The sequence below is a fragment of the Sander lucioperca genome, chromosome 5 (assembly GCF_008315115.2).
Source record: "Sander lucioperca isolate FBNREF2018 chromosome 5, SLUC_FBN_1.2, whole genome shotgun sequence".
In the NCBI taxonomy this organism is placed as follows: Eukaryota; Metazoa; Chordata; class Actinopteri; order Perciformes; family Percidae; genus Sander; species Sander lucioperca.
In genome coordinates this window covers 40671646-40743734 of record NC_050177.1, presented here as the reverse complement: position 1 = coordinate 40743734, position 72089 = coordinate 40671646, and the positions used below count along the sequence as shown (strand labels likewise).

At 41.8% G+C, this 72089-nt stretch overlaps 2 protein-coding genes across 3 annotated transcripts in view; both read left to right on the top strand.

Moving 5' to 3' along the window:
• Positions 1–19858: 19858 nt before the first annotated feature.
• On the top strand, positions 19859–51083 carry ppp1r13l (protein phosphatase 1, regulatory subunit 13 like). Of its 2 annotated transcripts, none has more exons than XM_031286992.2 (13): positions 19859–20096; positions 31559–31621; positions 32033–32145; positions 33827–34394; positions 35912–36004; positions 36155–36243; positions 38131–38482; positions 38825–39246; positions 40542–40679; positions 43505–43638; positions 48171–48337; positions 48784–48977; positions 49787–51083. In XM_031286992.2, the coding sequence occupies exons 2-13, from the start codon at positions 31585–31587 to the stop codon at positions 49820–49822; spliced, it is 2343 nt and encodes a 780-aa protein (XP_031142852.1). In that variant the 5' UTR covers positions 19859–20096; positions 31559–31584; the 3' UTR covers positions 49823–51083. The 2 variants fall into 2 exon arrangements, with proteins under 2 accessions (XP_031142852.1, XP_035857320.1); XM_036001427.1 differs by having other exon boundaries at positions 33809–34394.
• A 20244-nt stretch (positions 51084–71327) lies between these two features.
• tmem91 (transmembrane protein 91) overlaps positions 71328–72089 on the top strand; it is a 23598-nt gene continuing 22836 nt past the window's right edge. Inside the window, exon 1 of the mRNA XM_031286995.2 lies at positions 71328–71950. The gene's annotated coding sequence lies outside the window, so the exon portion shown is untranslated. The remainder of the gene's footprint in view (positions 71951–72089) is intronic.

Sequence of the window (72089 nt, the reverse complement as noted above, 5' to 3'; positions counted from 1 at the left end):
GCCGAAAAGAGGGACATATGGCAGAATTTCCAGAGGCAACGGAGCACCCCGGAATTGGAACATTGTGGATATAGACTAATTTCTCCCTAGTTTAGTGTCACATTACTCCTGATTCATGTCTGGTTGTGTAATATTTGAGCTGACCAACCAGAGCAGACTGGGCTTTTTCGGAAGGGGGGGGCTTAAAGAGACAGACGCTCCAGCAGAGCGTCTCATACGCTCAACGTCGACTTTAAGGCAGCGTTGCAACCGTCAACTTCAAGGCACCTAACCCTAACCTTAACCCTAACCCTAACACTAACCATTGCCTAATCCTAGTGCCTTCCATGCAGCACTGCCTGGAAGACGACGTTGGGGGCTTAAAACACCAAACACCGTCTCATACAGAGGGTAAATACAGGAGCAGCAGCCATGGACAGTATGAGAAAGATAAAGTGTTTTTTGAACAATAAACCATGTAAACATGTTCTAGTAGAAACACGTAATATGAACCTGAAAATGCTATATAATAGGTCCCCTTTAAATAACAAGACAGGTATGTTAAATTAATTGGATTGATAAGTTCGACATGACATTCTTTATGGTACAAGAAAAAACTCCATATTGCAGCTGGGAAAGAGACACACTGAGACCCTCCTGGGACAAGCTGGGGAGCCCGGCGGGATGGCGGGATGTGTTCCAGCACTTATTTTGATAATACAACAACATACTTCTGATAATGCTACCCAGATGCCAGAGCTCCAAACGCAGGTGCTCTGCAGGTGCTCAGTGGGCCAGTGTTAATTGCTGCTAATTGGTGTAGCAACACATCAAGGCATATGTGGCCTGTGTGTATTAGAGAAGAGCCTGTGTGGTGAGAACAGAGGGGATTGTCAAGTGTTTCAGTGCTAGGACTGTGTAAGATTATCCAGGGGCTCTTTGTTTCATTCACAGAAAATGAGATTTCTTTTTAGAACAAAGAACATTGGTTACCTTTTACCTGTGGCGTCATGTGAATTTGGTTTGCCTGTATTTATATATTGAGTTTCCTATACTACAAGATTTTACTGGTTGAGGTTGTAGATATGGACGTGATTCCAATCAGAGAATAACATGACTGTTGCCCCCAAGAGGAATTCTAACGCTGGTGATCCATTTGTCTGCGCGACGCTGCTGTTGCGCCGCGCTCCATTCTATTCCTATGGGTGCCGTCAAGCGACTTCAACGTGCACGCAAAGCATTCCGGGAAGGCGGCGCTGCATTTGAAAAAATGCTGCGCGTTCAAAAGCTGGCCGATGCCCATCTTTATGCAAATGAATCCGTTGAACGCGATGCGACTATCCAGTAGAAGTAGACGAAAATCTTTCAAACTGACCTTTGTCGATCTGAAATGAAAACAGATTCAGCAACTGTATGGCCTATTTCTCGCTTAAAATGTTTTCAGAAACACGTTTCGGTGAACTATTTTCGTGAAATACGAGATCGTATTCACAACGAGCCGCCATGACACACTGAAATTCTCGAGAAGCCAGACCTACGTCACGCGTTCATCCAATCAGCTGGCAGTCAGGGGCATGGAGCATCAACCATGGATGTATGACGTCGCGACACCACGCTTCAGTCGTGTCGTAAAATGGATCAGCACTGTAAGTAATGAAAACAAAACTGTCGGCGCATCCACATGATATAAACCTTCCATGACCACCCTCCACTTTTTACCTTGATAAAATAATCAAAAGGCAGTTGTGGTCTTAATCTTAGTCTTGAAATAAAACCCAGAGTCCTCTTTAGCTGAGACAGAGATACATTGTGATACAGAAAGAATCCCAGGTTGAAAATCTGAACGCGATGGGCAGTGCTTAAGAAATAAATCCAACGTCATATGAACTATTTCCGTTTGATCATAATGATAGCCATTGTATTGGCACCTTCCACAATTATTTCACGCTGCCTGCAACCTGCTCCCACTCACCTGGCTGCCGCACACAACTTCTTTAAGGAGCTTGAAGGGGTCTGGGAGATGGAGCGAAGCGACAGCAACAGAGGAATAGAAGGGGAGAGAGTTAGGGGAAAATATAGAGGCGTGGGAGGAGTAGTAAGGGGAGCTGGACAAGATGAAAGTAACAGCTGTATACAAATGACAGACTTCCATACCCCACCCCCAGCCCCCGTCTCCCCCCCACCTGCGGTGATGTTGCCCTCTGCGGTCATCGAACAGCTTCAAAGAGCCAGGCGAGACGAGACAAGACGAGGCGAGCGGGCCGAATCCTCAAAGCAACAGCCTCCCTCTCCTCCTCCACGAACACCACGGCCTCCGACACACACAGCAGCACAATCTGCCTGGTCCACGCCACACACCCTCCGCACCGCCACCCTCCCCCCCCCCTCCCCCCCACCGCATGTAAAGAATCAGGGGAAGAAATAGAGGAGGAGGAGGAGGGGAATGAAGTGACTTTAACACAGCCATATACTGGGTAGAAGTGACAAGCGAGGTGAGGTGAGATCAAGTGTGTTCATGTATGTTTTTTTACTTCTTTTTTTTATACTGTATGGCATGAAAAACCCACACGCACTAAACTGATATAATCAATATGATGCAGTTTATGAGATCAAATATGACTACATATTAGATTGCCAGATTGACTGTGAGAGACATTAAAGCAACATTTTAACATTGCGTTGTCATTCACTACAAATCACACACACTCTACAATTACATTTCAGTCAAGACCACTTTGTTAAAATAGATTCATTCATCTGCAATTTGTATTTGGCGGTATGGCTCTCCACGTGCATATGTGGAAATTATGAGGCAGAGAGAGCAAACCCCCCTACCCTTCCATGTGCATGTACGGAAAGCCTTAAAGAAGGGAAGAGCAGCAGTGCAGGATCCCCATAGTGTACAGAACAGAGCAGCATCAATGACAGAGACACGAAAATGATTAAGTCAGACAACATGAATTTGAAAGGAGGAGCTGGGGTGGAGGTGCAAGCGCTAGCAGAGATGCAACAAGGTAGGCTGGGAAAATCAGTTTAAATAGAGCACGCTATTTGGAAATCCAATCAAAAAAGGGGAATCAGCTGAGCCATCAGCTGGCGTGCTGGCTTAGGAACTGTCAGCTATGAGCTGAGATAATAGCCGAGCTTGACTCCGTGACCTGCCAGAACTTACGCTATGCTTCATTTTTCAAAGCATGCTGTGATTTTTTTGATTTTTGTTTGGTATGGAATTGAATGGAAACCAATGAAGCCATTGGTTTCTATTAAGTTCTCTTCCATGTTATAATTAGCTTCTGCACACTCAAGTCTTCAATCAGTAGGGCCGTACTGACTCATGTATGGTAGTGATAAACAAATGATAATGGCCGTTGGATCGGCTGTTTTTGGCCGCTTTGCGGTAGCAAAACACACTGCAAAAAAATTGTATCACCTTGATAACTAACTGCAGAGATCTGAGGAGCAGTTAATCATAGTCATAGGAGTTTAAAATTACAACACAAAGAAAGAGGAAGGAAACGGACATCGGCGAAAAGAGATGCATCCGGCGAAATTTCCTGCGAGCAATCCCAGAAGCGGAACGTCGAGGATATAGACTAGGTAATCTCTGACATTAAACAGCTGTCTTGTATTGCTGTCATATGATTGAGTTATATGACTGCAATCATAAATGCACTTTGTTTTGAAAAGACTGCACTCTATTACTTATAATTATATTTCCATACTGTACAGAAATCAATGGAAGCAAATGGCTGCCTGAAAGAAAAGGAAAACATAAAAATCTTCTTTTTAAAAGTCAAGAAGTACTATGAGCATTCCAAAAATTCCACTATTTTCATTCACATTTTTTTTCATCAGCTATAATTATGACAAACTTGACAAATTGCATATAGTGCAGTAAAAAGATAGCCAATACTCCATCCCAACTATGAGTATCTGTGGTTAAATTGCATATGGCAGTTTCAGTCCAAAACTGTCAGTATCAAAGACTCATATAAACTCTATGCTACTGTGCAGTAGAGAGTGCTGGCATTGGTGTATGTGTGTGACAGACGAGGAAAGAGACTGATGAGGAACTAATGCCAATTTTGCTGTGAAACAGATCAACCTGAACCCCCCCTCCCCTTCCCCTCCAACAGACCTAACTATCTTGATCAGAAATGACAGTCCTTGGTGGCGGGCCAGAACCTTTTCACCACAGACACATGGGATATACCTTTCCAAAGAATAACAGGGTAGGGTAATCAATGAAAGCCATGTTGTTTTTTTTATCTTTTTTATTTATTTCAGGATATCATATCAGTATCCCATCCTCTTTTTTTTTACCAGGCCACCTGAACCTCCTTAGTCTGGATGATGGAGGAGGAGAAGATATTTTGATTTGAGGATGTCATCATCGAGACAAGAAACTGTCTCGATGAGCTCATACAGTACCACCACCTTCAAACAAACACACACACACACACACAATGTACACCTGCATGCACACACATGAACACTAACCCCCTCACTCACTAAGTCCCACCCTTCATTGGCCTGGGTTGGAAAAAAAAAAAAAGGCCGGGTGTGTGAGAATCTCATTACTGCAACACAAAGCAGAATTTCCTCTGAGGATTGGTGTGTGTGTGTGTGTGTGTGTGTGTGTGTGTGTGTGTGTGTGTGTGTGTGTGAGAGAGAGAGCGAGAGAGAGAGAGAGAGAGAGAGAGAGAGAGAGAAAGAGAAATAGAAAGAGTGAGACAGTGCCTGTGTATGCAAAAGTGAAATAGAGAGAAGGTGTGCATGTGCGGGCATGGCTATCTCAGAGTGTTTGTGTGTGTGTGTGTGTGTGTGTGTGTGTGTGTGTTAGGCAAGCTCAATCAGCAGCAGGCTGATGGGGAGGGAGACCGAGGCAGCTGGGGCCTCCTGCCCAGGCCTTCAATTTCCCTCCCAGTCCAGCCACTGGAGTGTGTAATTACTATGGGGCCGGCCTGGGGGCTGGCATGGAAGTGCAAAGGCACACACACGCGCACACACGCACACACACACACACACACACACACACACACACACACATACACACGCACACACTATCCCTCAGTATTCACCCTTCCGCAACCACTACCTCCCCCAAGTCACACACCTCCCACTAATAGCCCCCACACACCCATGATGGCCACACTTACACACACACACACACACACACACACACACACACACACAGTTAAGAAACATGTCAGCCTCCCTGCCCTGGCCTGTAGTTCATCCTGATGCCCTGTGTTGCCCTGGGGTGGCTGAGCATCTATGATCCGCAACTGAGAGCACACTATGAAATCCCTCTCAGCTCTTACTTCACAGACACGCTGGAAAGTATCCACTCCTCCACCATGACACAAAGTATAGGTTCAATATTAATCTACACTGTATTTCTTCTCGAGATTCTCTGCCAAGTCAGTTGGGTTTGCTATGTGTTGTGTTAGCACTGAAAAGGTGTTTTTGTAGGTTCAGCCACTTTTTTCTTTTGTCTTTTGTATGTATGTATTTGTTTCTGTATTTATTGTTTATTTCATATTGGTGTTTAATATCTTTGTTTGTTTGTTTGTTTATGTATGCACCATTCACCAATGCAAATGTGTTAGTTTCCTTTCACCTGGGACTCACCATGTTTGTTGAGTCCGTAAAACCTGCCTGACTAATTTGCATAAAAAAGATCCGATCACAGTGCAGTCACAACGGAGATGCCGTAATGCGAACACTTGTTCTGTCCTGTTAATTAGATGTAATTCTGCAGATTACACCAAGAAAGGAAAGATATTTCTGTTCATTGACTACAGTTCAGCGTTTAACACCTTAATTCCCTCCACGATCATCATAAAGCTCAAGGACCTGGGATTAAACACCTCACTGAGCTTGTGATCCTTCACTTCCTGACAGGCAGACCCAAATCCTTAACACCGGAGCACCCCAGGGCTGTGTTCTGAGTCCCCTGCTGTACTCCCTGTACACACAAATGACCCAGCAGAGAACACAGCTGTGGTGGACCTGATCACAGACCACAATGAAAAGGCCTACCTGAAAGAAGTAGAGGAGCTGACCCGCTGGTGTCAGGACAACCTACTCATGAATGTCAGCGAGACTAAAGAGATGATCAGCTACACCCCCCTACTGTAATATCATCAGGTCATCAGGTTTTGGGCAGTGGTAGATTAAAGGTTGGAGAGCGAGCTTCTGACCGGGAGGTCGTTGGTTCAATACCCAGACCTACAGGATAAATCTGGGTGGGGTAGTGAAAGAGCAGCGCTTGTCCCTCCCTCATTACCACCACTGAGGTGGCCCTTATCCTAAAACAAAAACCCCATCAGACTGTGGTTGTACTGGGCAGCTTCCAGGTATGAACGTGACAGGTCGTCGTTGTAAATGAATTTGTTTTAAATCGACTTAACTGGATTAATAAAGGTTCAAAAAAAGATGTCGTCCCTCTCCCTCGGTGGAGAGGATGGACAGCTTCAAGTACCTTGGTGTCCACATTGCTGAGGGTCTGACCTGGACGCTGCATACTGATTGTAGTAGTGTGGTGAGAAAGGTAAGGCAGAGACTGCTTCTCGCTATATGTTTCTAGCTATTTTGTAGCTATTTCATGTAGCAGAAGTCCTCAACCTCACACCACATACCTCTATTCTTAACAAGTTCAAAGTTACAAACACAAAGCAACCACAGCTCAGGGAGCATGAAGATCAGAGAGAGTGACCTCCTCAGGTGTGCTCCTTTGATTAAGGGGCCCCGAATGTTGATTGGTCAGCTCAGAATATAGGGGAACAGTGATATGCATGGGCTGAGCTGCACAGGTGGAAAGCGATCATCGTTTTAGCACCTGGAGGGAAAACAGGGGAGAGGATGAGAAAGAAAAGCAGGAGGGAGGACAAACAGGCACTCTGCCACCCTGCCTGGCACATTAAAATGTTTGTGGCTACAGCCGATGTGCAGTTTATATTGTTGTAGACAGCTCCATGTTGGCTGCTCTGTTTTATTCTGCTATTGGTTTTATAAGAAGTGTCAGGTTATTTAATTTATGTTTTAGCTTAATATTGCTTTTTTCAACCCGCCGCGGTTGTTGTCTAAGTTTTGCCTCTGTTTAGTCCTTCATAGCCAGCTCTATCTCCACAGCGCTGTGGAGTAAGGGCTGGCTACACCACATATACATTCTGGGATAGGAGAAAGGGTTAGGGTTAGGGTTAGACCTGTCTGTCTGGGTTGTTAGCATTTCTTTAAACCAATCACAGTTGTCTTGAGCGGCGCTAAGCTCCGGACGCAGCAACGGAGGCTCTGCAAAATAGTCTCGGGAAAGGAACTTGTTTTGGTGGAACGTTTGCACCCCACAAAAGACAATGCCACAATATTTATGAAGCTAACAGTTCACACAATACAGTAACGTGAGCTATTTAAATTAGCTGGATACATGGTTAAACCTCATTGGCTCTTACCAGTGTATCTCCGTGTGTACTTCGTCCACAGCAATCCCACCAATCGGTCCCAAAATGTCCCAGTTAGAGAGGAAATGCCTTAAAGAGCCATCCATTCATCTTCAACCACTTATTCGGGGTCGGGTCACAAGGGCAGCAGCTCCAGCAGGTAGACCCCAAACTCCCCTTTCCCGAGCCACATTAACCAGCTCTGACTGGGGGATCCCAAGCCACTCACAGGCCAGGGTGGAGATATAATCTCTCCACCTAGTCCTAGGTCTTCCCCGAGGCCTCCTCCCAGCTGCACGTGCCTGGAACACCTCCATAGGGAACCTCCCAGGGGGCATCCTTACCAGATGCCCGAACCAACTCAGCTGACTCCTTTCCACGCAAAGGAGCAGCGGCTCTACTCCGAGTTCCTCACGGATGACTCACCCTATCTCTAAGGGAAACACCAGCCAACCTTCCTTAAAGTGTAACTTGCTATATAACTTGATCCTTTCCGTGTGATAATATTGCACTTTGGTATAGTATTAAAATGTCACTGATGATGTGGCACCTTACTATTGATAGCCCACTGGTGCTAATGACACTGCACTTTACTGTTATTTGGTGTTGTGTATTGTTGTTGAGTGGGGGGGGCGGCGAGGGTTTAGTGGTCCTGTTGTTGTCTGCTGTCTATGGTCTGTTGTCTGTCTGTCTATCTGATGAGCTGTATGGTGCAAGATGAATTTCCAAAAGGATCAATAGACATTTGCCCCCCCCCCCACACACACACACACACACACACACACACACACACACACACATTTAGACTGACCTACTTTTTACTTTTACTTGAGTAAAATTCATTTGAATTTCACTGAATCCAAGTAGCAGAAGTACATTTTGTCAGCCAGACCCCTGCAGAGAGTTCAGTCTAGTCAGCTATAGAGTACATAAGGAAACTAATTATTGCCGGTGTACAGTGGGCAATTGGTACAGGAGGATGTGTGATTTATGTTTTTTTGCTCCTGATTATTAAATAGATAAGGTAACTAAAGCTGAGAGAGAGAGAGCGAGAGAGAGGATTCTTTACGAACTAAAAGTGATCGAGCTGACTCAAAACGCATTGTTATAGCTTCTATAATTAGCATAAGTGCTTTCAATGTGTATTATGATATTGCTTAAAATTATATACGTAGTTATGTTAACAATATTAGAAGTTGTTCCTAGGAAGTCAGTAATTTCCGCCCATTCCAGTTAGCTGAAAAAAAACTACACGACCAATTTTTATAATTTGGTAAAAGGAACACACACGTGGTTAGATTTTACCGCCGCTCTTTTGATCACACTTGGACTTTTTCATAGGCATGTGCTTTTAAAAGTTGCTTAGTGTGTGAACATCTTCTCTTCTGCAGTGCATTCTTATTCTACAATTTCAACTATAGTTAGCAATACAGCAACATGACACAAGGGTCTTCAACGTTTTACAGGCCAAAGACCCCTAACCTGAAAGAGAGACGAACAGCCCCCCCACCACCACCACATATTGTATAAAATTGAGTTGCATAATATATCCATATGTTGTGTGTTTTTTTAGCAAGGTGTGATACAAACATGTCTGATTTTTGTATTTTTCATTTATTTATGAAACAATTTCAATATGGTTCATTAACTTACATAACTCTTCAGCAAAGGCTGTACTGATTTTAGGCATAGGCCTATGAATCTTTTCAAGACGCTCCAAGAAATGACATCACAATAAGCAAAAATACCAAAGTAGGCACTGGCGGGCCATTTCACTTGCAGAGTTCAAAGGCTTAATGGTCATATATTATTAGTGGCCATGAGTCTGACTCAATTGAAATTTTGCAGCTTTTTGTGTTTCAAGGCAGGATTTAGAAATTGTTGCTGATTATTTTTGACAATCCAGTGCAGAATAAATACATTTAAAAGAGTAAAAAGTTCATATCATTAAAGTACCATATTATGAGCTTTGTGCAGCCTTGGCTCTCCCAGTTGTTTCTCTAGCTACTGGTGTGAAGCTACACTTTCTAAATCTGTGGGTGCGATGTGTGCACTTGTTTCAGCACACTCATAACAACAGGCAGACTTGAGAGAAGCTCCTTTATATAAGCACATTTTAATGGGACACACACTTACAATGTGAGCCTGACAGTATCTAACAGAGACACTGTGTGGTTTTGTCATGTTTTTGATGCTCTTGTGTGTATCTTGTGTGTGCATGCATGCGCGTGTGTGTGTGTGTGTGTGTGTGTGTGTGTGTGTTCGTACATGTGTGTGTGTGTGTGTGTGTGTGTGTGTGTGTGTGTGTGTATGTTGTCACCCTTGTCCTCCGCGGCCCAGCAGGAACACACACACAGTCATCAGAGGGCCCTGGGACAGGCAGACAATTAAACAGGTCAGCATGGGGTAACCTCTGCCGGCCTGCGGGGGGCGGTAGACACGCAGCTGGAGGTAGCAGGACAGGCGAGAACAGCAACACCTTGGATAGACATGCTCTCTGTTTCACAGGCACACACTGAGGGACACACACACACACACACACACACACACACACACACACACACACACAGAGTCTTACCCAGCAGGAGAGAAAGATGATAGAGAAGTTAGAGAGTGGAGGAGAAGAAGGACCACTTCAGGACACTGACCTCAACTCTCCACCTCTGAATTTACACAAAGAGAGTATTTTAAGAAGTTACCGGAAAGTTAAGAGATAATAATAATTTCCTCTCCTTTAGCCGTTTTTTTTTTTTTTTTTTTACTCTTGCATAACTATTTCTTTATATGTGGACCTTGATGAAGGAACTGAAGCTTCCTTAACATGTAAATACATATTTAAATCAATTTTGGTAGCTCACCTGGTTGAGCATGCTCCCCATGTACAAAGGCTCAGTCCTTACCTCAGCGGCCCAGGTTCGATTCCGACCCAAGACCCTTTGCTGCATGTCATCCCCCCTCTCTCTCCCCTTTCCTGTCTTCAGCTGCCCTGTCAATTAAAGGCTTAAATGCCCAAAAAAAATTATCTTAAAAAAAAATGCATTGGGACATTGAACACATTTATATATTTAATTAATTGTACTTATCATTCTGTCCTTGTACTCTCTGCTGTTCTCTAACTCCTCTTGCTAAATGTAAAATATTTTATATTGTTCCCTTTATCCCTTGCTCCACGGAGAGTGTATTTATCCTCTGCAGAGATTTTACAACAATTAAGAAAACAGGTGCCTTACAGTGTCGAACAAACTTCAGCTGTGGCTCTTCTGTGATAGAAGCAGATTAAAGCCTTTCTCTGTTGGCGTGGTAACTGATTGCCAAGGCAATGCTGTTCTTGTTTGCTATTGCAGCCGAGGCGGAATTACCTCGATTTTGTACAAAATAGTCAATTAAATTAACTGTGAAAGACTATTTATTTTAACCCGGGGATACTTTTTTCTTCTCTTTTTCTCTCCTCTCATAGATGTTGTGAGAAGAAGAAAAAAGGCAGCAGGAGAGGAGAAATTGGCAGGAGAACAAAGAGGGAGGATTTTGAGGGAGCTTCAGAGCTGGAGTCATACTGCCATCAGGTGGACAAAGGCATACCCTGCAGGGTGATGTCTGACTGTAAACATGTTAAAAGTACTTCAGTGGAAGAGACAGCAACCTCTGTGTTGTTGTTGTTTTAAATCACTGTACTACTTTCACAAAATTCATTATCCTTGTTTTCACCAGAGCCGTTATGTCATCAGATTTCATGTTTTTCTAACTTGAACTGTGTTAACTTTCCAGTTTTAATATTTTAAATTCTGGTTTTGGAGCTCTGTTTGGTTTCTGACATAAGTATTAGACCCCATTTTCACCTGGTATTAACACACAAAATCATATTTGGATAATGAAATCTGATCACGGGCAATAGGGGGTTCTTCCAACAATGTGCAGCTGAATCAGGTGTTATTATTTTTTTATCAAAAACAGCAAACTTCAGATGGAAAACTCAATCACACTGGTGTGTGGACTTCAGTGAGACAGACAAACATCCCACACTACTGGTTGTAGAGTCAAACTGGACAAAGACAAAACCAAAATACACATTAAAACAGGTGTACATTTGTCATTGGATAGCAGATTGAACAGGATTTCAGATCTATCAGATGGAAGTACCATACCTCATACACTATAATCTGAATCAAAAGAACACCGATATATGTTATAGTTACATACAATCAAGAACAAAAAAAACCAATAATTAATTAGTAGAAGCATGACTAATTCAGTTCTTCATTACAGCTTTGAGATGATCATGGGCCTTTGCATTTGTCCTATTGTTGTTTGGTCCGCCGATTGTGACACATTGTGATCTGATTTCACTATGCAAATTAGGCAGTGGTAAAAGGAAACTAAGTTCATTTACTCAAGTACTTGTACAATATTTATGTACTTGACCTTTACTTGAGTATTTCCATTTTGTTATTTGTAACTTTATTCTTCTACTCCACTACAGTTGGAGTCAAATAGAATACTTCTTAATGCACTACAAGTTAAGTTTGTTTTAATGCTAATACTTTCCTACTTTTATGTAAGTGAATTTTTGAATGGAGTCTTTTACTTGTAACAGAGTATTTCTACACTGTGGCATTGATACTTTTACTTCCGTAAAAGATCTGGGTACTTCTTCCACCACTGAAATTAGGTAGGTAGAGCCTTTAACAAACATGGTGGGACTGAGGTGAAGGTAAGCGCTGGTGCTATATGGGGTCTACTTTTCACTGTGGAAGGGGCTGAGGTGGAGTTGAGTGACCTTTTGTTTGGGAATCAGATTCTTTTCATAGAAGGTGGAAAAATGTACAGCTGTCATTTACATCTGTCTGAGACCAGATCAGCTAGACCAATTATACCTTGTCAATATTTGGTTTTATTTATTTATTTAAATATTTCTGCCGCCCGCATGACGAATTCTAAGTAATGACAACCAAACTGTCAGCGCGTCCACATGATACAAGCCTTCTGTGATCGCGCACCACCCCAACCCCTCCTCCACGCAGTTGCTAGTAGCCAAGGAGGACACGGAGGATTCAAAAAACATGGACTCTTCAGAAGAGATAATTATCTTCACTCAAGTTTCTGTGCGCAAAAGTCGGCCGATGACACAATCTTACTCATACTGAGAAATACAGAGAGAGTTGTGTGGAGCTGAGTCTTAATTAGCTTTGTATCAACTCATTTGGCAATGGCTTGAATGTAACGGACAATCATTAAAGGTGCTCTAAGCGATGTCACGCCAACCTGCACCACGAAACATAACAAACAGTGTTCCAGCCAATAACCGACAAGAAGGATTTGGGGGTGGGGGTTGGGGGGGTTAATGCGCGGAAGCACAGAAGGGGTGGGGAGGGGACAAGATGAGGAGGAGGGAGGGGCGAGCTAGCCTCTGTTTTGTTTGACAATACTTTGAACATCAATAAGAAGTGCCGTCTCCCAACATCGCTTAGAGCACTATAAAAAAGTTACACATTAAAGCTTTAAAATAGCTGTCAAGGGACATCCGGTGGAACCTCCACCGGCAACAGAACAATGCAGTAAATGAAATGTCCTAGATATAGACTATGCTTTATCAGGAATGTGTGTGTGTGTGGTTTGATCAGATTTAACTGACAGAGCTGGCAACATAAGCAAATTCTTTACAACTCCACAAATATCATCAAAATTTGTTTCAAATGTTGCTAAATTCAATTCTGATGTTTGTACGTATGTGACACCACCAGTGAGAAGAGCACAAATGAAAACACAAATACAGAAAACTCTGATCTGAAATAACCAAAACCTTTGGCAGAAAATGTGGGTAGGTTTGTGTCACACCCCATCACACAGAGTAAGAAGATTGATTGAGGAAATAGGTTTTCAGGGTTGCAAGTACCCTTACCCAGTGGTTCTCAAACTTTTTCACATCAAGGACCCCTAAACTGACACAAATTAGACTACTGACCCCCATCTGATAAGACTTATCAGATAGACAGATAGTCATACAATCTGTCATTGTGTTCCTTATGGATGAAACAGCCTGGTCCCACAGAATTCCGTGAAATGATCACAAACTGTTAACACCACATTACGTGGTGGTGGCACGGAATGTGTGAAAATTCCGTGTGGCCACCACGGAAAACAATGCCAATGGAAAGTCATTGAGAAGATGACGTAGCAGTAAGAGCGACTACGGTAGCGAGTAGTATGAAAGACCAAAAATTTGCATAGGGAGGTTGGTTGGGGTGTTGGGGTCAAACACAGGACTTTCACCCAGGAGCCCGGGGATCGTGTCCCGCGTGTCACGTTTCCTAAACCCAACCGTCGCTTTCTTCTTTTAATAAACCCAACCATCCCGTTCTTCTTTTCCTAAACCTAACCATCTCGTTGTTGTCCTGCGTGTCATGGAAATGTAAGCCCACCCACGACCTTTTCCTTAACTTAAGGGGCCGTGTTCATTTCACAGAATTTTTCCGTGGGCCCATCAAAGAATTTTCTGCGATCGTGTTCATTTCACAGAATTCATCTGTGGGCCCATCACGGAATTTTCAGCGATTCTGTGAAACTGCCACAGATTTTGAGTTAAGAGGGCCATGTTCATTTCACAGAATTATGTGAGATCAGGTTCGGATGAAATTATAATGAAAATAAATGATTCCCCTTTTTGTTAGGGACCCCCTGGAACCCCTTCAAGGACCCCTGGGGGTCCCCGGACCCCACTTTGAGAACCACAGCCCTACACCACCTTGTGGGCCCATATGAGCTTATGACAACCAAGATGATTAACGACAAATGTTAATTTACAGATCCACAAATTCAAAACATTTCGAAAAAGGTTCAGCTTACAAAACAAAAATTTCTCATAACCGAAATGATACAGGGTACTCTGTTTTTATACAAAAAAAAACTTATAAATTCATTTAAATAAGGGTCTCTTTAGGCCACTGCACATTTGACAATGAAATACAACATTAATTGTATCCTCAAACACATCAAGATGACAAAATGTCTTTGTGCTTCAACTAATATGCTTTAACATGGGTTTTTCCTTATTCAGATAAAATATCCATGCGCGTACACATTACATCTTAATATAAGGTGTAAATAGGGTATAAAATAATGTACAACACAATGAAGTTTGTTAGCACAGTTCAACATGAATGAGATTTATCTTATAACAGATGTATCCAAACACCAACTGACATCCAAATGAAAATAAATAACAAAAAAACACAATGCAGTGCCAGAAATATAAGGACTGCTGTCTAGTTAAATGAGGCATGCTGTGATACACTGCTGTGAAATGTGTATGACAGTAAGACAGAGAGAATTATTGTGACTGTGCGATAGAACAAATGATGTGTGGGAGGGAAGTAAACAATGCCAGTTCCTGTGATAGTCTGCAGAACACTTTCCATCTCATTGACTTTGAATAATTTTTCACATCAAATGAAAAGTAATTACACCACAACAACTCATGTTGAATGGTTTCCGGTGTGTATGGGTATACAGCAAGATGAGTATTTATATCGGTCAGTGATTTTATTGCTGCTCTTCAGACACTATATACAAACAGTAGACTCCACAGTATATGGAAGATCATTTCAAAATTGTATTTGCAAGTTCTTACGCAGGCACACAAAATAATAAATAAATGTACTAGCCTATATATCCTTTGTAACTTTCGTGACAAACGTGCATCACTTTGTAACACACGTTATAATGCTCGCCTAGCTGCTAACGTGGCACGCCCTCATACTCTGCTTCTGACTGGTTAATAGTCCTTACCTAGCTACTGTGCATGTGTGACTCCCAACAAAGATGGAACAGAAGTGAGAGGTCTCACTCTGTAGCTAAAACAGAGAGCTCAACACACAGGGTGAAAAGAGGAGCTGCAGCTGTACAACAAAAATATGGTGTTTTTTGAAAATTAAACCATGTAAACCTATTCTGATATAACCTCTAAATACAATTATGAACCTGAAAATGAGCATAATATGAGCACTTTAACATTTGTGCATTAAAGTGAGGTAAATAGGTTGAAATATCCATAACAATTGTACATTTTGTCATAAAAACAACACATTTGGCACAGATGTAGGTATAGATATATATCTATAGAGTAGATATGTTATGAAAAGTAGCGGCTCAGCTGCACATTGTGACCATGCTGGAGCATATGAAGGAGCAGCAAATGCAGCTTGCAAGATAGCTGCAAGAATGGGGACGGAAACTCCTGTAGTTGAGATGCCGCACAATGTCAGTGCTCGGCTGGCCACCATGTCTGAAGGGTGGCTGAAAGATGCAAGTTGAAATGTTGAAAATAGCTGCTAAATGTCAATTTCGCAGAGGTACAGGAGCTAAATCTATTGATAGAACAATTGTCTTTTTTTTCAGCAGATGTCTTAGTTACAACACGATTATTCAGTTGGGAAATCCCACCATCTCTACAAAGCTAATCTTCATGTCTAAACAGGGAGGGACTAGAAATCTAGAAATCCTCTCTGTTGCTTTTTTTCTTCTAATTTTGAGAATGAATTGCTACAGTTTTATTATAACTTTTATTTTGTAACATATTATATGTTGCAATATTACACTTGAGGGTACACTTAAGTGATGCTTACAGACCTCGATAAATCAAACCCTCTTGTGTAATATTGCTTAAAAAAAAACGTTAAATGCTGATGCAGTTTTAAATGGTCCCTTCACCTATAAAAATGGACTTCTTGGTTTTTATGATTTCAGAAACTATTATTTCATTATAAAACTTATTTTTCTTCCTGCCAAATTTCAATCCATAAATGCAGGTTTAGAAATTCAAAATTTTCGCTTGTTGCATTTAAAAACGGGTTTGGCCATTATTTAGATAATATCAGATAATATCAGATTATTGCAATGCTAAAGGCATGAAAACCATTTAATTGTACTCTTCTGTGGTCTCAATATATTGTATAATTGTAAATGTGTATTATTTATAGTGTTAAAGGTGGGTGGCTTCATTGTTGATGAGCTATATGTTATGTTTGTATTTTTTTTGTACTGTTATGAAGTTGCAAATAAAATATAAAAAAAAAAGGTAAAGTCGTTGCAGGTTTCATCAAATAAATAATATATGTTCACATCAGGGATACAACAATAACCCGCAGAAATCTGCAAACTATATGTATGGCTAAAATCGTTCATTTAAAGGTCCAATGTGTAGGAACTTCTCCCATCTAGCGTTGAGATCATATATCGCATATATATATATATACTCTCTTGCACCACGCAGTTCAAAGTACATATTACAGCTACGGTAGCCTTCACGCTTCAAAAAGCCGGTCTCTTGCTCTTTTCAATATCCTTTTTCTTTTTCTGGGCAAAGAAGAAGACTCCTGTTCCTGAAATTTGGATTTTGAATATGTGTGGTCCTCCATATTTCCGGGAAGCTACAATACCCATTAGCAGCATTAGCAGCACCTGTGAGTTTATCATGTGACAGCGAAAACGCGAAAGACGGAGCAGTGGGTCCTGTATGTCCCTTACCGGCTAACGTGTTTCAAGATGCCGCATGAATATGGAGCGTTTACCCAGTTCATGTGAATGCAAATGTAAAATTTCAAGCCAAAAAGAATACTTGGAATTGATGGTGGTGGTAAATATTCATGAAAAAGGACAAGTTTGTGAACGGGCAACACAGATTTTGATAATGAACAACTAACACACTGGACCTTTAAGAGTTTAAATTGTTCATTTCAAACCATTTTCAATTGATTGCAATACACGTGCTCACTACCTTAGCTGTGACTCCAGTATGGAGATAATTACATTTATATCGATAGAGTTTGATATTTTGTGTTACATAACCCATTTAAATTCCAACACCAGGACGTACAACATTCTGAAGCTAAAGACACAGAGGAGACTTGCAACACTTTGAATCAGCATGGACCCTGCCGCCAACGGATAACAACAGCGACGCAACTTTAGTATTGTGTTTGGGTCCGGCTCCGTAAACTTGTGTTGCGTTTCCATGTTGTTGTAAAATACCCTTCAGCCATCTAGTGTTTCTTCTTTTTGTCGTTAACAGCATGCGACTGGTGAAAAAAAGTTGGGTAACACTTTATTTGAAGGTATCTACATAAGAGTGACATGACACTGTCATGACACATGACACTGTCATGACACATGAACCCTAACCCTAACTCTAACCCTAACCCTAACCATAACCATAACCATAACCATAACAATAACTTGTCATGACAAAAAACGAATGACACTTAATGTCATAAATGTTTATGACTTGTTTATAATGTTTATGACACATTCATGACAGTGTCATGTCAGTCTTATGTAGATACCTTCAAGTAAAGTGTAACCAAAAGTTGTTATAAGTTTTTTGGGGAAGATACCCGCCCCACAGGCTACAGTCTAACAATAATGACTGCCCGATGTGATGCCCCGGACGCAGTAAAAAATACACCACTGGGTTGAGAATGACACAAAGATGATCGGGAAGATGATTGAAGCCTGAACGGGCAAGTGGGTTGTTATATTTACATGCCCAATGCTGTGTTTTGTCCGCCAGGCCACAGGGCAACCCTTACTCCTGAACCGTGCACATACTGTGTTTTCATACGGTGTGTCTGAATATACCTTTATTCACCCTCTGCCCCCTTTAATATTACTAATCTCTGTTGATTTTATGTCATTTTTCATTGCCATTATCAACTGAGTAATCGCCCATTCTATTACTCTTCGCAGAACTGAAGGCATCACCCATCCACCACTGTTGGGTTATGTTATGTGAGGGTGACTAGTGCTGCACAATATATACATTTTTTATCGTCATGGCGATATCAACTGGTGCATTAAACACATTGGCTGTGACATATCGCGAAAGACAGAGATTTTTTGTTAGTTGAAAGACAATATCAGTAAAAAACTGCACTTTATAATGTAAATATTCTTTTTTAATGGTGCCTTTTATATTCCATTCAAAGTTGTATTAAATTAAATTTGTTTAATTAAAATAAAGTTGGAAATGATTTCCTTTCATCTGTTTTAAATTCAACAAGCAGCAGAAAGGCAGAACTGAGTACACTTTAATATCTCTTTATTTATCGCAAGTAATATGGTTATCGCGATAGTCAACGTTCTTGCATATTTCCTCGTATCGTGCAGCTCTAGTTGTGACCCTGTTCTTTTTGTTCTTCAACAGTTGATAACAGACAGAAATGTAATACTGTAAGTACATTACACACACAGCCATCAGGCTTTTCAACACTTCTGCCAATAGAGGGGGCTCATGGCCTAGGCTGCTGGCTCTCTCTCTCTCTCTCTCTCTCTCTCTCTCTCTCTCTCTCTCTCTCTCTCTCTCTCTTTCTCTCTCGCTCTCTCTTTCTCTCTCTCACTCACACACACACACACACTCACACTCTCTCTCTCACACACTCACTAACTCACTCTCTCTATCTCTTACTCATTCTCTCTCTCTCACTCACTGACTCACACACACACACACACACACACACACACACACACACACACACACACACTCTCTCTCTCTCTCTCTCTCTCTCTCTCTCTCTCTCTCTCTCTCTTTCTCTCTCTAAAGCACTGTACACATATTGACCCACTATCTCCTACCTCACCCTTGAAACTCTGTACAATACTCCTCATACCAACTACTCTTAATGACACTCCCTGTCTGGGACTGTGCAGTAATCCCTCAAAAACTATGTGGTACTACTCTTTGGCATCTTTTTGTCTTTTTCTCTGACCAGTTATCTTCATATGCACCTTTTATTAAAAGAAAAAAAAAATTACTTGGCACATTTTATCATTGTACTTATTATTGGCACCTTTATATCTTATTGTATATGACTTTGTCTATCTATCTATTTATCTATGCATTTGCCTCTGAAGTAGACCCTATGAAGTAGCAGGAAATGGAAATACTCAAGTAAAGTAAGTATCTCATAATTGTACTAAGTAGCCTACATTACTAGAGTAAATGTAAACTACTTAATTACTTTCCACCACTGACATAAAATATACTGTAGAACCAACATACATACATATTAACATCCACAACAACCTGTATACTGTATGTTCTCATTCAACATGTCTGCTTGGGCATTATGCTTATAATAGCCTACATTAGTCATCATTTTAATCATGTAAAACAAAAAAATACATAAAGGTATTCATTGTTTATATATAGGTTGAACATCTTCAACATTTGAATAGTCATAGTCATAAAAATATATTAGGCTTTTGTTGGTATTTTGCATAGAATAGGCTACTTTACTTGGATTTCAGGGAAAGGATGTTATGACTGCTGGGATTATAAAGCTGTCTTCAACTTTTACATGTGCCTATAGTCATTTATGTAACGTGTATGGGCTACCTGTTCTTTACTGAACACGTCACGGTGCTTCACCTGGGCCAGCCAGCTGTGGTAGGAACACCTGGCTCGGGTTACAGCAGGGAGCGAGCCAGAGGGGCTGGACTCTGAGCCCAAACAACTGCAGCCAGTAACGTTACGCAGCGATGACTACATGTCTGGAGCAATCGCCACAAGAGAGAGAAACAGAGTGAGCAACCCGACTTCAGGAAGACAAGAAACTTTGGACGGAGCTCAGCTTTTTCTCTCGAATTTGGGACAGAAGAACAAAAAAGGCTCTCATTTGTTTTGAGGTATGCACGTTTTTAATTCACCCCGTAACGTAGGCTACGCACAGCTATCTGCGTAGAAAGAAAGAGTTTCATTACAAGATCCCGTATGTCTGTGTTGTGCAAGTTAGTGTAACTCTTTGAGTTTGTTCTAGTTAAGTACAGTAATGAAAACGCCTTTTTTTCTTCTTTTGAATGGTTCTTTCCATAGTTCCCGTTTTCATTGTAAGGGGTCTTAATGCTAGGAGGAGCTTGTTCTCAAACTAATGAAAATCAGATGTTGCCATGTCTGGCATGCGTCACAGTCTACAGCCTGCTGCTGGACACTGATAGACTGCTGTGCAACAGTACAGCCACCATTTACCAACAGTCTACAGCCAGAACAGTGGTGTAGTCTATGTATTGTAGTGGGTATACTGTACTGTATATATATATATATATATATATATATATATATATATATACTGTATATACTGTATATACAGTATACAGTCGTGAACAAATTAGGACACCCATGCTAAAGTTGACTAAAAAGAGGAATAAAAAAATAATCTTTAGGAAATTGATCTTAATGCCTTAATTAAAACAATGAGGAAAAATCCAACCTTTAAGGACACCAATTTTCTTTGTGAATGAATAATGTATCGTAAATAAATAAATGTTCTTCCTTAAAATACAGGGGGCATAAGTCAGTACACCCCTATGTTAAATTCCCATAGAGGCAGGCAGATTTTTATTTTTAAAGGCCAGTTATTTCATGGATCCAGGATACTATGCATCCTGATAAAGTTCCCTTGGCCTTTGGAATTAAAATAGCCCCACATCATCACATACCCTTCACCATACCTAGAGACTGGCATGGTTTTATTTCAATTAGCCTAATAGCTGGTTTGATTTGCATTGAGAGATGATTTTATGGAAAGTACCCCATGCCAATCTCTATGTATGGTGAAGGGTATGTGATGATGTGGGGTTATTTTAATTCCAAAGGCCAAGGGAACTTTATCAGGATGCATAGTATCCTGGATCCATGAAATAACTGGCCTTTAAAAATAAAAATCTGCCTGCCTCTATGGGAATTTAACATAGGGGTGTACTGACTTATGCCCCCTGTATTTTAAGGAAGAACATGTATTTATTTACGATACATTATTCATTCACAAAGAAAATTGGTGTCCTTAAAGATTGGATTTTTCCTCATTTTTTTTTTTAATTTAGGCATTAAGATCAATTTCCAAAAGATTATTTTTTTTATTCCTCTTTTTAGTCAACTTTAGCATGGGTGTCCTAATTTTTTCACATGACTGTATATATATATATATATATATATATATATATAGGAAGGGAGGCAAGGGGGGGCATATCATAGTGGGGGAGTTTTGAGCGTCAACAACTTCACTTTCTGCATTTGAATACACTTTTATGCACCAATTTACGGTGGAAATACCTTTATTTAGACTATGCGAAGAAAAAGAACACAGATGACAATTCAAAATATATCCAAAATATAATGGAAAGTATGTTGTTGCGTGTCATTGGGCATTTTTAAGTGGGTATATGGAAATCCTGGAGCTTTCTTAGTGGGTATACTTAGGCCTGTCACGATAACAAATTTTGCTGGACGATAAATGGTCCCAGAAATTATTGCGATAAACGATAATATTGTCGTTCTGAGACCATTTTCATCTAATATAATGATAATGACATAATAATGCAGGTACACCTTTTCAAAGATCAATAAACTTTTATTTCTAAAGAATATTTAACACTGGAACTAGAAGACATTTTAAATATCCACAATATGTCTTTGATCTCCTTTAGTATGTCGTCTTTCACGGTGTTGTGCAGTTGTGGAATTGCCGTTTGTGACACGTATGTTCTCCCAGGTAATTCATACTGGCTGTCAAATGTTTGCAGCATTAGTCGAGTGTTTGTGATAGACTACAGACTCTGTACTGCATTTAACAATTATTTATTAAACACTAAATATTACATTTAAATAATACATTATATCTACCTATTTCTATGTGACTATCTGCCACATGGCGAGTAAATGTTGGTACCAAAATAGTCTTCATTTTGGCGAAGGTGCAGCTATACTTTCTTCTGCTCCTCTGCAATCCGACACACACACACACACACACACACACACACACACACACACACACACACACGCACGCACGCACGCACACGCGTGCGCGCACAAACAGACGCCAGCCACCACGTCACTTCTGTTTACTGATAGCTAGCGTTTACCTTAGGCTAATTTATTAGCTAGTAAGTGGCGATTTTTGACAAGCAGGTAACGGAGTCTCAGTTCACCGTCCGGGAGCCTCTGACACACTGACAGCTGTAGGCTTGTACCGGTTAATGTTCTGTGCATTGTCGGACACATACAGCAACTTTCCTGAAACCGCTTGCAAGACTGACAAGTCCACAGCGGCGTTTATGTCCGTGCCTGTCTCCACCGCCTCCACCTGCAGGTTGTCAACTGTGTGGTTTGGAATTAAAGGGAAAAAAACCGGACGCCGAGTAACAAGGCGAATATCGCTCATATACGTCTTCTTTTTTTGACGGCGCCTTAACGGCAAAGTGCTGCGGAAAACCCCGCTCCAACTACTCGCATTTTCTGTCTCTCTCTCTCTCTCCGCCAGGAGTCCCGCCTCCACACAAAGACCATGCGACTCACAAGAGGGTTCACTCCTCGTTACGCTAAGGAACCGAGAGTGGTCCTCCAGTCTCTTTGGTAGAGAGAGAGAGAGAGAGAGAGAGAGAGAAGGAAAACAAACAAGCATGCAAATGGAAATTATCGCGGCCGGAAAAATTATCGAGCTAATTTTTTTATCGTGCGATTAATTAATTTATTGACTATCGCGACAGGCCTAGGTATACTGCGTATACCTGCGTATCACGTAGACTGCACCACTGAGCCTGAGTACTATCTACAGGCTCCTACGGGCTATTGTGACTTCATTAATAGGGATTCTTATCTGATTGAACGGTATTTTTATGATTCTTCATGTGATATTAATGATGGGTGTTCACCATATTGTGTAGTGGATCATAGGGCTGCACAAATAATCACGATTTGAATCGAAATCGCATTATGGACTAGTGCAATATCCAAATCACAGGGGGGTGCAATATTAGTTAAAGGCAATATTTTTGTCAAACCATTCTGAAGGAAGTATTGTGGTGCTGCAGAGATGTCCCGGCCTACAAATCCTATCCTACAGACTAAAGAAAACATCTTTGGTTTGGTACAGAGCCTCAAAAAAAATCACACTATAATCATTTGAATTGTAATATTTTTCAATGAAAATGAGAATAATGATACAAAAAAGATCATTCCCTCCAATATCGTGAATCATATCGCAATCGCCATATCAGTCAAATAGCTATTAGGTATTTTCGTGCAGCCCTAGTAGATTATTGATTAAAGTAATGGTGATTTTAAACCAAAAAACAACAACAATTATATCATTGGAATTCCGCATGCACTGTTTCGTCTGACTGCAAGTTGGAAAATGTAGTTGTGTCAGTTATTTGTTTGACGGGCTGCTAATCTGCAAGTAAACCAAGCCTTCCCGTCAGAGCAAGATTTAAATGGCATGTATTACGTGTGTGCTCTGCTCTGGTTCTCAGTCAGGAACCAGCTGGGCTGCATTGTGTGATTCACTTGCTGTAACTTGTTGCCTCAACAAACTGCTCATATACGCTCACCAGAACGCCTGTAATTTGACTTTCTTCAAAGTAATAAAACCCATGCGTGCTCTCACTTGCACGCAGATACACAATTTGTTATTCCTTGGTAATGGCCGTGGGTGCTCTTGCACCTCAGCATGAGCATGACACACTGCAGGCATTAGACGGGTCACGCAACTTGTTAGAAATGTCAGTTATGTTGTGTGGCACTGAGAGATTCCTGAGTCCCATGCTGTGGAGAACATTGTCGCTCTAGAAGTGAAGTGGATAGCTGGGATTAGGATAGCAACAAAAGATTATTTTCATTGTTGATTAATCTGTCGATTATTTTCTCTATTAATCGATTAGTTGTTTGGTCTATAAAATGTCAGAAAGTGATGAAAGAATGTTGATCGTGTTTCCCAGAGCCCAAGATGACGTCCTCAAATGTCTTGTTTTGTCCACAACTCAAAGATATTCAGTTTACTGTCACAGAGGAGAGAAGAAACTAGAAAATAATAGTCTATATCCACGGCGTTCCACTTCCTGGATTGCTTCGTTGCCGCCGGAAAATCCACCGGATGACACTCTTTTCGGCCGGATGTCCGTCACCTTCCTCTTTCTTTGTGTTGCCGTTCTAAACTGCAGTGGATTTCTGAGGACTATGGTTAACTGCTCCTCAGATCTCTGCAGGGTAAATCCAGACAGCTAGCTAGTCTAGCTAACTTTTGAACGTACACATGTTCCACCAAAACAAGTTCCTTCCAGAGGCTATTTTGCAGCGGCTCCGTGCGGAGCTTAGTGACACCCATGACGATTGTGATTGGTTTAAAGAAATGCCAATAAACCAGAGCACATTTTTCTCCCATCCCGGAATGCTGTGTGGACTAGCCAGACCTTCCTCCGCAGCGCTGTGGAGGAAGGTCTGGCAAAGCGAGACTAAGAAAATAATCACATTTAAAAGCTGGAATCAGAGAATTTTCTTTTAAAAATATTTGGCAACTAAGTGGTTAATCTTTACAGCTCTAGCTGGTCAAGTGCTAGATGCCACTATGCCAAAGTGGAGCCTGCAGTACAAGGAACCAAAAGAAGAATGAAGGCTGTATTTAGATTGTATTTTTTTAGGGATTTGTTATAATCTCAGAAACGCCTCAAAAGCTTGAGAAGTTCAATAGAGCTGATTTGTTAAAGCTGTGGTAGGCACTTTATTTTTGGCACTGTTGGGCAAAACATCCATAATAATATTTCAGCATATTATAAGAGAAAACTAGACTCCTTGGCTCTGTTTTCAAGCTTCAGAAAATCTAGCCGTCACGGGAGACTTTGGCCAATAACAGGTCATTTCAGAGCGAGAGGCAATGACAGTTGCTGTCATGCATATAATGTGCAACAGGTAGAACGCATTTCAGTGAATTTAGTTTGAGGTGCAGGTGTAAGTATAAAAATAAGTACTGTGGGTGTACTTTTTGAATCTGAGAAGTTTACAGTTGTTGAAGTCGAAGTAGAAGATTAATCTATGAGCCATTTATGGTGTGTCAGCATAACATTTCAGCTCATGTGGGCACCCGGATAGCTCAGTTGGTAGAGGGGGCACCCATATATAGAGGTTGAGTCCTCAACGCAGCGGGCCCACATTCGACTCTGACCTGCGGTCCTTTGCTGCATGTCATTCCCCCCTCTCTCTCCCCTTTCATGTCTTCAGCTGTCTTGTCAAAAATAAAGGCCGAAAATGCCCCAAAAAATAATCTTGAAAAAAGAAAGAAATTTCAGCTCATGTAGCTTTGGTAAAAAAAAACAACAACATCAAAACAGCGTATTACTTATTGGCTGTTTGGTCATAGTTTTCTAATCTATAAGTGATATATATTTGGTTAAACCTTTTTGGGAAACTCTTCTGTGGCTGTGGCAGATACTGAAGATTAAAAAAACTAATTTATCAGATGATCTCCTTCCTAGAGCACTGTGACACAGGTTCCTGATGCTTTTACACAGTAATTACACAATACCTCCCACTTGCATTTCCACAATTGGCCTTTATCTTCTGTCAGAAATAACCTCCCATTTCAAAAGAATCCCATCATGAGATGGCGGTGAGCCAATGTAAACATGACTTGGATGTTATCATTGTTGTTGTGTTGGACTTCTGGCATCAAATTGCCTTTGAGGGACTTATATTCCATGTATTTTAAATTAAAGCTGTGCGAGAGAGTGTATCAGTGGCAGGAGGTTAATTCTCCTGTGGGACGTGATTTTTTTGTTTATGTTGTTCTGCATGATGACATACACAGATTTAGGTTTTAGGACTCCATTACAAAGAAAAGTGAAAGCAAGCCACAAAGGAAAGCACTTCGTTGTGTCATAGGAATTTTTTTTTGTATCATTCCGTCTCAGCCGAGTTCCCTGCCAAGAGAGGACAGGGATCTGAAGGAAGGATACGAAGGAGAAACCAACAGGAGGGGAAGGAAATGAATGAATGTATGCCTCTGTGGAAATGTGTAGTCAAGCAGAAACTAAAGAATCGGTTAGATGCGTAATCTGGAATTGCTGGTGAAGGACATAAAAGGAAAGGGAGAGGGAGGGGCCGCGTACAGTCTTGGTCAGACACACCCCGGCATTCTGCAAAACTAATGATTATTGTCTCCCTTTTGCTTCCCACGTTTCTGAGTTCGGTACTCTTCTGAGTTCGGTACTCGGTACTCTTGTGGTTTTCATCTTGGCTTTTACCACAGCTAATTCTTGTATGTTAAAATAGCAGCACTAGCTGACGTTGTAATCACAGCACTGGAAAGGACCTGGTTTTCCAGGAAAGTTCTCTTGAGAAAGCAACCAAAGTGCAGCAACAGATCAGCAAGCCTGGAACAGAGGACATGCAGCGCTGCAGTGGCCGCAAGCTGTCTGTCCACATTGTCAGATGATTCATGTTTCTGTGTTCCAACACTAATAGACGAGCACCCGCTTTCTACTGAGTGTGTACTTTAAGGTGTAACAGTTGCATCACTTGATACTCTATCTCATAACTGCACGTCTGTTGCCTGTTCCTAAAAATCATTTATTTACTAAATGTCATCTTTGTTGAAACATTCATTTGACAAAGTCAAGCCAAGGCTGCTGAATTAACATTAGCTTATTTGCACAGTAATGAAACATGCTGATAAGAAAAGCAAAGGAAGATAAGATGCAAATTACCAACGCAGGCTGTGAAGATAACAAGAACAAAAACAAGGAAATTATTAAAAGAATGTATATCACCTCAATACCACCAAAAAGCAAATCCACAATCTAAATGACAACAGAACACAACATGGTGGGACATGATAGAACAAAAAGTTTAAAGTCATAAGGGAAGTTACGCGATGTCCTCTGTAGAGCTCAGCAGTTTGGTTCTGGAAGGTAAAACCCCGTTCATTTTCTCCATAAGGATTTTTAATAATTAGCCATAATGTCTAAACCATCCGAGGTAGACTGACCACGAGCTGTGAGGTTGGGAAACAAAGGTTTCTGCTCCTGTAGAAGATAGAAGTCTGTATGAAATCAACCTTGTTTTAAGAAAAACATGTTTTAATACGAAGTACATGGAGAAGTACTACACTACCCACAATCCTACGCGTAGCAGCGATGTCTCTGATTGATGGAGATCGCTTTTACCATGGAAATGTTCAGCGCAGCAGTGAATGGCTATAGCGAGCTGCTACCACCGAAGTCTATGATCGAGCTCTATAATCCTGTGAGTCAATAACAGTTATTCATTTTAATAACATGCTGCTACACATGTTCTCTTAGTACCTAACGCTTGAGTAAAAAGAAAAATAAACTTCAAGTCTTATAATATGTACTATTAATATCTAAAAGTAAATCAAATAAAATATAGTTTTAATGGTGTACTGAGAGTGTTACCCAAACAGTCACCAACACAGTAAAAGTTGTCGTAGATCAGTGGAGAAAACTGGGAAGGGGTGGGGTGAATGAATTGCCGGGCAGGAAGGGTTGAGTCGAGAGTGAGTGAGTGAGTGAGTGAGTGAGTGACCTGACCTTTGTGAGTCAGTGAGAGTGTAATCTATTTTTGTGTGAGCTGCTCTTGACAGAGATAATGTCTCAGACTGTGTGTGTGTGTGTGTGTGTGTGTGTGTGTGTGTGTGTGTGTGTGTGTGTGTGTGTGTGTGTGTGTGTGAGAGAGAGGTGAATGCCTCACAGGGAGGAGTGGTGAGGAATGTGCTATTATCTGGCTGTGCTTATCCAGAGGTTGGTCTAGTTTTAAAGGTGCATTATAGGTGTAAGTGCACCTATTGTATCAGGCTTGTTAACAAACTGGTGTGGCAACAAAGATAATTGTCGTCCACATTTCTGTTTATGCCCAAATTAAAAAAGAAGCTTAAAGGGTAATTCCTGTTTGTTTTAACCTGGACCATAGTTCACCATGCATTGGTGTGTACGTGACTAATGTGAACAAAAATCTTTGAAATTGGTCCAGTATGGAGCGAGAACACTGTAACCAGCAGTCGCAAACCAGGCGGCAATGTAACCCTATAGCACAAATGTGCATTGTCAGTTTCCGTCCACTAAAAGTGTTTGTTTTGCCACTGACAGGCTCTGATTATTCTTTTAAGTGTCTGACAACATTATGGAAATCCCTACAGAGATAGAGCTTTTTGTTAAAGAGTAAGATCCTTGTTCTTTAAAGCTTTAGTGCATAACTTTTTGATATTAATGAACGTCTTTTACATTCAAGCCATTGCCAAATGAGTTGATACAAAGCTAATTAAGACGTTCAGCTCCACACAACTCTCTCTATATTTCTCAGTATGGCTATGTTCAGAAGATTGTGATTGTGTGACTTTCCCGCTCATAAACTGGAGTGAAGATTATTGACCTCTTCTGAAGAGTCCATCATGTTTTTTTAATCGTCCATATACTCCTTGGCTACTAGCAACTGCGTGGAGGAGGGGTGGGGGGGGTGGTACGCGATGACGGAAGGCTTGTATCATGTGGATGCGCCGACAGTTTTGTTGTCATTACTTAGAATTCCTCATGGAGGAGACAGAAACTACGCACTATAGCTTTAAACAAGAGCAGCTCCGAAATCACCAACTCACCAGACTCCATGTAAATAAACAGTAATTTTAGCGTGTATAGAGCCTGCATATTTCCACATGTAAATGGATGAATTAAGGGTTTAATTTTAATTTGTTTCTTTCAATGTGTGAAGTTTGTTTTGCAATGCTAAAATGTTTATTTAAATGGAGTCGGGTGGGTTTGGCAATGCCAATAACCATTAGCGATTTCAGAGCTGTTTAATGTTAAACAAAAAGGATCTTACTCCTTAACAAAAAGGTCTAGCTCTGTAGGGATCCTTTCCTTTCCATAGAAGTTTCCCTCCTCTCTTTTTTCACAATCTCCCTCCCTGCCATCTTCCATAAACTGTTGAAAGTCTGTCCCAAACAGCTGATCTACGGCATAACACAGTTGCGCTTATGCATGGGAATACGGAATGTCTGCGTCTTAAGAAATGTAGTGCCAAAAGGAAAGGGCTGTCTGACAGGAAGGTAAAGCAGTGAAAATATTCTAAATGTATCTTACAAGTAAACTGATATAGATGTTTTTAAGTGTCTAAACTGTGTTTAGCTGCTGCCCCCGTCCACAGCAGGACATTGTTTTCCTACCGTGTCGGTACCCCTGCCTGCTTCTCCAAACTGGGGGCATGCCGACCGCCGTCTACTGTAGCTAACACACTGACTATGGAGAAGTTGCTCATACAACCACACTTCAAAACATCCGAGCTATCCCTTTAACACAAAGAGTTTAAGCAGGAGGAAACACCATTGAAAGGGAAATAATACCTTTTAATGCAACTACAAATCTGCCTTACAGTGGCCATTGTGTATCATATCCTGCTTTAAAGAAGGATATAAACAACATACAACTAAAGAAGTTTGAAATTGAAAAAAAATGCACAACCTCCAACAACTGTGGTATCGCTACCTGAAGAACAAGGAATGTTAAGGGATAGTGGTACAAGAAAACAATAAAACATACATTTCTTACAGAGTAATTTCTGTAATACTATAAACTCAACAAGTTGAAGGTGTACAGTTTTAAGTTTAAGCACAGCTGTGGTTGGTTTTTGAAGTAGCAAACGTTCCAAAGTAGCTCACAGAAATGTGATCACACAGCAGGCCTAGCGGTTGAATCCTCAGGCTACATTTACATTCCGTTAGTAGCTTAGTCACAGAGAACGAGACGTCGTGACCAATAAGATCCAATCTGGTGGCGAACCATTGGCGTCAGTGTCAGTCTTGTCAAAGGTCTCCGTTTGCGGCCGTTTAGACTGCAACACAACCACGCAGATTCCAAACCAAAAACGGGTCAGAAGGGTTTCCAAATGGTCCAAAAAGTTTAGGGGCTCAGAAATGCCAGAGCAAGTGGAATGAGAGGGGGGAAATGTAGCAGAAGAGATTCATTTTTAACCAAAACGTAGCAATGTCAATGTAGCCTGAGAGACAATGGAGTCCTTGTTTCTCAGACTCAGAGACTGACCTCACTTTCTGTCTGACTGTTAGACCATACTTGCATGGTCATTATTAGATAAACTGGGGCGGGAGTGTAAATGGGTGACAGGTGTGTTAGACTTGTTTATTTATTTAGATTTATTCTCAGCTTCCCTTTTTCATTTTATTTTATTTAGATTTTTTTGGAATTTCTGAATGAATTTATAGTTTTCATACTAACATATATAAATGAGCATTTTGGGTAAAATAAATAAAAATGCAAGAAAATATAATATGCAATTGATATGAATATATGAGAAATAAATTGTATTTTGTAGGATCATTGGTAAGTAAAGAAGAAAAAATGGAAGAGTTTGGAAAAAAATAGGTAAAAGTAAAGAAAAGAAATTATGATAGAGGAAGTTTGTTAATTATATAACAATGTCTTATGAAGCAGGGGTGTGATTAAATAAGTGTATAGTTTTTCCCACTCCTTTTCGGACATGTAAAAATCAAGTGTTTTGTTAAGATGTATCTATGTTATCTATATTATTATTTTCTGTATGACCTGATTTTCTGTTTTCTTTTACATGTTCGAAAAAAAAATTTCAAAGAAAGAAAGAATAGTTTTTTGCACCCAGTCCTGATTTATTGACCTTTTGTCATACACAGCTGTCTGGACTATTGGAATAATCTCTCATCCACTTGACTGTACTGCACTCCACCTGTCTATCAAACGGACCAGTCATATGTCAAGCTGGAACACCTGGCATCACAAATAATGTTGAGTCAGCAAGCAGGACAGACGCAGCAACCAGTTTTTCTGAAAGGGGCCTCAAAGTACTGGGATGTGATTTATGTGACCTGATCTGTCACATAAATCGTTTGAAGCATACCTGCAAGTGTTTATTGTTTTTGTTGCAGTTTGAGTAAACTGTAACTTGTTTGGGCATGAAGGGCGTTCAGGTTGTTTTCACAGAAAGTTGGCGCTTTGTCGAAGCGCCCAAAGGGTTGAGACAGCGGGGAGCCTGCAGTAGGAGAGAGAGGGTAGGGTTAAACACTCCTAGTTTAATTTTATTGCATCATAGTAAGAGTCAAAGGCTCAGTCGAATGGAATGAGAGGAACCTAGAGGGCAGAAAGCAGAGCCGGTTTTGAACCAATCTTGTTGCGTGTTGCGTTTTATTGTTGACGGTAAAATACATGCAGTGTCCCATACAGTGCTGAAGGGAAATCAGTGTTATGAGATTGTAATAAAGTTGTCAGTTAAAGGTGGTGTGAGATTCTTCTCCTAACAACTGTGGTGTGTTTTTCTTTTTCAGGAGCCGAACGCTGCTACCTCCCAGCCATGAGTTCTCAGACGAGCTTTGGCAGAAGCATGCTGTGTGAGTTTCCTCATCCCTTGGATTTGTCTTTGTTTGGCTCTGTGTATATTTATGCACATGGGAGTGATATCCTGTGCTAATTGTCTGTGGTGCTTGGTGTGGTTTGTATTCTTTCTTTTTTTTGTAAACTTTATTGCAATGTTCTATACCCTCTTCCAGATAATCGTTAACACTTAACACTGAGTCCAGTAGGGTAGGGTAGGAGAGTGGATATTGGAAAGTACCTTATTACAAGTCTTGTGCTAAATTGAGATATTTTATTTTACAGATTCTTTCCATTTGTATGTACAAATTCTATTTGTATGTGTGATGTCGGATTGTAAAGGTTACTTTTTCATTGTCTAATGTTTGCTCTATTGTTGACAGCCATGAATTTAATTTTGGTGGATGTGTGGTGTGGTTTGTATTCAGTCCAGAGTATAAATGATGACCTTAATGCGTCGCTGGCTACAGCGGATGAGTTATCCAAAGAGTTCAACTCCCTGCTGAAGGAGGCCTCCTCCGAAAACAAGTCTGGGTCTCAGGTACGCACACATACACACACACACACACACACACACACACACACACACACACACACACACACACACACACACATACACAAACCTCCAGTTGCAGTTTTTTTTCTCCAGAGTGTCCCTTTTTAGTGAGCAAAAATCCCGCACCCTGTCATAGTTAGCCTCTAGCATGCCATTAGCATCTGTGTTTTCCATTAGCCAGTTTCTTTCATCATTCTTTCTTACTAGCTCAAATGTGTTCCTGGGGTATATGTCCATATTCTAAGATAAATGTGTATCTACGACTGTACTGGGCAGTAAAAGTTAAACACCTTGTTACAGTTATGTTACATACAACAACATATTCTATGAGTCTTACCCCTATTTTCCTGCGAGCCATCGCGCCCATTCAAGTCAATGCAACGCTTGATATTCCACCACCTGTGTCACAATGTGTCCCAGAAGCGTGCGCTAAAGATACGCGCCAAGTCTATTTTCACGCGAGCCGCAGGCCGTTCAGACACCCGGGCAGGATGTGACAAAGCGAGAGCATCAAGTCAATTTACCAAAAGACCCCCCTCAATATCGTAAAGTCTTCTCTACAACACTACGGACGATGAGAGATTCATCTTGGATTAGAAAAACATAATACACATCACAGATCTTTTTTATCAGAACAACGCCAGAAAAGAGAAGGCATGGAGTTTAATTGCAGGAGTGCTTGGAATGGAAGGTATGCTGCGTTCCAGACACAATTTGTAGCCCGTAAGTTACGACTTCAAGTCACGACTCACGACTTGGTAGCGTTCCAGGCAAAGTCACGACAAACCCTTCTAGCTAGCGGCTACCTAACGTTGACGTTAGCTAGCGCTAGCTGATAATAGCGACTAGGGGTCGCCATTGTTGTTTATGTGTGAGTGACGTCAAAAACTGGTACAACAATCTGGTACGAGTTCACGGGTAGTAAGTTACAGGTTTGACTTTGTCGTTCCAGGGCACTTTCACGGGTAGAAGGTTGTGAAAACACGGATTGCCTGGAACGCAGCAGTAGATACTAGTTTAATAAACACCTGATTGTTCTGTAAAGTACTTGTAGAGACAAAATAATCTGCAAGTCGGGCAATAAGACGCTCCGACACTCCTGGTGTGGTATGGCGCGTGGTGGAGGACGGAACGAAACCGTGGCACAGCCGGAACGCAACGCAGACGCTCCTGGTGGAAAATGGGGGTAAGCCATTGGCGGACTGTCAAAGACCTGTTGGTGCAGCAGTTGTTGAATGCCAAGAAAATAAGTGTTGTTTTATCCTTGTTAAAATCAAACAATGTGCATTTTTACTACCCAGCACATTCCTTATGAAGCTGCGAAGATTCATCGCTTTAACTATTAAATTAATCGCCAACTATTTCATATAATCGATTCATTGGTTTTTGTTGAAAACAAACCTGATTCCATGGTTTAAATTTGCATAGTTTCTTCTCTCCTCTGTGACAGTAAACTGAATATCTTTGAGTTGTGGACAAAACAAGACATTTGAGGATGTCATCTTGGGCTTTGGGAAACACTGATCCACATTTTTCATCATTTTCTGACATTTTATAGACCAAACCAATCGATTAATCAAGAGAATAATCAACAGATTATTCGACAATGAAAATAATCGTTAGATGCAGCCTTAATTCCTTATAACAGATACTTTTTACCCTTCAGACCAGCTCTTCAGTTTCCAGAGAGATGCCTCAGTCCACCAGGCTGTCCAACACCTCCCTCACTACCACACAGTCAGCTGGCAGCAGTAATGGCAGCTCCAGCTCTATGCCTTTCTCCCCGAACACTTTTTATCCCATGGACTCTGCTTTCTCCAGCAATAAAACCACCTCCGCTCCGGTCTTCTCCACCGGCTCATCTTCCAAGATCCAGAGGGAGGCCCACTCTCCACTTCCTCCAACTGGATCTGACAGCTTCTTATTGGGGCAGCAGAGCCCCAAACTGTCGCCTCATACCCCGAGGCGTTACTCCCCCTCTAGTTACGAAAGGAGCCCACAAGTCTCCATCAGTTACAAGGATAGAAGCCCTTCTCCGAACCCCACAGCTGCTTCCTTTGAGCAGCCACCTAGGTCCGCCTCGGGCCTCCCGGCCTCCAACCTGCTGAGCCCGTACGACAGCAGCCAGATGGGTCGCAGGTCGCCTCGCTCCGACAGAAGCCTCTCTCCTGTGTCTTTCAATCACCTAATATCCAATACGCTGCCTCGCAACTTTGGCGGTTTCAGGCAACCTGGTAAGTGACTAGAGTTAAAACAGTTAGACGGAAGTTGTGGGCCAACTGAAAACCAATAGAAATAGATATATATATATATATATATATATATATATATATATATATATATATATATATATACACACACTGTATATTCCAGACCCAAATGTTTTAGGCTTTCAAAATAACTTCAACTACTCATTTCCCCTCAGTCTGACCGGAGCAGCAAATTTAACGGAGCAAAAGTTCTATTACTGATGAAATATCGCCGTTCATTCTGTGAACTCTACTTAAGATAGGTTTCAAGATCAGTGAACCTGGGCGCCCGGATAGCTCAGCAGCGGGCCTGGGTTCGACTCCGACCTGCGGCCCTTTGCTGCATGTCATTCCCCCTCTCTCTCCCCTTTCATGATTTCAGCTGTCCTGTCAATAAAGGCCTAAAAATGCCCAAAAAATAAGCTTAAAAAAAAAAAAGATCAGTAATGCAGGAGTAAAAATGAGTCATCCTCAACATTAGTTGTGTTCTGGTTTCAGAATACAAAACAGCATGTTGTACAGATTTTTAGGCATTCTATTATCAAATGGCTTGAAAAATAGTGCATATAGCTGCTGTAAATGGAGCATTCCCCCGGACCCCCCCTAGGTTTGGGCTGAGCCACGAATGTTTACAACGTCTGGCTCCGCCCCTGAATCACAGGCAAGCTGTGAAACCTGAAAGATGAACATGTCTGTATATAAAAGAAACAGTTATATTTACAATATGACCAGCATTGTTATGTTTCAAAAAAGTCTTGTCTTGGGGTAAATGTTTCAGGTACAGATGTCATTGAAGTGCTGTTTCAGCATGAAGCTGGTACTACTAAGTCAACGGGATGAAAATGAGCCACCTGAACCTGAAATTCTGAGCCGTCCCTCATTGTTATACCACAGCTACTCATAGTCAGTGTGGATCTTTTCTAATTTGGTGATCAATCAGGTTTTTGTATTGTTAAACACCATATTTAGATACTGCACGTCAGGGGAGCAGGGTCAGCAATGCTGCCTATCACAGTAGTAGTAGTAATAATAACTACCAGTAAGTCTGCTGTTATCTTAATGAACCTCAAACTGAAGCTCAAACAGAAGCTGACTTTTGGTGTAACTGAACTTTGGCAAAAACAAAAAGGAAATGCTGCCAATGTTGTTTGGAGATATACAGTATAGTCTCTCCAGTCGGTCAAAGAAAATATTTTTGAACATCTAAACAAAAATAGACCAGCCAACCCACTAAAAGAATTGCCTCACTCTGGGTTTAAAGTCACAGTGCTCTTTCGGAGATTCATCACTGCCACAAATAAAAAGTCTTGGAGAAATACTGGCCTGTAAAGTAATGCAATACTGAAGCTTTTGTAATTTTCTCCATCTTTCTGGCCCTCTGTTTTTTTGTTTCTTGTGACCTTATTTGCTCTCTCTCTCTCTCTCTCTCTCTCTCTCTCTCTCTCTCTCTCTCTCTCTCTCTCTCTCTCTCTCTTAATCTATCTTAATCTCCCTCACCCCAGATGAGGGTGTGCAGCAACAAAAGAGCTCTGGCAAATGGAATGAGACAAATCTGGACGTGTCCTACGAGAAGAAACCTCACCACGCCTATGACAGTTGGTCGATTTCTGCTACTTTCTCAACTTTTATGTTGTAAAAAAAACCTGTGAAATTGTAAAATGAGTCCAGGACAAACCATTTGGGAAGAAGACCTGAGGAGCACTGCTACTGTATGTGTTTTCTAACTCAACACTTTCCTGTTACAGAGACAGAGTGGCTACGGCCGTCTGTGCCAAACAGCAGCTGGAGAGAATCCAACCTGGATGGCCCTCCTCCGGCCCCAAGCCCCAAAAAGGTGGGTGAGAGACAGAGAGACTTTCAGTCAGGTACTGTGAGAGATTTAGTTGTTTGGCTTCTGTGATAGCCCAAAGCCACTCCCTCGAGTTCTTAAGAAGCTACAGACATCCGCAGAATCTGAGTTACTGCAAGTTACCTTACATTGGTCTCCACAGATAAGATCAGGGTAACAGACTGTGTGCTGGGTTGGGAGTTTCACTAGCCTCATGAATTCAAAAACTCAATCACAGCATGTCTCTATGGGACAAAAAAAAAACATAAAAACTGCTGAAAGCGGTGTGATACACAGTCTATAGGGCTGACTGAAAATAATCGATTCTCTAGTTAAAATCGATCTTTGTTTGAGGGATCTGATATTGATTAATCAGGGGTCCCGCAGGGTCTTAAAAGTCTTTTATAAACATATTAAATTTAATACCCCAAAAATAAGGACTTACAAGTCGTACATTTCTTTAAAAAGTCCTACATTTAGTTCACAAAGGTTTTAAATTTGTATTGTCCTTTCATAGGATTAAATAACCATTGTTTCGTCACATAGCATGCATGTACTATAATGAAATGTTGTATTAAATTAAAGTACTTGGTAAATAACTATTTTTATAGCCTCAAATCCTTTCTGTAATTCTGTAACATCCTATATACTTTTGCAAGTATGGCCATGAAGTTGGTATTAAATTTCATTCGAAAAGGTCTTAACTTTAACCTGTGGAAACCTGGTAAACCCTGTTAATAAAATCCAGACATCTATCTTTTAATATATGCCTTTTCACCATTGTTGTGGTGAATTGACGCCGTTTTTGGGGATCAATTCTTAATGTAAACGTTAACCTGGTGCACCATGAAAAAATATCTGAGGGTTGCTTCTTGCTTGTACAATTCCAAGCATTCGTTCTCTGAGAATCTCTTTTACATCCAAGCAAAATTGGTATTGTAGCTGAAATTTCCCTTGCCTAATAGCCTGGAAATCCAGACCCAAATCTGAAAGATTAAGGGTCTAGCAATGAGTAATGAAAATGGCCCAACTAGAGGGGCGGTACTAAGCATGCATTTGAAAATCTCACTGCACGCAACTGGATAACACTACGACCAATCACAACAATACATGGGGTAACGTATCTAGAGCGTACCCATACGCTTAGCTACCAGCGGAGCTAACTGGTAGATTAAACTCTTGCCGTATCCGGTCGGCAAAACAGCAAAAACGTCCTTCTTGCAAAGGAACGATTCGAGCACCGTCTTCTGTTCCTCTTTTAGATAAAAAAGCCAAGTCTAACTCGTTCATTGTAGCGGCCAAAGCCGTTTCAAACAACTGGTGTTCATCCATAGCCGTCCTTGCAATGTTTACTAATGACTTTGACGTCGCAGCGCTGTCGTCATCTGTTTAGCTCGCCTCTGGCCCACCTATATCAGATACACCGATGTGATTGGTGCAGCTCGGCTATAAGGGCATAGTTAATGAGCATCGTTACTCAATGCCAGAGTGACTCGCTGAGCAAATTCAAATTGGGCTCTTGCGAGAACGCTGAATTTCCAGGGTACTTGCCTAATCGGAAATGTAATCAAAACGGGACCATGGGAATCGCCCATCAGCCCTTTGTCTACCTGACACATTGTCTAACTGATGGATCTGAGTAAAGTGTGATTTTGGCTCAATTAATTATTGTTATTAATAATAGTAATATTATTATGTTTCACCCTTTAGTGCTGAGCAGGTAGGTTGATGATGAAACCTAGAAAGAAATGGCGTAAAATCAAAACAATAAGCTAAAAAAGGCTTAAAAGCTCCATAGAGCTGCAGAGTCATAATTATCTGTTATTTGGTCCTATGAGACACTTATACAGTCACCTGAATGTAACCCTCTTTTTTTTTTTCTTTCCTTTCCAGGATCCTCGTTCTCCATCTCTCACATTTCCCCAAGGTTCTCTGCCCCGTAACACTCGTATAGCAGTTCCTCCAGATGTTTCCTCCCCTTACCCCCCTCAGCCCATCATCTCCCGTATTTCCATTCCCCCAACTTCTGCTCAGTCCCGCCAGCGCAAGCCCATCCCTCTCTCCGTCATCATGCGCCTCCAAAACCCCCACTGGGGAGCCATGTCCAGAGTCCTGGGAGGAGAAGGGGGCATGGCCTTGTACCAACCACCTGTACCCATCCCGAGGGAATTCTTCCACCAAACTGTTCCCCAACAACCACTGCAACAGCCACCCGAGCTGAGACAGCCAGCCGTATACGCTGACGGTAAAACACATTTAATGAGTGATTTAATGAGAGATGTAACCATATGGTTACTCACGGATCATTTTATTTTTTTGATTTTTAAAACAAATCCCATAACTAAATAAACAGAAAAAAATCTTTTTAAATAAACAAACTAAGAACATGTAGTGACGTCTGAAGTCAAACACCCTAGGCCGTTTTTTTCTTAGCCGGTTGTAATCTTAACACATTTATGTTGTTTTCTAACTAATTCACGATGCATCAGTACATCCCTAATATTTAACATCTGCACACGTACTCTCTATGCTTACAGGATCTTTGTAACATTGTGTTCAAAATGTGCTTTGGTATCCGTCTCTGCAGTGCTGAACTCAGGCGATATAGAGGCAGAGTTAGAGCGGCTGGTCAATGTTCATCACATGCCTGTGATTTCGGAGAATCCCAGCATGCCAGAGGGCAGCAGTGAGGGTGCCCCCCGGCCCCTCAGCCCCACCAGGCTGCAGCCGGTGGTGGGGCCCGAGGCCCAGAGCCAGGACATCCCGGACCTGGAGGAGTTGCTCCGCCTGCGGGCAGAGATCCCCCGGGCCCTGAAGAGACGGGGCTCCGTGGACCAGTCCCAGCCCCTGAAGAGGGCCTCCCTCTACCAGCCCAACCAGTACAAAAGTCTCATCAACAAGCTTTTTCGCAGGAAGCCAGGTAGCGAGAGCAGCAGCTCCTCAGACGGAGAGGACTTCGCTACACCTCCTGCGCCTCTACCTACACCCACCATGCTCAATGATCTCAGAGTAAGGAATGGGCGTTGAGCAACTGGACAAGCAGAAATGTGTCAAACTGTCAAAAGAATTGCTTTTAGATTGGTTGAAAACGTGATAAAGCCACATTAAGCATTAATCATTAATTATGATGCATTTAACGCACTGTAAAGGTGAATTCTTTATGTTACCACTGTACCACTGTTATTCAAGGTTTTTCAGGATGGGCCGTTGGGTTGGCATATAGCACCACACTTCAACGGTAGCATAATGAGGGTCCCTACATGTAAACCGAAGCATTGAGAACTTTGTAAGTGTACAGACAGTTTATTAAAAAGATAGATTATAAAGACAGTAGCGTTCATGTTTACATGCGGATGCCATCTTGGAAAACAGCCATGACCAGTCGAACGACAAACGCCGTGCAACCAGTAACTAGTAACATAGCTCAAACACTGCGTTCTGGTTCGACTGGTCATGACTGTTTTCCAAGATGGCGCCCGCATGTAAACATACTGTCTTTATAATCTATCTTTATAATAAACACATATACACTTACAAAGTGCTTCGGTTTGTGGGGGACCCTCATTATGCTACCGTTGAAGTGTGGTGCTATTTTGAGCCTTGTTAGTGGTGTAGAAATAGTGATTTACCCTCTGCCCCGACTACTAGCGTTACAAGCTAATCACCGCTCTGCGGTAGCTTGTTTCAAGCTACAGACACATTCGATTAGCATGAAAACATATCCCAGAGAATGGTCGACTCGGGACACATATGTTATTAACCCCTAGGTTAATTTTTGTTCCGAAATTGTCCTTTAATAAAAACTATATAAAAATAGCGTTCTTTTCACTGTTAGTCTCATTTGCTGTTACAGGTTATTTAAGACCCTTGTATGAAAAATGACAGAGCTTCAGAAACATTAAACAGTTACATATAGTCACTTTAAATAAATCACCAGAAGTGACCGGTACAGCCTGATTCTGAAGATAAAATTGGGATTAGCTCTCATATTCAAGTTAATGTTCTGCTTGTTTAACAGTTGTTTGGTAAATTGCTCTTAAACACATTTAGAGAGAATTTGAATTGCTATTTTTATTCTCAATTCTTATCATTTTGGTGCTGGTGATTTTCTTTTTGGGCTGGCTAAAACCTCTTTGGGGGGGCGCCAAAAATCCCTCTATGCAGGAAAAACCCTGACATTATCTGGCAACAGTTCTCATTGTAAAACAGCTAATTTCAGATTTTTATATTGCTGTGTTGGACTACAATCTCTCTAGTCAAGTGTTTTTTCTTTATTCAAGCTGGCATCCTGTTTGTCCCTCCAGAGCTACCATTCCATCCTGCGGCGGTCCAAGCGGGAGCAGAAATCTTCTGGGAGGCGAGCGCGACTCAGCCCGCTGGTCCTGCTGCTGGACGGAGCGCTGGTCGGAGAACTGGAGATAGTGCAGCGGGCCGTGCAAGAGGTGTGTGTGTGTGTGTGTGTGTGTGTGTGTGTGTGTGTGTGTGTGTGTGTGTGTGTGTGTGTGTGTGTGTACTGACACTCTATGTGATCTACAGTATATGATTTTTTCGACTAATGGATTCGTTGATTTAATCGCCAGATCTGACAGCTTTGAGCGGTCGTTAAGACTAGAAAAGCACAATATAAATGCAGTCCATTTACCATTTGTAAAGTTGAGTTTCTCCACACAAAAAAATATGCAAAAGCAGCACTTTAAACCCTGTGTTTACCGGAGATGTGCTCATAAGTTTCTCGGAAATAAATCATTCAGCGTGAATAAGCATCAAAGATGACTAATCAACGAAAATCTTAGTCAACTAAGAAAAAAACATTTGACTAATTGACTAAGATGGGGCAGCGCCCCTTTATATATATATATATACTGTCACTGCAACTACTTTGTACAACTGCAGCTAAACTACTACTACTTACTAGTAATAGTAATTGACCTAAAATACTCAACACATTGCACCAATCATTTTTATTTTAGTAAACATGAAGCTTTGATTCAGTAAGGGAAGCAACATCATAAAATATTTAAACAACAAGGGTGAAATTGATTCAAAGAAATCTGCCCAAAACAAATCCAATATGTAAAGATGAGTTATATAAAATCTGTTGAGGATAAAGATTTATTAAAAGATAAAGATGAATTAACTCATTGAATAAAGGCAATAATGCACGTTTCATTTGTCCTTTTGGTTACATTGTTCCCCAGATTTACCCCTTTTCTTATAAAAAGAGTTTTGTAATTCATTTTTGGGAAATTGTTACAAGCCTGTAGGGGAAGTATGAGACTCCCACTTCCATTTCAGGCTTCTGGGTTAACAGCAAAACAATAAAGAACAGGAACTAAGTGCAACAACCTAAACTTACCTATCCAAAATAAGAGAAACCAAAAGATAATTCACCAACCAAATAAAAAAAAAAAACTGGAGAAAAAAAAAGGGTTAAATCGAAATGCTACCCACCTCTACCGAAACTGGGCTGGTACAGTATATGAATGAACATTTTCACAAAGGCAATTCCTGCTGGGAGTAAAGAGAGGAGTGTCCGTGGGAACTGGGAGAAGCTGGCCTTTTAAACCACAGGCTGGGAAGCTGGGACCAATCAATATCGATATTTTTTATATTTGTTTTTTTACCAATTGTTCACCTCAATATTTTCTGTTTCTACAGTACTGCCAACTCCAACTACATCATATCCGTTTCCAGCAAAACAGAGCGAAAGCAGAAAATGTCCAAAATCCATGTTATGTTATCCTTTACAAATGAAATAAATGTTACACTGACTGGTTGACATGTGATGTGCATTCTCAGTCTGAACTAATACCCTTTTTCCACCAAAATGTGCGTGTATATGCGAGTTTTTTAAACACCGGTAAACAAAAGAATTAGCACCATCTACCAGCCAAATGCTGGTAAAATATATAGAAGTGGCTGGTAGATTTGCTTCACCCACCAGCCAAACAAACAATGGTAATCTATTGAGTGGCTGGTCGTTTGATTGGTGGACAAAAAACTTAATTTTGAACCCTGTCGGTGAACCTGCTAAAAATAGCCAATTCCCCATAGCCAGTAGAGGAGTATACCTACCTGTTTTTTTTCCTGGTGTATCATGTTCATGTATCATCAGGTATTGTTAACTTCTCCTGCTGCAGCTCTCCGATATAGTGCACAAAACTGCAAACTCTGCTGAGACAGTAAAGTGTAGTGCCAAAGCTGGTGCTCCAGTTATGGATTCAGACTTTAGGAATCACTGAAAAATGTATTATATAACATATTTACCTTTCATTCCCTCTGGGAAGGTTTGCTGAGCCTGCTTTCCTTTATTTAACACATCCCTGCTGCTGCTTCTTCCATCAGAAATACATTGGTCTGGAAGTTGCTCATGCACTTACAACAGCTTCCATTTTAGGGGTTAAGAGCTGGCTCAAGGTGATCCTGACAGTAGTTTGGGAAGAAGGATTAAGTGGATAAGCCAGTTACAATAGACATAGACAGAGAATCATATTCATTTAACATCACACACTTCCTTGATTATGTAACAGTGTAAGAATATCTGAGAACAGAAATGCTTGTAACATAATTAATGATGAATCCACTCTGTGTAACATATCTTTCTATATAACTCCTTCCTCTGAGTGTTGCACTCTTAGCGTTGCAAAACTGGACTGGACTGCACTGTAGCTATGTAACTTTATGTAACTTTATGTTTAGTCTATATCCATGACGTTCCACTTCCGGGATTGCTCCGTATGTCCCTCATTTTTGGCCGGATGTCCGTTACCTTCCTCTTACTTTGTTTTGGCGTTCTAAACTCCGGTGGATTTCTGAGGACTATGGTTAACTGCTCCTCAGATCTCTGCAGGGTAAATCCAGACAGCTAGCTAGACTATCTGTGTAATCTGAGTTTTCTGTTGCACGACTAAAACTACTTTTGAATGTACACGTTCCACCAAAACAAGTTCTTTCTCAAGGCTATTTTGCAGAGGCACCGGGGCTCCGTCCGGCGCCTAGCATCGCCCAAGACGATTGTGATTGGTTTAAAGAAATGTCAATAAACCAGAGCACATTTTTCTCCCATGATGCTGTATGGACTAGCCAGACCCTCCTCCTCGCTGTGGAGGACGGTCTGGCAATGCGAGACTACTTTGTTACTTTATACACTTATTGACTAGCTCTTTTCTTATTCTTATTTTTACTTTGAAGTTGACTGTGAGCAACTGCAACTAAACAATTCCCCTGAGAGGATGAATAAAGTATTTGTTTTGATTCTGATTCATAGATGAACGACCCCAGCCAACCCAATGATGAAGGCATCACTGCCCTACACAATGCCATCTGCGGCGGCCATTACAATGTGGTGGACTTCCTGGTTCGCATTGGAGCCAATGTCAGCGCACCAGACAGCCACGGCTGGTAAATATCTGCTTCTACAATATTTTTGCCCTAAAACCATGTATCTCCAAATATGGTGATTTGGATTTTGAATGTTTGTGATAAACTGAAAGATGAAGTGTTGAGAAAGTTCTCCTCCTTCTTAAGCTAAATAAAGTCTTTTAAAATAATCTCGGATCACCTAGAAAATGCTAGCCTGGTCCTACCAGACTCTCGTATAATTCATTTGTACAGAGAGTCTGGCCACTCTCCATTGACAAGTGTTAACTTCCTTGAAGGTGGGTACTCTGTTGAAGTTTAAAACTATTGGATCTGCCCAGAGCCACTCTGGTAGCCTGGCTCCGCCCTCCTACGTACTGTCTGGTAGGACCAGGCTAACAAGAGAGGGGAGACGACAACAACTATCGGCTTAGCATCGCTAGCGTTAGCCTTAGCCAACTCCTTCACCACTAACGGAGCGAGCTGGAAAATGTAACTTTTCCCGAACCCCGTGGGGAGGAGGGCTACAACATCATGGCCACCAACAAAACTCAGCAAAGATTGTTCTTGCTCTGGCTTTAACTTCTGGATATTCAGCAGCATTGCCACAACGGACCGCATCTTTCTCCGCCGCCATTACGGAACTATAACTCAAACTAGCGCACGTCACAACCTCAACGTCATCGTTCTCAGCCACTCCCTCTGTTCGCTGATTGGACTGCCAAATATTTGGCCGGAGAAAACTGAAGGACAATGAAAATTGAGCGGAAGTACGTAGTAGGGCAGAGCCAGGCTAAGAAAATGCATTGTCACAAAGCTGAAAACAGGGCTGTGTTTCTCACACCATGAAAAGTTTTTACAGATACACGGTTCTCACAGGACAGCGAGGCTACACACCTGATGATTTTATAGAATATGATGTATTGCTGTAGATTAAACTAGCCAACAGAATATAAACAAGTTCAGATTAGAACAACCTTAAAGGTGGGGCCCGGGTAGCTCAGTTGGTAGAGCGCGCACCCATGTGTAGAGGTTTATTCCTTGATGCAGGGGCCCAGGGTTTGAAACCAACCTGTGGCAATTTTCTGCATGTCTTCCCCCTCTCTCTACCCTTGCATATCTAAGCTGTGCTGATGATTAAAGGCAGAAATGCCCACAAAATAATCTAAAAAAAATAAATAAATAAACTTAAATAGGCTGTACTGGAAATACTGAAAAAAACAGCGACTAAGATTGCCTCTCTATGGCTCTCACAGATCATTCTCCAATACGTGACATACCTACGTCTTTTTGTGGCCACGTGCACTCACATGCAAATGCGGCCGGGCCGGCGTTCGAAACAAAGAACAGAGAAACTCAGATTACAACACAAGATTCAAGATTCAAGATTAACTTTATTGTCCCACATCGTGGGAAATTTGTCTTGGGCACTTAACCCAAGCCATAGTAAAAACAAATAAACACAGCATGTACAAAAAACAGATACTGTACACTACCATACAACAGACCGTACTATGGTCCTGATGGTGTATAAAACCCAACTTGGTGTCATGCAATGCATTAGTTAAACATTACTCAAAATAAATAATAAAATAAATATAAAAAAGAGAGGACTCGGCAAAAGTTTAATTTATCAGCTGGCCCCGATGGTCGCTAAGAAGCATACTCCGTTGCTCTGATTGGTTGTTGGTCTAATAAAATTGCAGTGTCGTCAGAAAATTTTATTACATGATTATTTGGATAAAAACTTCTACACTCTGTGTATAAAGTGAAAAGGACAGGTGAGCTGACACAGCCCTGGGGGGCTTCTGTGCTCAACATTTTAGGTTCAGATAGAGTCCCATTAACGCTGACCTGCTGTCTACAATTGGTTAAGAATGAATGATACCATTTGATAATAAGGGGGTGTACTTTAAAATCATTCAGCCTCTTAATTAACAGATGTGGTTGCAGCGTATTAAAAGCTGAGCTAAAATCAATGAATAGGAGGCGTGCGTATGAGGTAGAATCCTCTAGATGTCTGTTAATACTATGTGTCACAGCAATGATAGGGTCATCTGTGCTTCAGTTACTCTTATATGCAAACTGAAAGGGATCTAAAAGACAACTGACCTCTGTTTTCAAGAAATGTATGATCATTTTCTCAAAACATGTCATCACAAGTGCTACAGGACAGTAGTCATTATTGTCTTTGCAGCTTGCTTTTTTAGGTACTGGAATAATAGTAGAGTTTTTCCAGATGGAGGGAACAGAGTGAATGTCTAGAGACTTCTGGAAGATGGGGCACCATGCCTCTGCCAGCTCTTTGCTGCAAGATTTCAATAGGCGCCCAGAGATGCCATCCGGTCCAGAGGCCTTCCTGGGGCAGATACATGAAAAAAGTCTTTCCACAACATGCTGGTCAATGGAGATTTTCACAGAGTTCAATGCAGGTACACCATCTAGAGCTGCTTTTTGCTCTTGAGAGAAGTCTCTTGTTTTTCGAATCTACAGAAAAAATTATTCAACTCATTTGCTGCAACCTCTGCAATCGGACTTCGGGCAGCTCCCTCGGTAGCTGAGGGGCAGGCGTGTGACTGGGCCACAGAAGCAGGAGCTGGTCCCGTGTGTAGCTCAGGAGCACGGTCGGCATAGTGCCCCGGCCCGCTGGTGTGGAGTGGCATACAAGCCAAACAATTGGGATCACAAGCAGTCCTCTCAGTAAAAACAGTAAAAACAGCACCGTGTTGGGATAAAAACGCCAAAAGTTCATTAGAAGCCACATACAACCACACAAAATGAACAAAAACAATGAGGCAACAGCACGAGGTAGCCCACCAGAGCGCGCCATCCCACACAGACTTTACTCTCTGCTCAGGGCGCCATTATTCCACTATATCTTTACATAGAATAATATTTAGCATAATATTTGCCTGCTGTTATTTTATTGTGCTGAACGCCGAGCACATTGCCTTTAAATAACAACAGCAGTCAAATGCAACATTCACATTAATGCAGGAATTTGAATCCAGAACCATCAAACACCATACACAGGGCACATTTTACTGCAGGACTTTTACTTTTGATACTTTAAGTACATTTTGCTGATAATCAGAGGTGTGGACTCGAGTCATGTGACTTGGACTCGAGTCAGACTCGAGTCATGAATTTGATGACTTCAGACTCGACTCGACAAAATGTACAAGACTTGCAACTCGACTTGGACTTTAACATCAATGACTCGTGACTTCACTTGGACTTGCGCCTTTTGACTCGAGAAGACTTGCTACTTCCCATGAAAACTGGGGAAGAAAATGTTCACACGGCCGCGCCGCTCTGTTTATCTGCATCTGTGAAAAAAATGTGCGCCACCTGTATGCATGCAGAGAGCACGCGCGCTGCCTGCCAATCACTGTAATCCCACGTTGTTTTGAATCGACAGCATCTAAGCAGGCACATTGCAAGACAACCAATGAAGCACAAGCAACAACGCGCCAGTTGGCAAAATGATACCGAAGATAGTTTCGTTTGGCTATAAAAATTATGAGGTAGTCGACAAAAAAAGAGTTGCAATTTGCAAAACATGCAGGCCCTTATTTGATTAATGTCATTGTATAAAAAGAGGTTTAAATAAATACAAATCTTACAGACATACATGATTTGTATAAATTTTATTTCTGTGGTAAGAGGAACTTGAAATGACTCGAAACTAAAATGGTAGGACTTTGGACTCGACTTGAGACTTGTTGGCTTTGACTTGTGACTCGACTCGGGACTTGCCTCATCTTTGACTCGACTTGACTCGGGACTCGAGGGCAAAGACTTGAGACTTACTTGTGACTTGCATAACAATGACTTTGTCCCACCTCTGCTGATAATATTTAGATACTTTTACTTAAGTAATGGTTTGAAATGCAGGGCTTTTACTTGTAGTATAATGTGTTTTTAGTACTTTTACTTTAGTAAAGTATCTTCTTCCACCAATGCCTCCCTCATTGTCTTTGGCCTCCTCTGAAGGTTTTGTGTAATTCAGTACATAAATGGTGCCATGTTAAGTTAAGCCAGTGGTTTCCAAACTTTTTCCGCAGGACCCCCGTTTTGTAGATAACAATATTTTCATTTTGTAGATCGAATTGTGGTCACCACAACATATTTTTTTTTGCCTTTGTTGTGGTAGTTGAGGTGTTTGGTGTCGCTTCATCGTCTGCTTTACGCTAAACATGGCAGTCCTTTCACAGACCTGTCCATGTTTTGCTAGCAGTGCAGCATCCATCATGTATTCATATTTAGCGTCGTTGTCATGGAACCACTGAGTTAGGCAAATAAAATAATAAAAAACATTGTGGCGTTAGTTAAGGCTGCACCATATGAGGAAAATATGCAATAACGTTGTTGAATATCATGATAATGACACTACTACATTGAATGGAATATAAAAGGCAGCACTAAAAAGAATGACAGTTACATTTTCTTACGCCATATGTCGATACGATGGGTTTATTGCGGCACTTGATATTGCGGCACTTGATATTGCGACGATGATAAAAAATCGCCGGTACTCCTACATGTGTTAACTGCTGTTGTTTGGCCCCCAGGACGCCGCTGCATTGTGCAGCCTCGTGTAACGACCGTCCTCTGTGTGAGTTTCTGGTGAGGAACGGAGCTGCTGTCATGGCCATGACGGAGAGCGACGGCGCTACCGCCTCCCAGAAGTGTGATCCTTACGCTGTCGGGTTTGAGGAATGTGAGAACTTCCTTAGAGGTGAGGCATTACGCCAACACACACACACAAACATGCACACACCCTATGACACTGTCCTATTAAATGCTAAAAGTCAAACATAATAGAATGAATCATAAAATGACACCATTTGACAGTTGCTCTGACCTTTGCTCTTTTAGCTGTTTTAAATGTTAAATGTGATGGGTTTGAGCTTAGTCTTCCATCAGTAACTCGCACACATGCACATGATGTAGCTGATGCTGAAATACCCATCGTAAAACTCAAGTTTACATGTATGGCTCTTGGCCAATATTGTCATTCAAAATAACTTAAGGGAATAGATGCACACACACGCTGTGATGTATAAAAATGAACTTGACGTGAGAATGTCTTGTCTGGCTCTGTAACGTGGCGAATTCTAACTGAAAAGTGCCAAAACTCACCAAAAGTTTCCACTTAAGTTACTGTCTTGTTTGTAACACCAGGTGTGGAGGTTGCCATGGGGATGGAGAACAGCGGGGTGCTGTATGCTTTGTGGAGCTACCCGGCTCAGGCAGCTGACGAGCTGAGCTTCAGAGAGGGAGACATGGTCACCATCCTGCAGAAAGCTGAAGGCTCGGACTGGTGGTGGGCCTCGCTCTGCGGCAGGGAGGGCTTAGTTCCAAACAACTACTTTGGGGTAAGATAGCAATTTCGCCAAAGAATTCCTGCAGGGTTGTCAATTAACAAACAGCCCATTTGTGTGATGTCCTGTTGTGTTCTTTAACCCCCCCAATGTAGCACAAGTAGACTTTGTATTTCACGACTACTGTTGTACGTCAAATCGTTTATAGATCTCGACTTTTCCGACCGCACTTGAAGGCAGCTTAATTTCACAGGAGAGAGAGAAAGAAAAGAGAAGAGTGAGACATAGCGTGTGCTTTGTTGTTGCAGGAAACATTCAGCTGTTACACAAACTCCCAGGCAGTCCAGTGCTTGGGCATTTTTTTCCCACTCACAGTGTATTAAAACTTTCTTGTGGCAGTGATAGAGGCAGTGATGTTTCCTGTTTCCTGTACGCCGCCTCAAAACACACTGACTAGTCTGGTCTCAGGTTACATGATTGGCCACCGCAGCGTGACGTCGGGTTGCGTTTCTCCGAAAGTTGAGTCAGTCTTAGTCTATATCCACAACGTTCCACTTCCGGGATTGCTCAGTTGCCGACATTACACATGCTCATTAAGGCCGGATTATCTGTTGCCTTGGGCTTTCTTTGTGTTGGTGTTCTAAACTCTGGTGGATTTCTGAGGACTATGGTTAACTGCTCCTCAGATCTCTGCAGGGTAAATCCAGACAGCTAGCTAGACTATCTGTCCAATCTGAGTTTTCTGTTGCACGACTAAAACTACTTTTGAACGTACACATGTTCCACCAAAACGAGTTCCTTACTGAGGCTATTTTGCAATAAACATGAATGTTAATGTTTTTTTTAATTTTTTCCCCCCCCAGCTTTTCCCAAAGGTTCGACCCAAATCTCTCTGCTAAGTGGTCTCTTGATGATGGTCAAACTGGTGCAGAGGACTGCCTCAGAAACTGTGCTTTACAGCTTCAAACTGTTGTTTGACTGGACTGCATCTGTAGCATGAAAAGGCTGCAACGCTGCAGGACATGACAAATGGTTTTGATCTGTCAGTCGAGGAGAGTTGGAGAAGTCTCAGTATTCATTTTGGCTTCACTGACAATCTTTCTAGAAGACATCGTTTGTACTGGCTCTGCTGTAGGATTTGTTTTTCTGGTAAAAGCTACAACTCTGTACTGTGCTAAACCTCTTCTGTAAAGCTATGGCTGTCTATCCAAAGGTGACAAAAGGGCCATATTCCCTACTGTTTTTACTCAGCTGTGTTCCAGTCACACACTGACATTTCTGACTCATCGGCTGGTTAGTAACCCCAATGCTCACAGTGGCTGTTTGTGTTCAGTCCACTCATCAGTGAGGTCAATGTAACTGTATGCTGTCAACAAACATGAGCCATGATTGCTCAATTTAAAAAAGGGCCGCCTCCGTCAGAGCATTATCAACCTGGTCATTACTGGAGCAGAGCTGTCTGCTGCTACATCCAAGTGTAAAGTGAAAGAGAGTGGTCAGGAGTTGATATTGAGCTTTTATTTCTGTTACAATATTTCTAAAATGTACTCTTTGTACATATCACTGTTTTTGCAAATAGTTTATGTGATGGAGCCTGTGATTTTTACAAGCCAAAATCGTTAGACATTCTACCAATGTGGGTCTAGTCTTTATGTAGGATGTGGGTCCTTCATGCTGCCTTTATAAGTGGAAATCGCGGGGCGGGGGGGGGGGGTCAGGACCTACCCCATCTGAGGGTTGCCCCCCCCCCCCTTAAAAATAAACCATGCTGTGTGTTGTAAATACTATAATGATATATACTTATCTCGGTTGACTTCAGCCGATAAAAGGTGACTGTGAGCCGGGTACAGAGCAATCTCCCACAAAAGCGACTGAAAGTCTTACAAATGTTTATCACTCATAAAAGTCTCCTCTATAACATATAAATTGAATATTGAGTATTGAAAAATACTGAAATCTGTGATGCCAATTTCCCATTGCAGCCCATGTTAAGGAGAGACACTACAGGTGAATAGGGAACATATTTTAACCACAAACCTTCCCCAGTTCACTTTTTATGTGACAGAGGAGACTTTTATGAGACTAGATCAGTTGAAAGAGTTTCTGTTGCAGTTTGTGTGGGGTCATGTTGCACAATGCCTGTGCTACTAGTCAAGATTTTAAAAATATGTAGTTTGGGTCAAAACATAAGTAGTACATGCTATAGTAGTCTATATCTACGACGTTCCACTTCCAGGATTACTCCGGTGCCGCCGGAAATTCCTTTGGATGTCCCTCTTTTCGGCTGGATGTCCATCACCTTCCTCTTTCTTTCTGTTGGTATTTTAAACTCCTGTGGATTTATTAGGACTATGGTTAAGGCCGGCAACACTCTGGCTGCGTGGCGTGAGCGTGTCAGCTGTGTGGTGTGTCCGTTTTTATTTCAGCTCCCATGTTAACAGGTTAGAGCTTGCACACTGCCTGCGTGACACGCACGTCTCAGGCGCAGCTCGAACCGCACCAAAAACGTGTGCATGCTAGAAATAGAACCGACGCCTATTTTTCACGCGACATGGAAGCGTTTCCAGGCAAAATAGAATACGAAAAGATGTTTATATGTAATTTTGACACAAATACATATTAATACATGACATTTTGAAAGTTTGAAAGTCTCTAGGTTTTGACATAAATGCAGATATAAATGTAATTTAAAAAAATAATAATAAATAATTATCGATTTTCAAATATTGCACCTGTCAATACAGAATGAAATATTCTGTAGCCTATTTTTGCCATCTATACTGCCGACGTTGTCTTTGCTGTAATCAAATCAGTATATATTTATGTTTAACATGAAGTATACTACTGCTTGAGTGCATTTTATCAATGGGAAACATACATGTGTACAGACAAGGCTAGCAGCAGCAGACACGTTTCTGGTGTGCAAAGACATAGATCCAGAGAAAATCCATGCAGCCGCCACGCAACTGACACGCAACAGAAATGCCACACTCACGCCACGCAGCCAGTGTGTAGCCGGTCTAACTGCTCCTCAGATCTCTGCAGGGTAAATCCAGACAGCTAGCTAGACTATCTGTCCAATTGGAGTTTTCTCTTGCACGACTAAAACTACTTTTGAACGTACACAAACACCAAAACGTACACCAAACATACACCAAAACAAGTTCCTTCCCGAGGCTATTTTGCAGAGGCACCGGGGGTCCGTCCGGCGCACCGCCCAAAACGGTTGTGATTGGTTTAAAGAAATGCCAATAAACCAGAGCACGTTTTTCTCTTATCCAGGAATGCTGTGTGGACTAGCCAGACCCTCCTTCGCAGCGCTGTGGAGTAAGGTCTATACAAGGACAATTTTGGCTGTAATTGAGAAATTGTATGTTTATAGCCCCCTGAACTGTAGGATGAAATGTACGCCCATGGCTGCCTTTATAAATTAATGTCTTTGGAAGAGAACGTTTGTCTATGACAATAAAGTGGTCTTTTTTGTGGATGTGTGTGTATTTCCAGTGGTAGATTGAATGTTTGGCGATGCATTTGTTTTCTTGTTTTATTCAGTTTTCCGTGTAACACTAGTTGCTATACTGCTGTGCACTTACAACCTGTAATCCCCTCCCAAGGGACACACAGCGACCAAATGTTGAAATACTCAATAAATACATGAGTCACATATTTTTGGTTTCCATTGAAATGGTTTGTTACAGTCATGTGTTTGTGGCTTCAAAATAAGGAACGTGAAATGTCCTCTACTGAACAGCAGATGACACTGTCTGATCAGATATATATTCAGCACTCTCAGAACATTTACATTTTGTTAATACCAGCAAATATAAAGTCATATATAGTAAAAGACCATTTATCTTCATCTTGTCTGCTATGCTGTGCGTTATACTAAACCTTGTAAGTACTTTGTTTCTTCTTTGAAGTTATATTTATTCTCGTGTTCTTTCTCCCGCTCCCCTTCTTTTGCCCCCAAGCGACTACTGTGATTCTTAATGAATCAATTAGCTGCACTATTATGCACAAGGGTGATTAAAAAAAAAACTACACTCATGATTAATATTGTTTTAATTAAGCCTGACTGAAAACCTTTTGATCTGCAGACTATCTTTACCCCACTGGTGTTAAGACAACCCCAACGCCTGTATGCTTCATCACAACCCTAACCCTGAGGAAGATAAGTGCCAACAGTGTTTGAACAGTGTTTTGACTGCTGTTTCATGTTTTTCTTTATGTTAAATTGTATGTAGATTATAAAATCATATGGTGATGATGAGGATGATAATGATGAGGATGACATACACTCAGACACATACACAATGTTCTCCCAAACACTGGCGAGCTAATGCAGTGTGTTCAGGTTTTCTGTTGAATAATTCAGATGATTTAAGAGGACTGAACTGTCCACTGAAACTCAGCAGCATGCGTAATGTTTGGCTGAAACAGATCTCTTCTTGGTCTTGACTATGGCGAAGAAAAAGGAGCATACACTGCAAAATGCCAATATTAAGTCTCATCTTTATTCATAAAACACATTTCATCAACAACTCAACCAAGGAGGTGAGATAATGCGACTTATGCCGCTATAATTTTACTCAGCAGGTTTCTAGGAAGAAAACACAAACATGAAGAGAGGATGAATAATAGGAGCCATTTCTTCAGCATGGGTGTTATTATTTGCATGGAGAGAATTACATTTCTTTCATTTTCATCATTCGTTTTTCCCTATTTTCTGTAAAGTAACGCTTTGGTTTAGATGATTAAAAAAAAGATGAGTCGCAGTCATTTAAATCAGTGGTTCCCAACATGGGGGTCGCACCAGGATAAAAGATTTTTTGTTTTTAAACCAACATGTTTGTGCTTTACCAATTATGCCCACGTTTTCTGACTTTTCTGTACTCTTTTATTGTGAAAAAACTGGAAGGTTTTGCCTCTTCAGACCTTTAAAAACTATTATAATAAAATGATTAGTGTGAGTGCTTGCCACAGTCATAGGCATGCAACCTACGGCAAGTGGTGGAGAGTAGACATTGCTTTGGTTTAAAGCAGGGGTCTTCAATAAGGTTTAAAGCAGGGCTCTTCAATAAGGTTTAAAGCAGGGGTCTTCAATACCATAAAAAGGTACAGTATATCTAAAGGCTTTAGGCCGCCTTACACATTACTGTAGGTCCAGTTTAATATGCAACTCAATTTGATACAATATATGTAGTAGGGGGTCCCTGCTCCGTCTCTTTTTCAGCTAAGGGGTCTTTGGCCTAAAATTGTTGAAGACCCCTGGGCTAGAGCCTTTACTTTAGATATCACTTTTTTATGGTGCATTCAACACTAAGGTGTTAAAATAATAATTGTTGACATATTCATATATTTATACATCATGTTTTAATGTTAAAATGTGGAACAGTAACTGTATCTGTGGATGGTTACCTTACGTATAGGCCAGTAAGCCTATCAACAATGTTGTGTAAATTAAAAAAAAGATTTATCTTTACAAAAAATATGTTGGATTCATGTTAATGTATATTTTCAGACAAATATATAATTAACAATAAACAATAATTTGGGGCCCCTGCAGCAACTCTGAGGACCCCCTAGGGGTCCTGGACCCCCTGTTGAGATCTCTGGTTTAAAGGGTTTAAATAATTTAATTTAAATGACTGCTATCCTATTTGAATATTTGCTGCATAAAACACAATCTAATGGAATACAGTGCCATAATAACTGCTACATTTGAGAATCTTTTATTGTTGAAACTGGAAATTAAACACTGCCTTTCTCTAACATTTCTCTACTACAGAGCTGTTGGATTACATTGCTTGACATCGTATGCAGGAGTTTACACAAATGCACATTTTCCTTGGGCCCCTCTCTGACAGACAGTGCTGCGCCGGAGAAAGAATTGTATCTGCAGCAGTGAAGAGTTTTGTGCTGAACAGTGATTCCGTTCAAGCAGAACTCATTTGATGCCTCATTGAAGCCCCATTATAACCACGATGGAGCAAAAATGAACTGTTATTGACGTGGTCTGCAGCCAGCTGGTTCGGCGTGGCAGAGGAGCGCGGCGTCTGGTCTGCGCTGTGTTTGCACATTTTTATTCTCATCTTATTCTCATTCTCCTCACTGTGTTCAATTCTGCCTCGCTGCGCCCACCGTCCCCCACCTACACACACACACACACACACACACACACACACACACACACACATGCACACTGTGGCCATTATGGGAGCCAGCCGCTTTGGACTCATTAGGGTCTGACATCCCCACTTGACACGACAGGCCGGCCCTCAAATAAATACATACGAGCAAATGGGCTTTACAGGCATGAAGTAAAGAACAGAGCTGGAGAGGCTCTACGGAGAAATAAGAGGGCTGAGACACTGACAAAGCAGGATGGGAAAATGAAATGACGAGAAATAAAGAGTGTGATAGAGGGAATGGAATACCTTTCTGAGCGTACCACACAATTTTCTGTTTGATGGGAGACATGCCAGAGGAATGTATTGGAAATCTATAAACCACTCAACTATATGTCAAATGTGCTCCATTACACCTGCTCTGACTGAAATATGGTATAAAATATGGAAATAAAAAAGTGGAAACACACTCATATTCATGCACACAGACCTTGTAGCAGACTTGATTGGGGTATATGATGCCTCTGTCTTAAGATGGCAACCAGTGGACCCACAAGTCATCAAAGTTGTATGTTTTTGCCCTTTAAGTATTGAACAGACGCCCCTCTCAGTTATACCTCTGAAGAGATTGGTTCTGTCAGACCGGCAGCAGGAAAGGTTCTTATAATGTGATCTCAGCAAGAGCCATGCTTCATTATTTAGGGACAGCAAACAAAGTGTGTATTTGTGTGTGTTTTTGTGGCTCCACATGGCTGCGACAATGGTTGGGTGACAGATGCACACATACCACATGCCATGTTTCCCAAAAGTACAGACCAGAACTGGACTGATGCTTCGCTTTATTTGAGAGTATTGCATGTGACAGCCAGCAAACTGCCTCGAAGGGAGACCGCGTGATTGTGTGATTGTGTGTGTGTGTCTGTGTGTGTGTGTGTGTGTGTGTGTGTGTGTGTGTGTGTGTGTGTGTGTGTGTGTGCGTGCGTGTATTTGTGTGTTTGTGTGTGTGTGTGTGTGTGTGTGTGTGTGTGTGTGTGTGTGTGTGCGTGCGTGTATTTGTGTGTATGTGTGTGTGTGTGTGTGTGTGTGTGTGTGTGTGTGTGTGTGTGTGTGTGTGTGTGTGCGCGTATGTCTACATTTTTACATGCATGCTTCATCTCTACTCTCTCTGAGGTGGGTGGACAGATCGGCGACCCTGCAGAAACAGAGCCTTACTGAACCCAGCGAGACATTCACCAAGGGCGCTGGGCACACACTTAAAACTGGGAAATAAACAAAAAAAAAGGGGGGGGGGAACCAGCCTGCAAAAATGTCCACTCCACTTCTGTTTCTTTCCTTCCCAGCTTCAGCTTTTCTAGCCGTGCTGCCACTCTGTGCTCCTGTGGTGTAATGAATAATAGAGGAGTGCTTGTCCTCCCTCGCTCCCCTAGTTAATCAGAGCTCGGCTGGCTGCCCTCTCCTCTGCCACTCCTCACTTTAATAAATCATTCAGGCCTTCAGGACTACAAGTCTGCCAGCGCAGGCTAAGCAAGGGCCATTCTGGTGAAAAGTCATCTTCTCTCAAATAGGGCTGGGTATCGTTCAAAAATTCTTGATACCGATACCAATACCGTGACTTCGATAGCGGTTCCTAAACGATACTTGTTTTTATGCCAATTTAATGAAACAAAAAGAAATTACAACATTATGGCAAAATGTCTTTTTATTTTTTCAGCTCCTACTACGTGAGCCGTCTCTGTGTAATGTAGAGGTTTTCCTGCGCATCTCTACGACGTGTAACGTTAGACAGCCAATCACAGACATTATTAGATCTTGGTAGAAGCATGCTGCATGCTTATTGGCTCACTGACACTGATTAGATTCACTCCCTAGGTATATTGCCATTTGGTATTTAATGACGAGGCATTTATCGATACTCTCTATACTTTGGAGGCAATTCGGTCGGTGCGTAAAAAGTGTTGAATTCAGTAGTGAGAGCCCTTCTCTCACTACAACATCCTCCTCATCCTCCTCTCCAGAACCAGCCCAGTCATGCTATCATCTCTTGCCTGTGTGCCCTTCACTTTTTTCAGTTGCACCATCTCTCATGTCCTCCTCATACTCTTCTTTTTCCATTTAGGAGACAAATCAGACTGGCAAGGAGTCCCACTCCATTACCCCCCCTCCCTCTGTCTCTCTCCCATGGGGAACCATTTCACTTAAGCTCTCACTCTGCCAGAGTTCGACCCAATGCATAATGTTCCCATTCCTTCAACGCCTCCACTCTCTCTGCCCTCCCTGTTTGACCAAAAATTCCTCTGTCGGGGATGACGTCACATGGATGTGTCCCCAATGGATGCTGCTGCATAGGGTCATAAAAATGGACGGATACAACAAAACATTGCAGGGTGTGTGGAGAGAGAGACATTTCCCTGCAACTTTTACATCTAGTCATAACTACAGTTAACCATTTCACTATTCAAAGGTTGCAGGAGTTATTTTGTGTCATGATTCGTTACATGATTTGTGCATTAACTTATATGAATAAATCATTTCTGTTGCACGGCTAAAACTACTTTTGAACGTACACATGTTCCACCAAAACAAGTTCCTTCCCGAGGCAATTTTGCAGAGGCACCGTTGCTCCGTCCGGCCCAAGACTTGTGAATTGTGATTGGTTTAAAGAAATGTCAATAAACAAGAGCACTTTTTTCTCCCATCCCGGAATGTTGTATGGACTAGCCAGACACTCCTCCGCAGCGCAGCGGTGGAGTAGGGTCGGGCAAAGCATAGTCTATATCCTTGACGTTTGACTTCCAGGATTGCTCCGGTGCCGTAGGAAATTCCGCTGGATGCATATATTTTCACCGATTTCAGTTTCCTTCCGCTTTATTTTTTGTTGGAATTTTAAACTCCGGTGGATTTATGAGGACTATGGTTAACTGCTCCTCAGATCTCTGCAGGATAAATCCAGACAGCTAGCTAGACTATCTGTCCAATCTGAGTTTGGACACGCTTGCACGACTATTTTGCAGCGGCTCCGTGCAGCGGCTCCGTGCAGCGCCTAGCGCCGCCCATGACGATTGTGATTGGTTTAAAGAAATGCCAATAAACCAGAGCACGTTTTTCTCCCATCCCAGAATGCTGTGTGGAGTAGCCAGACCCTCCTCAGCTCCGCAGCGTGTGGATGGTCTGGCAAAACGTGACTAGTCAAAGCGAGACTACTACCAACCAAAACCAAACAAACAACCAAACTTTGATGTTTACTGCTGATGTTTCAGAGTCAGGGAACGCCACCAGCCAGGGTAAAACACAAGTACTTCAGTTATATAGAAACACACTCAGAGAGAACCAATATATCCAAGAGTCAGTTTGGATTGGTTCAAAGTTATAAAGACATGGCAATAATGCAAAAAAAATATACATTTTGCCCATGATTACAGTCTTTGTGCTATGTTAAACATGTTGAAGAGCTGGAAACAGCTTATCGTTCGGTAAGACTGTGTATATGTTCATGGCATATTTTCCACAGTGTTGGCCTGTTCATTTAATTCATTTCAATTCAATTTTATTCATAGTGTCATATCATAACAGAAGTTAGGACACGCTACAGATAGAGTAGGTCTAGACCACACTCTATAATTTACAAAGACCCAACAATTAACAAAGAGATATAATCCTGTGGTCTTTTCTTGTCGCCTACGTGCTATACCCAAATGGAAAAGTAGTAAATAGAAATAAGTATAAGTATATAGACATATAACAGAAGAACTGCAAGGCCAGATTGCATGTATGATGCTTCATTTGAAACCTGAATTCTTCTAGTTTCTGGAAATGTGCTTATTTAGCATGTGATTAAAAGACAACCTACACTACATCAGCTCAAACATGGTTCAACACAGTTTTTTTTGGTCCTCAGCTATACTAAGTCATATTTAAATAACAATAATACCACCATTGTGCCACACTATGCAAATCATCAAACATACCTTCTACTACTTGTCAACACCTGTAAAATGTTTTAGACCTCTAGGCTTTGAATGACAAATCAAAGATGAAACCAGAATGGATTTGTGGCAGAATAAAACACACAAGGCAGGATTTTTAAGTTTTCACAAAAGCCGGTGTTTTCTCCCCATACTTAGAAATGCTTTGTCCCTCTCTGCTGCTCTTCATTCTTATCTCCTCCATCCAAATTAATCCCAGGAATGAAATATATGTCTTATGAAGATAGCTTGAGAAAAATTAAGTTTACCGACTCTTGTATGCAGGAGATACAGAGGAGATATGATTCAGGTATATACAATTGGTTGAGCCTATCTTTGAGTATGATTTACGAGGAAATTCCTTAAAGCTTTACCCCAGAACATGCTTGTCTGAAAAGAGAAGACATTTCACTTCACACTTTTGTGCGGTAAAAGCATGGAACGAGCTTCCAGAAGAAGTTGTGCGTTCCCTTTCAGTTAACTCTTTCAAGAATAGGTTGGATACATAAAAGAGGTAATGTACTATAAAGCTGGTATGTAATTTATGTAACTTATTTATGAAATGTAAGTCATTTATACATTTGTTTATATCATTTTTGTTTTTGTGTTGTTTGGAATAGTAGTAATAGTCTGGAATAGAGGATTTTATATCCTGTACCAGAACATCCATCCATCACTCCACTCCCAGATCCTCTCTGGGTATCATGGCTTTGTGCGTACAACCTCTGCATCTAACTCTGTCTCTTCTCCTCTCTCTTCTGGGTGTTCTCAGCCTCTTTGACTACCACAATTTAATTATATCAAAACCCAGCAGACGTCTGTGTGTGTATGTGTGTGTGTGTGTGTGTGTGTGTGTGTGTGTGTGTGTGTGTGTGTTGAATATGCACCCTGGTATGTGTGTATGCCCTGATATTTTCTTGCTGTCTGATCAGATTAGTGGCCGTTCCACCGTTCCTTTCAAACATGCCTAACAAGGTGCTGTGTTTCAGTTCACTGTGAGGATAATGAATAAAAGGAAAACAATGTGGGCAAATGTGCTGCATCTGGGAAAACCATTATACAGGGTACCAAACCAAAAAGTGAGAGAGAGTGAAAGAGAGAGGGAAAGAGAGAGAGAGAGAGAGAGAGAGAGAGAGAGAGAGAGTGAGATGAGAGAGGGAACGAGAGAGGACAATAGACTGTGGAGTGCATAGGAGAGTTGTGTAATATCATCATTTTGTGCGGTGACCTCAGTTAAATAGTGCAGCCTGCCTTGTTGCGGTGAAACACTCCACACAGGCAGCTCTATCCATGGCTGTCCACCACACTACAATGTGGATACAACTTCAGAACAACTATGTGTTCATTATACAACGATATATATTAAAGTGCTCATATTATGCTCATTTTCAGGTTCATAATTGTATTTAGAGGTTATATCAGAATAGGTTTACATGGTTTCATGTTACCATATTTTTGTTGTACTGCACATTGCTGCAGCTCCTCTTTTCACCCTGTGTGTTGAGCTCTCTGTTTTAGGTAGAGAGTGAGGCATCTCACTTCTGTTCCATCTTTGTTGGGAGTTAGGTAAGGACTACTAGCCAGTCAGAAGCAGAGTATAAGGGAGTGCCATGCTAGCAGCTAGGCGAGCATTATAACATGTTAAAAAGTGACGCACGTTCGTCACGGAAGTAAAGGCTGGACTACAATAGAGCAAACAACTGTTTTCTGTTGGAGATGGTAAGTCCCTTTGGGGTGGACTTTGGGCTTTTTCATTTTGTAAACCTATAACATCAACAAAAAGATATATAACACAATAAAGGAAAGGGAAAAAGCCAAAAAGCATAATATGAGCACTTTAATTCCATTACTGTCATGGTTGTGATTTTTCCTGTCTATTTTGGTAACTGATTCCCTGTTTCCTTGTTGTTTCCTGTCTCCTATGTTCCTGTATTCTCTGTTGTGTTTTACCCTGTTTTAACCCTTCTTTTCTGTGTCTTGTCTTGCTTTACTTCCTGCCTTGTGTTTTCTCGCCTCTGTGATTGTCTGCCCTGCCCTGATGTGTTCCACCTGTTCCTCAGCCCTCATGTCACCTTGTTCCTCGTTTCTACCCTCGTAAACTTGTGAATTCAGACTATGGCTGCATCTCATGGCCCTTATCTGATCTTTAGCTCCTCGACTCCTCAGTCCTCGGCTGAACCGGAAGTTGATCTGTCCCTCCTCGGTGAAGGCCGTCTCAAAGCTCTTATTTCTGCCCCCAGGACCAAGGAGCGAGCATCCAAGATTTAATATTCAAGATTCAAGATTCAAAATCCTTTATTAATCCCACAATGGTATAATTCACACTGAATAACCCTGTTCTAGAGGAAAAATCATGGGATCACCATGATCAGTAAGATTCATCCTCGGAGATGTTTCAGTCTGGACCAAAGTGGTGGATCAACTGACAGCGCCAGCTGCAGCGTGGCTAAAAAAATAAAATATTTATTTGTTCTGGAGTGAAATGACCAAACCTTCAAGTCTCAAATATTGTGTCTTTGCAGTTTTTGCTTGTGGTTCTTTGGCTTTAGATACATTTAACACAGCGTTTTCTATTTCCAGTGCAAGCTATAATAATACCAATAACAGCCAGTGCTGCTTCAACACAGGGACAATCTAAATACATCAGTTATAACTGCCACACTGTCTCAAAACAGGGATAATAGAATGTCTCTTATCCAATTCTGATGTCAATCAGAGCATTCGGGAATCTAATGGAGAAAAAGCTGCAGTCCACAAAATAAGCTTTGACTTTCCCGAATGCCTCTCTTTGAGTGTAACAAAATTGTAGACCAATTTGCGTATATTGATTATATTATGTTAAAATGTTCTACCTATTGATTATATTATGTTAAAATGTACCTCACCAATAGTGAGAGTGCTTTTCTCCTTACTCAATCATGGTTGGGGAAACTCATGACTCTATGAAACTAATACATAATATAATATATTACATACTTAAATATAGAAGGGACTAATAAAATACATTTTGGCTCAGTGGTTAGCACTTCTGCCTCACAGCAAGAAGGTTCTGGGTTCGAACCCAGGTCGTCCCAGGCTTTTCTGTGTGGAGTTTGCATGTTCTCCCCGTGCTTGCGTGGGTTTCCTCCGGGTGCTCAGGTTCTTCCCACCATAAAGACATGCATGCAACTAGGACTACAGTTGAAAATTAGCCGACTGGCTAACACTGGCGCATTTACAGAAATGTTGATTAATGTGCATTGTCCTAATCAAAAAAATAATAAATAAATATAGCGGTGAGTGATTGTCATGAACATGGACAGAGTTAACTGGCTTATGTTGATTTAAAAAAACATCATTTGCTTTACACGGTGAAAAATGTTATCTCAATAATAATTTTATCAGAATACAGCAGAGACAATCTGCTTAGAAATATAAGAAATATTGGATAGAATAGAACAACATAATGTAATGGCCCTGACACACCAACCTGATAATCGGCCGTCAGACAGTCTGGCAAAGTCAGTGACTCGAGTCTGTTCGGTGTGTTCCGTGCTGTCGTCCCTCGGAGGAGCTGTCGGTCTTCATTTTGGCCGACCTGACTTGCGGAGGGCGGGCAGTCAGACTCACATCACCAATCAGATTGGTAACAGATCAGATTGGCCATTAACAATCAGATTGGTGGAGTGCTAAAACGGAAATAACGAGCGGGATGAGTGACGAACGTCTCTAAAAATCTGACGAAAATCTTTTAAACTGACCTTTGTCGATCTGAAATGAAGACAGATTCAGCAACTGTATGGCCTATTTCTCACTTAAAATGTTTTCAGGAACACGTTTCAGTGAACTATTTTCGTAAAATACGAGATCGTATTTCAAACAAGCCGCCATTACTATCGGCAGGAGAAGCCAGACCCACGTGATGCGTTGGGACAATCATATTGGGGGGGGGGGGGGGGGGGCAATCTCGTGCCCCTTCTAGCCCCACCCCTGTCCACAAAGCGTCTGGTGGAGGTTTGCTCCAGGTTGGTGTGTTGTCTGCCTATCCTTCATGAGGATGGATGTCAGAGGAGAGACTGACTGGGACCACGCCAGGAAGAGACGGAGGACAGATGAATAATCTTCTGGAAGCTCAGTTCTATTTCAACGAGCTGCTGAAGCAATCACAGTTAGCCCGAGCCAGGGGCGGCAGGCCATTAATAAAGTGGACAGGACTGTTACTCTTTGGGTGGTCACGTTCCTGAACACCCTTCATACCTGTCCCTCCGTCCCCCTTTCAATCACTCTCCCAAAATCTATCTTTTGAGTATCAAACACTCCTCCGTTGGCTTGAAATGTGGCTATAAAAAAGAATATTTTTAAATTTTTTATTTTTATATGTAGAAAAGCAGGTAAGGGTGCAACATTTTCTTTAAGACCACAGTATACAAAAAAGTACACTATACTGTACATACTTACAAAAGCAAAGAGTCGCAAATAGTTTTTCCTGCGTCTCTTTACAACATGTAACGTTAGATAGCCAATCACAGACATTATTAGATCTTGGTAGAAGCATGCTGCGGGCTTATTGGCTCAGTGACGCTGCGGAGATTTACTTCTTAGGTATTAGAATTGGGTATTAAATGATGAGGCATTTTTTCGATACTCAATACTTTAGAGGCAATTCGGTCGGTGCCTAAAAAGTATTGAATTTGGTGGTGAGAGTCTGTAATAACCAAACCTCTTCATGTATAAATATATACGTGTCTCTACACATTCAGGGAATCTAGGCAGCTGCATGATATGATCCTTTTGGAGATCAGTGAAAACCTGGTCTATCAATATGAAAATCAATTCAAACAATGGTCATTTCATTAACATTACAATCATTAGGACTTTAAATCACATTTAAAAGAAAGTTAAGTGCTTATTGAATTGCTTGCCATTATGCCTGCCTAAATTCTTTCCTCAATTGAGAGTTCATTAAATACTTCTGTGTAATGTTTCAAGGTCTCCTGAACCTTCTTCACCTGAGTGAAATGAGTCTTGCTTCTCCTGAGATTTTCCTTAAAGGTCCCATACCATGAAAATTTCACTTTATGAGGTTTTTTAACATTAATATGTGTTCCCCCAGCCTGCTTATGGTCCCCCAGTGGCTAGAAATGGCGATAGGTGTAAACCAAGCCCAGAGAATTTGGCCCACCCATGAGAGAGAGACATCATGGCTTTCAAACGAGCAAAGTGGCAGTTGGTCAAGGCCACACCCCCACCCTCCACCTTGCCCCCCCCTCTCTCCTCAATAGCTACAGACACAGAAATGGCACATCCTAAGGAAAGCTCATTGTGGGACTGGCTCTAGTGGCTGTAATTCTGCACCAAGGCTGAATTTCGGGAAAGAGACTTCAGATACAGTATTAGGGGACCACTAAGGCCTATATAAAAGAGACTTCAGATACAGTATTAGGGGACCACTAAGGTCTTTATAAAAGAGACTTCAGATACAGTATTAGGGGACCACTAAGGCCTATATAAAAGAGACTTCAGATACAGTATTAGGGGACCACTAAGGTCTATATAAAAGAGACTTCAGATACAGTATTAGGGGACCACTAAGGTCTACATAAAAGAGACTTCAGATACAGTATTAGGGGACCACTAAGGCCTATATAAAAGAGACTTCAGATACAGTATTAGGGGACCACTAAGGCCTATATAAAAGAGACTTCAGATACAGTATTAGGGGATCACTAAGGTCTATATAAAAGCATCAAAGAGCACCATGTCATGGGACCTTTAACGACAAGAGAGGTGACCAAGAACTCGATGGTTACTATGACGAAGCTAATGAGGTCTTGTATGGAGATCGGAGAAACTTCCAGAAGGACCACCATCACTGCAACACTCCATCTATCTGGGCTTTATGCCAGTGGCCAGACGGAAGCCTCTTCTCAGATGTAGTCCATATCCACGACATTCCACTTCCGGGATTGGACCGGTGCCGCCGGAAATTCTGCCAAATGTCCCTCTTTTCAGCCGGATGTCCGTTTTCCTTCCGCTTTCATGTCCAATCTGAGTTTTCTGATGCATGACTAAAACAACCTTTGAATGTACACGTTTCACCAAAACTAGTTCCTTCCTGAGGCTGTTTTGCAGAGGCACCGTGGCTCTGTCCGGCCAGAGCACCTTTTTTTCCCATCCCAGAATGCTGTGTGGACTAGCCAGACCTCTTCCTCCGCAGCGCTGTGGAGGAAGGTCTGACAATGCGAGACTACTCAGTGGAAGACACATGACAGCACCTAAAGGACTCTCAGCCTGTGAGAAACCATATTCTCTGGTCTGATGAAACCAAGATTGCCCTCCATTACAAGCTGCAGCATAACATAATGTAGAAAAAAGAAGCATGAAGGCGTCTGAATACATTTGAATGAACTGTACATCAAACCCACATCTCAAGTGCAAGAACACAATCAGTGTCATAAAAAATTGCAGCGGAGTGGTTTGCAGTAGAGAGGAGAAGTCCCTCCCCTTCTGTTGAACCACCTTGGCAAGACAAGTCATTTTTCATAAATAATGTAGTGATCCGTTTAAATGGAGCCATGATTTACACATATGTTTGTCAATTTAAAAGATAATTTTGCCCAAGAAAGTCTCAGTTTGTCTTGAAACTGTTGAAGACTGTGAAAACACATCATTCGAAAGACTACACGCCGAAAAGTCACATAAGTGACATGACGTCCTAGCTTTCTCTCTCGCTAAAGCTACGATGCCTGTGTGTTCCGTACCAAGAAAAAAAAATATCATATTTGTATTCATGGCACCTGAACGCCTTTCAGTTTGATACTCTAGTGTTGTTTGTTGAAAATAATCATCTTTTCACAGTGGCTCAAAGATGTTATGTTTTTCTTGAAATTTGAGAAAATTAAGTACACGATGAGAGGTGACACTGATACGTTTTTTTGTATATGGCAGCCTTTTCTATCATATTTCCCAGACTTACAAGTCTTACCAGACCAAGTTCTGTTATATTTTGTATGTATACATATTATTCCAACGTGGGGTGGGGTGGGGTGGGTGAGTTTTGTGCCTTATTTTATTTATTTACTCTTTGTTTCTTTTTCTTTTTCCTTGCCTTTTATGTATAATTTGTTGTGCTCTGCAATGTTGTCTTCTGTGTATTTTTCTGTTTAAAATCTAAACTGTACAAGATGTCTAGTTTCAAAACTTGATTCTGATCTCAATAAAATATGTTGCAAAAAAAAAAAAAATCATGATGTAGCTAGGATTGTAATGTAGTTGTAAAGTGTGACAACCTTAAAGCCAGCCTCTTCTTTTACAGAATCATTTGATAGACACTTTTGTTTCTGCCATGAATGCTGTTCTTGTTTCACAGTTGTCTCTCGGGCGTCATGGTGATGAAACCGTGATCCCGCTGGAAGTATTGACATCACAACAAGCTGCTGTTTTGACTTGTTGGTCCCCAAACTCTCCTCCTCAACAGAACATCATTTTATGTCCCCCTCAGACCCTAATCAATTTACTGGTACATTCATCTCTCTCCTTCTGAGAAAACATCGGCCCTCACCTCTCTCTCTCTCTCTCTCTCTCTCTCTCTCTCTCTCTCTCTGTTTTCCCTAAGGTCTCTCTCCTGTTAATTCATACAGACCAGCGCTCCAAATATAGAAAACCAAAGCTGTCTCTTAGCATGTAAATGATGACACTTTTTCAGGCACCCATGATCACTGAACCATGCATCCATATTCAAACTGTGTGTGTGTGTGTGTGTGTGTGTGTGTGTGTGTGTGTGTGTGTGTGTGTGTGTGTGTGTGTGTGTGTGTGTGTGTGTGTGTGTGTGTGCGTTTATGTAAACGTGCCAGCATGTGTGTGGGTTTGTGGTGATGCCTGACATGTGAATGTGCGGGGGCGTATTTGTGTATCTCACGCTGAGAACCCTCCATTTTGATTGTCCTCGTCTCCCTTTGCATTTCATTTTCCTTTATGTAAGATAGATCACTCAAGAGTGGAGGGAGAACATTCAAGGAAAAGATTAAAGAGTCGTGAGGGCCCCCCCCCCCCACACACACACACACACACACACACACACACACTTTCTCCATGTATTGTCTTTCAAGGAAGGACGGAGTACAAAGGCTGCATTTCCTCTGTAGAGGCGCGTAAACCCCAGCCGTACTTTAGCACGCACAGCACACACAAATCAGCCCTCATCAGCTGTGTGCAGCCCAGACGGGAGATTGAGCTGCTGCATTTGTATTTTGCCCAAAGTGCTTGCCACACAAACAGGATCTCTTGTTAGCCCTTGTCTGTAACAGAGATAATAGATAACATCTTGCTAAAATATTGATATGTCCCTCAGGCCTGTTTCACAGCAACAACAAACAACCGTGCAGGCTTGAGAGAAGAGCACCCTGAACACTTCAGCACATGATTTTCATAACTGAATTGAATAAATGAAATGTTATGTTATAAGACAGCCACACCGATTCAGCACTTTCTAGCAATAATTATGTTTTAGAGCTCCTCATTGAGTATTGGATTAGCTGTGTTTTCCCTATTGAGCTACTTACCACCTCAGGCGCTCTGCTAATACTACACCCCCCTACTCCCCCTCCTGAGGTGGCCGTTCATGTAGAGCTGTTGCAGCCACAGCGCTCCAAAAGGGAAAAACACAAGCTTTCTGCTTACTATGAAGCCTTGCTCTATTTGCCTGCAGCTTTTTTTTTCCCCATCTCATCAAGAATGTTGAAATTGAACTTAATATCCAGCAGTGTTTTGCTGAAATCCCTGCTGTATGTGACCGTCTGTCATGTCATTGCAAGGTGGTTGTTTCCTTTTCACACCGAAGTCATCTCAATGCCCGGTTAGCTCATTATTCTCTAATCGGCTTATAGTAGATGATTGACGGGAAAGGAGATAAGGGTCTATTCTTACCTAGTGACATGTCCCTCAACATCAGACAGTGACATGCAACACATGTACGCACACGCGCATACACACACACACACACACACACACACACACACACACATAAAACATTCACGTAAGCACACACACAGAGTCACAAGTTGAATGTCTGGGTGGTGATGAATTTCAGTAATATGAAGGCTTATCCAAATAATTCCTTTTCTAAACCATTTGCAAAACCCTGCATCTTGGCCTCAATTATGGAACTGAAGGACTCAGACTTTTCCTTCTTTGGACAGTGATGGATGATTAAGGCCTTTACAACAGCTAATTACTGCAGATTATTTTGAGACAAGAAGGAAAAAGTGAACCTGACGCGCCAGATGTTTTGTTAACACAGAACCATATGAGAAGCTGTCTTTGGAAACAGTTTTCTTTGGAGAGAAAACAGGGGCAGGTACTTTTAAAATAAAAAAACTGGCAGCTGATTGAATGAATCACCTGTTTATCACATCCGCCATTGTTGCTTTAAAACGAATAGTCGTGGCCGTCGCAAAAACCTAAACCACGCCCTTAGCTGCCAGTAGCTCCTCACAGAATGTTGATTGGTCAAACCGCTGGTTGTTCAGACACAAACAAATTACTTCAGAGACGGTTTAGAGCAGAGACGCCCCAACTCAGAGTAGCTTCCTGTCTGTGTGTCACGTGGGCTCCGCCACAACTACGCCTCTTTAGGAGACTAATGGCAGGTCCTGAGTGTGTTGATTCCAGCGGGAGAAGTGAACGTGAACACAGATTATGAGTGATTCTTTCACCCCATAGTCACCAAAATAGATATTGGAGCCATTTTTCACAAGCATTTTTCAGACGGACACATCAGGAGAAAAGTTTGAGACCTGTTTCTGTCTCAGAACCAAACTCTCGCCAGATCTGGCAACACAGATAAACTAACGTCAGCTAACGTTCGTTAACACCCGAACAAAACTAATCTCTGTGATGCTAAATATGGCAAATTGAACATGTAGCTGGACTTGAATGGCCTTCTTTTGACTGAAAGTACTGCCAAACAACAGTTTTTCTGCTCACGAGTTCCATTTTCACTTCCTCACAGCCTACTGCATTGAACGGTCCACCTACGTAAACACCTTCCCATAATCAACGGCGGCGTCATTACGTCGACCAGCGTAGCGCGCGTAGTGCAAGCGTAGGGTTCGGTTTGGTGGAAAAGGTTGGGCAGAAACCGAACCCCGTCAAAAAGCCCAATATTCGGCCGAATCCGAAGCCGAATCCTGGATTCGGTGCATCCCTGCTTTAAAGCTGACATGGCTATCCTGATACAACAATCAACAGAATCCCATTCGTGTCCCATTCTTGTCCCGCGTGTCACTAAAACGTACCTTTTGTAACCCCACCCACCATCTTTCCCTAAACCTGTCCCCATATTACTGTCCCATTCCTGTGCCCCATGTACGTCCTGACCCAGAGCGTCACAAAGTGACGCCAAGAACCCCGACCAAGCGCGTCTAAAAGTGACGCCAAAGGGCTGGACGCTAAAGGAGACTTTTTGCGTCAGCAACAAACGCCAAAGGCACCTGACCAAGCATCGCTTTTTGATGGGAAACTTTAAACATTGTGTTGACACCGTGTGCAGAAATGGTTATTTATTACCAGGACGTCAAATAATGAGGAGGAAAACAAAGGACAGTATTGCCTTTGCATCCTTATTAGCACGTTGAGGAATATTGTTGTGAAAGTCACTATTTGACCCCAAAGCTCTCTTTATTGCTCTCTTTATCGCTCTATTGCTAATGATGTTCTTAAGCCTTGAGAAAATAAGTACAACTTGGGGGGCTTTTGGGAAATTTTAATCTGTTTGGGGCCCTATGATTTATTACATAGTCAAACAAAAATGTAAAACCAAAAAGGTTCTTTACTATATGTCCACTGTACTTGTTAAATAAATAAATGTATCAAAAATGAAAGTAGCTGCACCTCTACGTACGTACACATTTATGGTTCTGTCTTTAATATCATTAGCTGACACACTTTCTATTTTGTCTTAAGCAAAACGGTGTTCATGTGAAACTAACATTTTTCTGCTCCATTAACTGACAACATAATATGTTGCCAAAGTATTACAAAACATTAGATTTTGGAAGTTGGAACAACACTGAAACCATGAAAGTGAAATTGTACTGCAGGTTTTTATGTATTTTTGGTCCAACCTCAATAATTTCAGCTGTATACGACATCGTTTTTGTATTCACAACGAACAATACCCGTCTGACATTAACAAAGCCATATATCGGACATCGGTATCACCCTGAGCAACAGCATTAGTGCCCTCATTTCACTTTCCCCTCGCCAAATCAATCCTTCTATCTCCTTCCATGTCCTCTTTATTCTGGGGGTGGGGGAGGGCAATAGCCGGAAGAGAGAGGGTGAGAGAGAAGGAAGGTGGAAGAAAATAAAGAGACGCAATATAGAGTGATGGGGGAGGATGTGCACAGACTAAGGAGAATGTATCGATCCCTGCTTCATGATGGACTGAGAGGCCGCTTGTCACTCTGACAGCCAAAGGCAAATGGGCCATCACATAGGCAGCTTTGCGGCTGTGCTGACCGGCTGGAAAGAACACTAAAAAAACAATAACAAAAAACAGCCCAAAGGTTAAAGCGTTTCTGAGGGAGGGGGATTCTAGCTAAGAGCAGTGCACCTCATTAAATACTCAGCGTAAGCCCTGTGGATTTCATTGATTGCTGGTGTCCAGCGATGCCTGAGGTTTATCCCACGCCGCCTCCCCCTGAAAAGAGGCAAAATGAGCATGAAGCCCGAAGCGGGGATGATTGTTTTTTGCATCTTGAGTCTATTTCTGATGTGGAGATCTTAATTTGGACTGGCCCGGGCAGCTAAAGTGGGTCATAGGGTGAAGCAGACATGAAGGGGCAGACGCATCTCACTGCCTCCACTCTGGTATACCATACCAACAGCACACAACACCCCCCCACCCAGCTGCATCAGTGAGATTCTCATCTCATACTTGCGCCTTGGTGCACACTGCGGATATTGCATGTGCAGCTTGCCCAGAATCCTAGGCATCCCTATGAACACAATTGTTGCTGAGGCACCCCCCTGCTGAAGTCTTAACCCCAATCCTGATTCCAACCCAAAGTCAAGCCCTGACCCTACTAATCCTCTTAAGGAAGTAAGAAAAGGCAAAATGTCCTCACTTTGCATGTGGGTGTTGTTCTTTCTATCCTTATGAGGACCTTAGAGTAATTGAAATACAACACACACACATGCTCCAGTAGGCTTTAGGACCCAGTATTTCCGCCGTAATAAGGTAGTAGAATTGAGGAAAGGCAAAAGGGCGAGAGGGGGGGGGGGGAGAGAGAGAGAGAGAGAGAGAGAGAGAGAGAGAGAGAGAGAGAGAGAGAGACGAAGAGAGCTACGTGTTTGCGAAGTCAGAGAAAAGCTGAGAGTGGCAGAAGAAAGTTGACACCGTGTAAGACGCAGTGCAACCGCAACAAGGATTAATCAGATACCTTCTCCTGTCTGCGAGGACAGAGAGCGAGCCGAGCACGATGCGAGAGAGGATGATGTGCAGGGGGAAGGGGACTCTCTGACAGAGCATATGCACACCACCCACACCACCGCTGCACAGGTGGAGGCTGAGACAGGGGGGCATCCGCATGCATTCACCGCCGCATCAGCACCGCTCGACGGACGGATGTTTGACTCTCTGTGACTCAGCGCACGCATTCCCTCTCTCACCTAAACACGTGTAGGATACATATACAGTGCACACACACACACACACACACACACACACACACACACACACACACACACACACACACACACACACACACACACACACACACATTTTGCACATGCCCACGCCAAACGCAAGCAAACCAGTGGATCAGTGTGGAGCAGACAGCCGTGTGTGGATGGTATAAACGGGATTCCCCGTGTCTTCTCAGAGGACTCGACCCGAGGACAGGACAGGACAGGACAGGACAGGACAGGACAGGACGGATCCGTTCCCAACGTAAAGGTGAGGAAATATTTAAAGGAACCCATAGGAAACCCCGGGCTGTGTTCTGACTATTTTTGTTTCTTTGACTAATCTTTGACATTTTATTGCTAACGTTGCATATTCCAAATGTTTTTGTTACTGTTCCCTCACCTTCACC

Excerpts from the sequence above, each read along its gene's own strand:
- ppp1r13l (XM_036001427.1), top strand. The coding sequence starts at position 31,585 with ATGAGTTCTCAGACGAGCTTTGGCAGAAGCATGCTGT. Across the intron at positions 32,146-33,808 it reads AAAACAAGTCTGGGTCTCAG|ATACTTTTTACCCTTCAGAC; the intron begins GTACGCACACAT and ends TCCTTATAACAG. Across the intron at positions 38,483-38,824 it reads GCCAGCCGTATACGCTGACG|TGCTGAACTCAGGCGATATA; the intron begins GTAAAACACATT and ends CCGTCTCTGCAG.